We start from the raw sequence: 72,089 nt of genomic DNA on the forward strand, positions 1-72,089 counted from the left end.
ACCAGAGTATGGACCCAGATGGCCTCTTCTAATCCTCACCTAAGCCAAAGCCCTTGGGCTGGGTCTTTTCCCACAGCACTAGGACCCTGCTGTTCCAGGCCCCAGCCTTTTTATACACACCTCAGCCCCCTACTGGCCATTCTTCCTGCCATGGATTGGCTGAGGCTATATGAATATGCAAGTAAGGGTCCACCTCTTCCACCCAATAAATGCTGAAACCTACCAAAAATCAGGGCAATCAGTCGAGCCTGCAACCAGCAGAACCCAGAACAGAGAAAAACAATCAAACTTTGCTCCACCCGGTTACAGAGGAGCCAAAAACAAAATTAAAGGGGTTGTAAAGGAAAACATTTTTTTTCATAATAAGCATCCTTTACCTGCAGACATTCCTCTTTTCACTTCCTCATTGTTTGTTTTTGCTCAGAAGTTGCTCTATTTCTTCTCTGTTCTGTTCACTTCCTGCTTGTCTGATTGTTACTCACCACCGTGAAGGGAGGCTTTACTGCGGTGGTCAGTGACGTGCTCGCCCCCTCCTGGGAACTACATCTGTGCGGCAGGACGCTCTCTACGTGTTAGAGACTTCAAGGAGGTGTGAATTACTGGGCGTGCCGCAATGCATACTGGGAAATGTAGTTCTTACATGAACGAGCGATGCAAACCAGGAAGTGAATGAGAGAACAGAAACTAGAACACCGGAGGTGAGTTAGATGAAGGAATTTGATAGGTATTTACTCGTTTTTTAACAGAATCATTACACTGGTCTGTCTGTCTACCTTGCAGACATTGGGCCATATCCACCTACCTCAGCGCATCTTTCAGTCCGGCGTAGCGTATCTCTGATACACTACGCCGCCGTAACTTACAGCGTATTTTCTGTATCCTGAAAGAATTTGCGCTGTAAGTTACGGCGGCGTAGTGTAACTTTGTCGGTGTAAGGGCGCGCAATTCAAATGGATGAGATGGGGGCGTGTTTTATGTCAATACGTCTTGACCCGACGTAAATGATTTTTTTTTTTAATGGCGCCGTCCGCGGGGGTATCCCAGTGCGCATGCTCCAAATTAACCCGCAACAAGCCAATGCTTTCGACGTGAACGTAATTCTACGCGAAGCCCTATTCGCGAACGACTTACGCAAACGACGTAAAATTTTCAAAATTCGACGCGGGAACGACGACCATACTTAACATTGAGTACGCCTCATATAGCAGGGGTAACTTTACGTCGAAAAAAGCCTTATGGAAACTACGTACAAAAATGCGCCGGCCGGACGTACGTTTGTGGATTCGCGTATCTAGCTAATTTGCAAACTCAACGCGGAAATCGACGGAAACGCCACCTAGCGGCCGCCGAAAAATTGCAGCTTAGATCCGACGGCGTACTAAGACTTACGGATCTAGCCGAGATGTCGTCGTATCTTGTTTTGTGGATACAAAACAAAGATACGACGCGGGAAATTTAAAATTACGCCGGCGTATCAATATATACGCCGGCGTAATTCTTTTGTGGATCTGCCCCATTAAGTTTAGGCAAAAAAAAATTTCCTTTACAACTCCTTTAATCTCAACTGTTAGCAACCTAACTAGGAGGGTGATATATATGGGATGCTGACTTTTTTGTTTTCCTCCATAGACATAAACATATACAGTTAAATAAGCAATGCATCTGATTTTTAATGAAAGATATTTTGAATGGTTAATACATGCCCAGAGTCTGGCCAGCTTTGGAAACTGTGTTGGCCTAATTATCCCTGGCACCAAATGCCAAAGCGTAAACTGCAATGTATTAAGTGCCAACAAAAATACAATTCATTACAGAAGATTCGCTGACAGTGTTTCGTAACGGCCAGGATTCCAGTAAACCCCTGCCTGTGGAATTGGGGGAAGATCTTGTTATCTTTTCAGTCTTCGCAAACAGTGGTGTAACTTCAAGCAAACAAGGGGATAAACCAAAGGGTCAGAGACCAGCGAGCCACACAGTAGACTGAAACCTGCGTACTAGACAGCTGACATGAGAGCACTGCTGCTCCCAGCAATCCTGCTGCTGGGGGCAATTGATTCAGCCCTACCTGCTGAAGGTAAGTACCCATTGGGATTGATAGACTTATTGGGTTTATAGAATCTTTGTGGGTTAGTATAAAAAATATATATATATTTGTAAAGAGAAGGAAAGGTAGACAGCATTAAGTAATAAGTATTAATTAACACAGATTAAAGCGGGGGTTCATCCTAAATACCATGCGATCCAGCATACTAGCGTGAGCTACAGTATGCCTTTATTTAATTTTTTTTGCGCCGTACTCACAGTTTAATCCCGTAGTTACGTTTCAGACTCCCCGCGAGGAGTAGGCGTTCCTATGCAGAGGGGAACATGATTGACGGCCGGCTATGGCGCGTCACGCTTCCCGAAAATAGCCGAAATAGGACTTGGCTCTTCACGGCGCCTGCGCAGTCAGCTCCTAGTCTGTGCGCAGGCGTCGTATAGCGCCGTGAGGAGCCGAGTCCTTCTCCGGCTATTTTCGGGAAGCGTGACGCGCCATAGCCGGCCGTCAATCATGTTCCCCTCTGCATAGGATAGCCCATTCCCCGCCGGGAGTCTGAAACTTAACTAATGGATTAAACTGTGAGTACGGCGCAAAAAATAAAAATCAAGGCATACTGTAGCTCACGCTAGTATGCTGGATTTCATGGTAGAAACTTGTTTTTTAGGGTAAACCACTGCTTTAAGTAACACTTCATCTGTATAAGGTAGAATTCTTTAACATAATAGCTAAGTGGTTAGCCTCTTCCGCCTAGCAGCAATAGGGTTGTCAGTTCAAACCCCAATCATGGCACTACTTATGCCTCGTACACACAGTCGGACTTTTGACAGTCCGCCATGAGTCCATTGGAAGTCCAATGGAAAGAAAGAGAACAGGTTCTATATCTAAGGTCCGTCGGACTTCGAGACAAAAAAAGTCAGATGGAGGCTACACACGGCCGGGATTTTCCGAGGAAAAAAAGCCGGTCTGACTTTTTTCTCGGAAAGTCCAGCCGTGTGTATGAGGCATTAGCTGGAGTTTTCATATTCTCCCTGTGCCTGCGTGAGTTTCCTCCGGGTACTCCGGTTTCCTCCTACACTACAAAGACATGCTTGTAAGTTAGTTGGCTCCTGTCTAAATGTGTATGTGTATGTATGAATGTGAGTTGGGGACCTTGGATTGTAATAGGATAGTGAATGATGTGAATATACAATATATATGTAAAGTGTTGCTAAAATTGGCAGCACTAAGTAAGTACCTATAATAAATTATTCATATATTGAAGATCACAGTAATATGTGAGTGGGTGGTTCCTCTGATTATTCTAAATAGAAGATGAGCAAATGCAGTAAACCAATTCAGGCTGGGGTTCGGAATACAGACAAAACACAAACCCTTTATAGTAGGAATATATGAAAGATCACAAACCAGTAAGAGGGCTGTATGGATTACAGGGGATGTAGCTGTTGTTCAAAGACTTGATAAACTGAGAGCGCACATACAATTCTCCTTACTCAAAAGTATGTATCTATACAATTCTTATATTCTATACTGAAATCTATTCATCTGTACAACTCCCATCATCCTCACTGCAATCTATTTAGCTACATAGGGCCAGATTCTCATAGAATGCGCGTTGGCGTAGTGTAAGCCATTTACACCACGCCACCGCAACTTACTGGAGCAAGTGCCGTATTCTCCAAGCACTTGCTCCGTAATTTGCGGCAGCGTAGTGTAAATGGCCCGGCGTATGGCCGAGTAATTCAAAGGGGGCGGCTTGTATTCAAATTAAGCGCGTCCCCGCGCCGATCGAACTGCGCATGCGCCGGGCGGAAAAATAGCCCAGTGCGCATGCTCCAGCTCACGACGGTAAACGTCAATGACGCCGACGTGAGCGTCATTGACGTAAAGTCGTATTCGCGGACGACTTAGTAAAACGACGTAACCGACGGAAAAAGACGACGCTGACCCGACGCCATACTTAACATGGCATACGGCGGACTGGCGTAAGGTTACCCCTCATATAGCAGGGGTAACCTTACGCTTACGGAAACGACGTAAACAACGATTTCGTTCGGGAATCGGCGTATCAGGCTCATTTTCATAGTCAAATGAGAACTGAACGTAAACGCCACCTAGCGGCCAGCGTTGAATTACATCTAAGATCCGACGGTGTAAGTGACTTACACCTGTCGGATCTACGCCGTATCTATGCGAAAATGATTATAGGAATCATACGCATAGATACCCGGGGCCAAAAACAGAGATACGACGGTGTTTCCTGAGATACACCGTCGTATCTCTTCTGAGAATCTGGCCCATAGTGTTCTGTTGTTTCCGGGCTCTGAGTTCAGTCACCCATGGACTGTAACTTGTTCTCTCTGTAGGGTTCAATGGACCCTGGGTTATGTTTTCCCCTCTGCTCCAAACAGAAATGGCGCAAGAAAGCAAATAAACCTTCACTAACCCTAAAGCCAGGGCCTTTTTTCAGTGGGAACAGTTCCGGCAACGTCAGCACTGAATTATGTACTGGCAAGAGCTATTTGAGCATGCTTTAGGGTCTAGTGATTGTGGCTCCTGGAGGATCTATTGTCACTGGTGATTGTGGGGATGCAGTGTTTCTTGGGGAGGGGTCTACTGTTGCTGGGGGATCTATGTTGTGGGGGGAAGGGGCTCCATTGTTGCTGGCTGCTGAGGGATCTATTGTTGCTGGTATATGTATTGTTACTGGAGAGGATCTACTGTATTGGGGAGGTCTTTTGCTGCTGGCTGTCCATTGATGATGGATGCTGGAGAAATCTATTGTTGCTGAGGGGGAGTCTTTTGTTGATGGGGAAGATCTATTGTTGCTGGGGAATCACAAAAGATCCATGCTGTTCACAGGTGAGCTGGCTCCAACGGCATGATCTCCTCGCTGCAGGATGCCCGCCCAGCCGCAGCTAAAGCAATAATGAAGGAAAATCCGGATGGCTGCACACCAAACTGAGATTCAAATGCCTTTATTCGCATAACACCATGAAGAACATGAAGAGCACCACATGTGCAAGCAAGGGAGGAGCAGTACCTTCCTTGCTTGTACATGTAGTGCTCTTCATATTCTTCATGGGTTTTATGCGAATAAAAGGTATTTGGATCTCGGTTTGGTGTGCAGCCATCCGGATTTTCCTTTCATTATTGCTGGGGGGGGGGTCTATTCTCTGAGAAAAGAAAACCTTCTTAAAGCAATCGTTTACCTTCACTATGCTTCCAAAATAATTTCTAATATGTATGTGTACAGGATATACAGTATCTCACAAAAGTAAGTACACCCCTCACTTTTCATGTGACAACACTGAAGAAATTACATTTTGCTACAATGTAAAGTAGTGAGTGTACAGATATTTGGGGGGAACCCCACGTAATTTTTTTTTAAATTTGGGGTGGAGTTCCCCTTAATATCCATACCAGACCTGAAGGGCCTGGTAATTGAATTTGGGGGGACCCCCACGCATTTTTTTTTCTTTTATCAATGACTTTCAATGCATTTTCTCTGTATTGCCGGGAGCCGACAATTCATTATAGCCGCGAGTGGTTTTAACCACTTACCCCCCGGACCATATTGCTGCCCAAAGACCAGAGTACTTTTTGCGATTCGGGACTGCGTCGCTTTAACAGACAATTGCGCGGTCGTGCGACGTGGCTCCCAAACAAAATTGGCGTCCTTTTTTTCCCACAAATAGAGCTTTCTTTTGGTGGTATTTGATCACCTCTGCGTTTTTTATTTTTTGCGCTATAAACAAAAATAGAGCGACAATTTTGAAAAAAATTTATATTTTTTACTTTTTGCTGTAATAAATATCCCCCAAAAATATATAAAAAAAAAATTATTTTCTCAGTTTAGGCCGATACGTATTCTTCTACATATTTTTCGTAAAAAAAAATCGCAATAAGTGTTTATTGATTGGTTTGCGCAAAAGTTATAGCGTTTACAAAATAGGGGGTATTTTTATGTCATTTTTATTAATATATATTTTTTACTAGTAATGGCGGCGATCAGTGATTTTTTTTCGGTATTGCGACATTATGGCGGACACTTCGGACACTTTTGACACATTTTTGGGACCATTGGCATTTTTATAGCGATCAGTGCTATAAAAATGCATTGGATTACTATAAAAATGCCACTGGCAGTGAAGGGGTTAACACTAGGGGGCGGGGAAGGGGTTAAGTATGCCTGGGTGTGTTCTTACTGTGGGGGGGAGTGGCCTCACTAGGGGAAACACTGATCCTCTGTTCATACATTGTATGAACAGAAGATCAGCATTTCCCCCGCTGACAGCTCCCGGTCCCCGCTCTGTACCGAGCGATCGCGTGTGCCCGGCGGCGATCGCGCCCGCCGGGCACACGCACGGGAGTCGGGGGCGAGCGGGGGCGCGCGCCCCTAGTGGCGGCTGAGAGAGAGGACGTTATACTACGTGCTCTCGCCCAGCCGAGCCGACCTGCCGACGTAGAACGGTGGTGCGCGGTCGGCTAGTGGTTAAATGACTTTTTTTTCTTCAGAAATTACACTTTGTGCAGGGACAGTTGTAAGTATGGGAAACAAGCGCTACTTCACAGGCATACTATACACCCCCCCATGGTACGAAATTTAAAGGAATATTTCACTTTTATTGTTTCACTTTAAGCATTATTAAAATCACTGCTCCCGAAAAAAGGCAGTTTTTAAAACTTATTTTTGCATTGATACATGTCCCCTGGGGGAGGACCCAGGTCCCCAAACACTTTTTATGACAATAACTTGCATATAACTTGCATATACTTCTCCCATAGACTCGAACTCGAAGCTCAGCCCTATGTATGACAGGACAGTGATCACTGCTTCCAATTACAGGAAGCGGTGATCACTGTCCTGTCACTAGGAAGACTGGGGAAATGCTTGTTTACATCAGCATTTCCCCGTTCTTCCTCACCGTGACACGATTGCGGGTATTGTCCACGGACATCGAGCCTGTGGGACCCGCGATAGGAGTCACAGAGCTTGCGGCACACGTCCACAATGCCGCTTCTTAAAGGGGACGTGCTGCAGACGTGCCATGCTGCAGATGTATATCTGCGTGCGGCGGTCGGTAAGCGGTTAATCCCCACATTGTATTTCAGTCATATCTAGCCAGTCATATTTCATATTTCAGCCATATCTAGCCTACTCCTATCAACTCATGCAGACTATTGCAGACTATTGCTCCTCCTCTGCATCAACTCCTGCAGACTATTGCTCCCAGATCTTCTCTCCTCCTGCACAAAACTTCCACTGTAAACTATTAGTCTTCCTGTCCCATCATCTTCACTTTAGAAAAGAGATCACTCTGAATAATCCCAGATGCTGGCTGTATTTGCTGACTTGTTAACAGACCAGTGGTCTGCAGTACCCCTCCCCTACGGTCTGGTTGTTTAGCAGCTTGTTTTAGTTGGTGGACTACTGATCCCAGCTAGCCCAACTTGCACATCCTGAGCCCGCAGGCCGCACCGATTTCACACAAAACCCCACAGTCTCTCCTGTGGCTGTGTCACTGTGTCAGGCCCCGTACACACGACCGAGTTTCTCGGCAGAATTCAGCCAGAAACTCGATCGGAGCTGAATTCTGCCGAGAAACCCGGCCGTGTGTACACTTTCGGCCGAGGAAGCCGACGAGTTCTCTATTTCCTCATTGTTCAATGAGGAAAGTTGGCTCGCCGAGATCCTCGGCGGCTTCACACAGAACTTGACGAGCAAAACGATGAGTTTTGCCCGTCGAGTTCCTCGGACGTGTGTACGGGGCCTCACACTCCCCGATCTTCTCCCGCCCTGAGTCCATGATGGAGAACTTAACTGGACATGCGTTCCAAAAGCTTCTCCAGCCCCTCTGTTCCAGGACACCTCCTCCATGACCATGTAAGGATGAGGCTCCCTCCCAGTTCTCCGGGTTCCTCTGCCGAGGCGTGCACCCCCCAGATGGGGATGGCCCTTCTGCTGCTATCTAGCACTCCATTCTCCACGTCTCCCAGCCGACGACTCCCCTCCTCACATGATCTCCCTGTCACTCCAGTCCTCAGCCCTGCCCCTCTCTCTCCTCCCTGGAAGCAAGGGAGGTGCCCAAGAAGTGAAGCACCAGTGGTCAAATCCATTGCTACACCAACCACACCCTGCCCCAGATCAAAACAAGCAGGCCTAGCCTGAAGCATAGGCCTGCCTAAATTTACCTGCTCTGGCAGCTAACATACAAAAATCCTCCCTCTAGCACCTACCTATGGTAGAGGGTGCTACACTGGGGACAACTAAAAATGTTACATTTTCTTTTACTTTCACAATCATAATTGTAAACAGGACAAATAGAGGTGGTGGATCTCCCTAAAGGGGGCACAGACAGCAATAAAAACTGACAGGTGTTCTAATACAGCTCCACTCTATCTAAAACTTAGAAAAAAAAGTTTTGATTTACAATTTTGTGATGCGTATTCAGTATGCCCTGTGAATAGGCACTGCTTCTGTCACACATTTCACAGAGCCTGCCTTCTTAATTACAGAGGTGCTGAGAGGAGGGGTTTCAGGAGGCAGTATCCACACAGGAATCACTGCTTGCAGGCAGCGATGTACCATGGGATATGTAGTCCTTATATATTAAAAGTAAACAGCAGAGGAGAAGCTGCAAAGCATGCTAAGAATCCAGGAAGTGGTGGAATGAGATGGTCAGCAGATCGGCTGCACTCACAAAATAAAAGGAGATTTTTCCAGTAAACTTTTATTGGATTGTCAAAATAACTATTGTTTGTACTGCTTTTACAATGCAATGTTATAACAGGAAAGTGTGTGTTGTGACCATAGATTTACTTTAGGACATCTTTATTTGGAAAGCCTAACAATGATTTTGAAGGAAAGGGAGGACAAATACTTGGACCCCCTATTTCTTTTATAGAGACCAGACCCTTTGCCTCTCAGCCATGACTTGTTATTTTGGCAAGTATCTGGCTTCTTTAACCTTGTCAATGGCATTATCCAAGAGGGAGAACATTCTATTAATTTAAACCCTTTTCCTTCCCTCTCCTGTCCCACCCTTCTCTTTCTCCTCCAGCTATACTTCCTATTGTACTTCTCCCCTTTATTCCCTAATACTCCTTACTGTTACTCTTCTCTGTAGTGTATCTGTTATAAGGATTATCTTCCTGCATGTAAACTACATAAAACGCCTTAGAATTTGACTTTTATTACTGAATACCGACAGCACATAGCAGTGGCGACCCGTCCATTAGAGGCACCTAGACGCCGCCACATCTATCCACGGCCGCCACCGGCGGCCTAGTTGACCATTATCCCATGATGCTATTATATATAATTTTTTTCTTCCTGTTATGTGTCGCAGGGCTGAATTCAGTGAACTTTAAATAAAGATCTTAGAAAAAAAAAACTGTATTTGAAAGATATTTTTATAGCTACCTCTTCTCCTGTCTAGATGTTTTTCTCCATATATGTCCATTGCTTTTTCAGAGTCCTGTGTGGGACGATGTTTGGAGGGATTCAATGCCAAAATAAAATGCCAATGTGATGACTTATGTATTTACTACGGAAGTTGCTGCAGTGACTTCAATGTGGTTTGCGTGAAAAAAGGTAAGTGAATATGTTCGGATGCATTGCCGTTTTCTTTTAGTATACTGTTAGAAAGGTCTCCAGAATAGAGATGATAAAATACCTATGTACAGTAAAAAAGGAAACACAATCACAATTCCCTCCTTTGCAGCTATAAATCCGTCACTGTTCTGGAAATTTTTTGATTAGATTTTGGAGATTTTCTGTGAGAATTTGCACCTATTTAAAGCGGAGTTCCACCCAAAAATGGAACTTCCTCTTTAAAGGGGTTGTAAAGGTTTGTTCTTTAAGCTAGTGCATTGTTGGTTCACTTACCTTTTCCTTAGATTTCCCTTCTAATTGTTTTTTTTTTTCTTTGTCTGAATGTCTCACTTCCTGTTCCTCCTCAGTAAGCTGTTCTGGCTGACTAACCCCCAGCCAGAACAGCTCGGATGATGGGGGCAAGCTTACTGAGGAGGAACAGGAAGTGAGAAATTCAGACAAAGAAAAAAAACATTTAGAAGTGAAATCAAGGAAAAGGTAAGTGAACCAACAATGCACTAGCTTAAAGGAACCTATTTAGAAAAAATAAAAAAACAAACCTTTACAACCCCTTTAAGTACTGGTGACTCCCTGACATGCCACTTTTGGCATGCCATTTTTTTGGGGGGGGAGCAGGTGCCCAGTTTTGACAGGCACCCAGCTCCCACTTCCTCCCGTGGCGGAGTTCACCTCTCCCCCCTCCCTCCCTGCAATCTTCTGGGACATGTCACAGGGTTCTAAATAATTTTGAAGCAAAAAATACTGATTTTAAGTTGTAAGCAACAAGTGTCAGAAAAAGCCTTATGCCACATACACACGATCGGATTTTCCGTCGTAAAAACCTTGGATGGTTTTTACGACGGAATTCCACTCAAGCTTGGCTTGCATACACACGGTTACACAAAAGTTCTCTGAACTTTCGACCAACAAGAACGCGGTGACGTAAAACACTACGACGAGCCGAGAAAATTAAGTTCAATGCTTCCGAGCATTCGTTGAATTGTTTCCGAACATGCGTCGGAATTTTGCATGTCGGAATTACTACAGACGATCGGATTTTCCAATAGGAATTTTTTCCGTCTGAAAATTTAAGAACCAGCTCTCAATCTTTTGTTGGCGGAAATTTCGATAGCAAAAGTCCGATGGAGCATACACACGGTCGGAATTTCCGTGCAAAAGCTCACATCGAACTTTTTCTGTTGGAATTTCCGATCGTGTGTATGGGGCATAAGTCTTTAAGTGGTTAAATTGACCTCATTTACAGACTGAAGTTCAGTCCTTTGATCTAAAAGTGCTAAATGTTACAATGTTTCTCTTTATCTCGCCTGTGATGTTGTGATAAACTTGGCAGGCTGCCTGTTTATTTTATTTTTATTTTGGCTGTCGGCTTGAGCAGAGGACTCTCTGCACTGAATCGAGGAAATGCTGTTTTAAGATCGCAAGGGGGGTTGAATCACAATCTCGATTCTTTAACGATTAATCGTACAGCTCTACTATTTACTAATGCTAGCAGATTGAGGATTAAAAAGAATCACTGTTGATTGGGAGAGTGAAGTTACACTTTTTTTAGCATTTATTTCATATGATGTAATAAAAAATATAAAACAGAAAAGTAATCTCATTATATTTGGCAGTCTGAATTCCCTTTCTTGCATGGCCGTATTTGTGGTAAATGATAGTTTTATGCTGATTCTTAAGCTGGATACACACTATATAACTCTTGTTGTTCGATTTCCTTTAGATTTACTTTCAACTATGTAGTGCAAGGGCCTGCATGATTAAATGCAATTTTTTTGGTTTGACCTCATTGTAACAAAGCATCCCACACTCCACTTGAGTGCTTTTGTCATATACCACTTCCTCCCAGTCTGAATATAGATATCAGATATTTCAACCACTAACAAACACAAAACAAGACGATACTCGCTTGGTTGCTGAACATGGACTGTTTATTGAAAACACAGGTACACAGGTAATACTCTGAACAATCCCCCCCACCTTTGCATTCCGGGCGGGGTAGATTGTCCAATCAGCGGTGAGAGCTGTTGGAGGAATTCACCCCCACCAATCTCACAGCTAATCTACATACACATCCCATAATATCCAAAGACGACAGACACAATAGAACATTGGAATACAGCCACATCCCAAACGACCCAGCAAAGAGTACACAACAAAATGAGACAATATACAATATATATATATATATATATATATATATATATATATATATATATATATATATACACACACACACACAACATTTCAGTGTGGCTGTACAGTGAGTCCAATTAGTACAGATCAGACTGGATTTCTCAGTCACCCTGTGCCCCTATTAGAGACACAGGGTGACTTAGACATAGGAGGTACATGGGAAACTGAAACAAGGTCTTCCTAACCACCCCAAGGGATTCTGGGTTCCACGGACCCCCGCCCAACGTGACTCTATCACACTCACATTATATGGTTTTGGTAAATCTAAAGGGGAAAAAAAAATCGAAAGAAAATTCTATAGGGTGTATTCAGCTTTAATCTCACAATATGGTTTATACTTCTTTACAACAGAGACCCGAGGAGATGTGTTTACCTTCCCTGAAGATGAATTTGACAATTTTAATGACACCACAGACCCAAATCCCCTGACCCAAGAAACAACGCCAGTAGATAAACCTGGGGAAGCGGAAACCGTGACCGAGAGGCCAACAAAAGGGACAACGACGGTGGATCCTGTAACTGATGACATCCCTGAGGAGCTGTGCAGTGGCAAACCATTTGATGCCTTTACAAACTTAAAAAATGGCTCTATTTATGCTTTCCGAGGTATGAAGATAAAAAAAAATGTTGTGCCTTTGGAGGGAAAGGAGGGAGAGAAGTAGGATGAGCATCATTACTTGGAGAGCATCTGGTAAAAAGTCTCTACTGTATGTCTGCTACCTATTAGTTTCTCCATTTCTTGAAGCTTCACATAAGATGGTTGGAGTAGATGGGTGCCTCACAGACATTCTGTATGAGGTCACAGTGGTGGAGAAGTACTGCACTTATCTTGACATAGAAAAAGATTACTGATAATTGCATTGCATATTTCCACAGAGGAGACGCAGAATAAAAGATAAAGCAGGAAGGCCACAGTAAATAGTAAATCAGCTTCTAACTTCACCTGGTTCAATAAAGCTTTGACAATAAGCCCCCGTTCACATCGGAGCAATTTGACATGTCAAATCGCATGCCAAATTGCGGCCTATTGCGGGTAAGGGCACTGTCCCAATCAGTGCAACGCCAACTTTGGAGCTCCGCACCGATTTCCAAAAGTACAGTGGGGTAAAAAAAGTATTTAGTAAGCCACCAATTGTGCATGTTCTCCCACTTAAAAAGATGAGAGAGGCCTGTAATTGTCATCATAGGTATACCTCAACTATAGAGACAAAGGGGCAGATCCACATACATACACTGTGCCCGGCGCAGATGTCAAATAAGCTACGTCACTGTAACTTACTTTGAGTTGGTTTGAATCCTCAACGAATTTGCGCCGTAAGTTACGGCGGCGTAGTGTATCTCTCGCGGCGGAATTCAAATTGGGCGGGTAGGTGGCGTGTTTCATTTAAATGAAGTGCGTCCCCGCGCCGTCCGTAAAAACTCCCAGGGTGCATTGCTCCAAATGACGTTGCAAGGACGTCATTGTTTTCAACGTGAACGTAAATGGCGTCCAGCCCCATTCACGGACAACTTACGCAAACAACGTAAAATTTTCAAAATTAGACGCGGGAACGACGGCCATACTTAACATTGAGTGCGCCACCATATAGCAGCTTTAACTATACGCCGGAAAAAGCCGAACGGAAACGACGTAAAAAAATGCGACGGCCGGTCGTACGTTCGTGGATCGTCGAAAATAGCTAATTTGCATACTCGACGCGGATTATGACGGGAACGCCACCTAGCGGAAGCCGAAAAATTGCATCTAATATCCGACGGCGTGCGAAGACGTACGCCTGTCGGATCTAACACAGATGCCGTCGTATCTTGTTTTGTGGATACCAAAACAAAGATACGACGCAACAAATTTTAAATTACGCGGCGTATCAAGAGATACGCCGGCATAATTTCTTTGAGGATCTTCCCCAAAATGTGGAAACAAATCCAGACAATCACATTGTCTGATATGGAAAGAATTTATTTGCAAATTATGGTGGAAATTAAGTATTTGGTCAATATCAAAAGTTCATCTCAATACTTTGTTATATATCCTTTGTTGGCAATGACAGAGGTCAAACGTTTTAAGTAAGTCTTCACAAGGTTGTCACACACTGTTGCTGGTATGTTGGCCCATTCCTCCATGCAGATCTCCTCTAGAGCAGTGATGTTTTGGGGCTGTCGCTGGGCAACACAGACTTTCAACTCCCTTCAAAGGTTTTCTATGGGGTTGAGATCTGGAGACTGGCTAGCCGCGCCAGGACCTTGAAATGCTTCTTACGAAGCCACTCCTTCATTGCCCGGCCGGTGTGTTTGGGATCATTGTCATGCTGAAAGACCCAGCCACGTTTCGTCTTCAGTGCCCTTGCTGATGGGAGGAGGTTTTTTCACTCAAAATCTCACGATACATGGCCCCATTCATTCTTTCATGTACACGGATCAACCGTCCTGTTTCCTTTGCAGAGAAACAGCCCCAAAGCATGATGTTACCACCCCCATGCTTCACAGTAGGTATGGTGTTCTTTGGTTGCAACTCAGCATTCTCTCTCCTCCAAACACGACGAGTTGTTTTTCTACCAAACATTTCTACTTTGGTTTCAGCTGACCATATGACATTCTCCCAATCCTCTTCTGGATCATCCAAATGCTCTCTAGCAAACCTCAGATGGGCCAGACATGTACTGGCTTAAGCAGGGGAACACGTCTGCAGGATCTGAGTCCCTGGCGGCGTAGTGTGTTACTGATGGTAGCCTTTGTTACGTTGGTCCCAGCTCTCTGCAGGTCATTCACTAGGTCCCCCCGTGTGGTTCTGGGATTTTTGCTCACCGTTCTTGTGATCATTTTGACCCCACGGGGTGAGATCTTGCGTGGAGCCCCAGATCGAGGGAGATTATCAGTGGTCTTGTATGTCTTCCATTTTCTAATTATTGATCCCACAGTTGATTTATTCACACCAAGCTGCCTATTGCAGATTCAGTCTTCCCAGTCTGCTGCAGGTCTACAATTTTATTTCTGGTGTCCTTCGACAGCTCTTTGGTACAAGTTCAAACAGGTGCCATTAATACAGGTAATGAGTGGAGGACAGAGGAGCCTCTTAAAGAAGAAGATACAGGTCTGTGAGAGCCAAAAATCTTGCTTGTTTGTAGAGGACCAAATACTTATTTTCCACCATAATTTTCAAATAAATTCTTCCAAATCAGAAAATGTGATTGTCTGGACTTGTTTCCACATTTTATCTCTCATAGTTGAGGTATACCTATGATGACAATTACAGGCCTCTCTCTTTTTAAGTGGTAGAACTTGCACAATTGGTGGCTGACTAAATACTTTTTTGGCTCACTGTAGTTCCTGCACTACTTCTGGTGACTTCAGGGGCGATTTCAATGGACATCTGTGCATAAACCCGCACAGATGACTTTCAAATTGTCCCCGAAGTCAGACTTAAATGCGGGTTTTAAACCTGCCTTCAGTGTGAACAAGGGCTAAAACCTGGAATCTGATTGGTTATTATGTACAGCTGCGCCAGATTTTGCCCTCTCCAGTTTTAGTAAATCAACCCCATAGAAACAAATACTGTAGATGAGTGTGCGCTGAAATACATCTTTAATTCTTCATTATCTTCTTCAGGTGAATACTTTTATGAACTTGATGATAAGAAAGCACTTGATGGCTACCCAAAGCGAATCAAAGATGTGTGGGGCATAGAAGGTCCAATAGATGCTGCCATCACTCGCATGAACTGCGAAGGAAAGACCTACATTTTTAAGGTAAGAACAGTTAGTATATTATCCAAACCGGAGGTTCTCAACCTTTTTTTGGCCAAGGTAATCCCTATAGGGTGATCTCTCAGCTATAAGAAACAAAAGATACTGCATAATTTAAAGTGATATTAACCACTTAAGACCCGGACCAAAATGCAGGTAAGAGACCAGGCCCCTTTTTGCGATTCGACACTGCGTCGCTTTAACTGACAATTGCCCGGTCGTGCGACGTGGCTCCCAAACAAAATTGGCGTCCTTTTTTTCCCACAAATAGAGCTTTCTTTTGGTGGTATTTTATAACGTATGCGGTTTTTATTTTTTGCGCTATAAACAAAAATAGAGCGACAATTTTGAAAAAAAATGCAATATTTTTTACTTTTTGCTATAATAAATATCCCCCAAAAACATATATAAAAATGTTTTTTTTCCTCAGTTTAGGCCGATACGTATTCTTCTACCTATTTTTGGTAAAAAAAAACGCAATAAGCGTTTATCGATTGGTTTGCGCAAAATTTATAGCGTTTACAAAATAGGGGATAGTTTTATTGCATTTTTATTAATTTTTTTTTTTACTACTAATGGCGGCGATCAGCGATTTTTTTCGTGACTGCGACATAATGGCAGACACTTCGGACAATTTTGACACATTTTTGGGACCATTGTCATTTTCACAGCAAAAAATGCATTTAAAATGCATTGTTTATTGTGAAAATGACAGTTGCAGTTTGGGAGTTAACCACAAGGGGGCGCTGACGGGGTTATGTGTTCCCTGAAGTGTGTTTACAACTGTAGGGGGGTGTGGCTGTAGGTCTGACGTCATTGATTGTGTGTCCCTATATTAGGGAACACACAATCGATGACAGTGCCACAGTGAAGAACGGGGAAGCCGTGTTTACACGCGGCTCTCCCCGTTCTTCAGCTCCTGGGACCGATCGCGGGACTGTAGCGGCGATCGGGTCCGCGAGTCCAGCGGCCGAGGTCACGGAGCTTCGGACCGGGTCGTGGGAGCGTGCCGCGGGCGCGCGCCCGCGACCCACCACCGCTGGGCTTTATACAATCACGTGCAGGTACGTGTTTGTGCCCAGCGGTGCCATTCTGCCGACGTATATCGTTGTTAGGCGGTCCTTAAGTGGTTAAACACACTCTGTTTAATTTACATTGTGCTTTGTATTTCTGTATGTGGGTGATGGCACGGTAATTGCTTTAATAAAAAAATCGATATACAGCAGTCACGTGACCTAGCTCTTTCCCAGCCTGTCTGCAGGGAAACATAAGCAGGAGAAGCTTATAGTCCTCTGCTACTGTTCACATGTTCCAAAAAAATAAATAAATGCCTTTGGAATACAGAGCAAAATAAATAAATATCAATAAACTGTTTTAACCACTTCAGCCCTGGAAGGATTTACCCATTTCCTGACCAGGCCATTTTTTGTAATACGGCACTGTGACGCCTTAACTGGAAATTGCACGGTCATTCGATGTTGTACATAAACAAAATTTAGGTCCTTTTTCCCACAAATAGAGCTTTCTTTTGGTGGTATTTGATCACCTCTGCGGTTTTTATTTTTCGGGGTTCCTCGCCTCGTGGCCCTCCTGGCACGAGGTATGTGTGTGTGCGATTCCAGCCCTGGAACCAGTGCTTTAACTGGGCCGGAACGCGGCGGTACTCAGTACCGCCACTTCCAAAAATGGCCCTGGAGAGTACCAGCACCTCTCCGTGCGCCCAGTACGTGGGTTTCCCGTACCGGAACGCACTGGTGTATCGCACCGGGCGCAACATTGGGGGAGGGCACAAAATACCGGCGTCCGTGTCGCTTTCGCTGCCGTTTTTTTTTTTTTTTTCTTTGATGAAGTCGACTTCAATACAGTAGGCGGCAGCCATACAAAAGCCCTGTGATTGGCCGGACAGGGTCATGTGCGGCCGCACGCTGTGGAATTCTGGGACATGTAGTCATGATGTGAGGCTCGCATCATGAGTCATGATCCTAGCCTCGCATCATGACTACATGTCCCAGAATTCCACAGCGTACGGCCGCACATGACCCTGTTTGGCCAATCACAGGGCATTTGTGTTGCGAGCGCCCTGCAAATCATCGACGGAGGCGGAGCTGGTCACGTGTGGATGCGGCTGGTCGTGACCACTTGCTGGAGTCCCGCCTCTCGGCCTAGGGCGCTTTGTATTTCTGAGGTCTCTGTCACCATCACCACCTCCTCTATGTCAGGCAGCCCACACCCCCTTTGTCAGCCCACCCATCCTCTGTCAGCCCACCCATCCTCTGTCAGCCCACCCCCCTCTGTCAGCCCACCCCCCCTCTGTCAGCCCACCCCCCCCTCTGTCAGCCCACCCATCCTCTGTCAGCCCACCCATCCTCCCTCTGTCAGCCCACCCATCCTCCCTCTGTCAGCGCCCACCCCCCCCTCTGTCAGCGCCCACCCCCCCCTCTGTCAGCATCCACCCCCCCTCTGTCAGCATCCACCCCCCCTCTGTCAGCATCCACCCCCCCCTCTGTCAGCATCCACCCCCCTCTGTCAGCATCCACCCCCCCCTCTGTCAGCATCCACCCCCTCTCAGCCCACTCCTCCTCTGTCAGCCCACCCCCCCTCTGTCAGCACCCACCCCCTCTCAGCCCACTCCTCCTCTGTCAGCCCACCCCTCCTCTGTCAGCCCACCCCCCCTCTGTCAGCCCACCCCCCCTCTGTCAACCCACCCACCTCTCTGTCAACCCACCCACCTCTCTGTCAGCTCCCCTCTGTCAGCCCACCCCCCTCTGTCAGCCCCCATCCCCTCTCAGCCCACTCCTCTCTGTCAGTCCACACCTCCTCTGTCAGCCCACCCCCCTCTCTGTCAGTCCACTCCTCCTCTGTCAGCCCACCCCCCTCTCTGTCAGCCCACCCCTCCTCTATCAGCCCATCCTTCCTTTGTCAGCCCACCCCCTCTCTGTCAGCCACAGCAGGGAGCCAGGCTAGCCACCTGCAGCAGGGTGCATTGTGCCAGCCACCCACCGACCCACAGCAGGGAGCCAGGCCAGACACCCACCCACCCACAGCAGGGAGCACCGTGCAAGCCAGCCACTGACCCACAGCATGGAGCCAGACCAGCCACCCACAGCAGGGTGCACCGTGCAAGCCAGCCACTGACCCACAGCAGGGAGCCAGGCCAGACACCAACAGGTGCCAGCTAGCCACCCACAGGAACCAGCCACAGAGGATGTGGGAGCCAGCCACAGCTACAGCACCCACAGTTAAGGTAAGAGTAGCGCTACAATTTTATTTCTACTTTGTGAGAGGTTGGGCAGGGGTGAGAGTCATGGCACACAGAGGGGGTCCCATTAGACTCTGTTGTAGTCTCTAATGGGGCCTAGAGGGGACACTTTCTAATAGACTGTCCATGGGACACTGTTAGAAAAAGACCCCCCTCCAGGTCCCATTAGATTCTGCTGTTAAACATTTTTTTTTTTTAAGGTAGTACTTTGTACAAATTGAAGTGCAACATGCCTGTCTGCCTGATGCCATTGCCAAAAGCCCCCTCCTGCTGCGGCCTGCAATAATTTGATCAATAACAGAGCTTCATGATCTATACTCAGGGCTTTCAGCATGTAAGGGGTTAAATGATTAATCCAGTGTAATGCATCCTTCAGGGCTTTCAGCATGTAAGGGGTTAAATGATTGCAAGATTAATCATTTAATCCCTTACAGTAAGGGGTTAAATGATTAATCCTGCAATAATTTAACCCCTTACATGCTGAAAGCCCTGAAGGATGCATTACACTGGATTAATCATTTAACCCCCTACATGCTGAAAGCCCTGAGAGGGATACATTACATAGGATTAAGGATGAGCTCCAGAGTGTTCGCACAGTGCACGTGCAGAGCCCATTTTGTTCAATACCCTTTTGCACATTTTATTTATGTTCAGTAGCTCTTTCTACAGTAGCTCTTTTTCAGGGTACTTTCTAAGGGTATTTTCATGTTCAGTATTGGGGGGGGGGGGGGGGCCCGGGCGCCTAATAGAGTACCGGCACCTCTTTTGGCCCACTTAAAGCACTGCCTGGAACCACGTTGGTCCGAGGCTGCATCGCTGTTTAGTAAGCCCAGCTATGCTGGCTGGGGCCTATGATTCTGAAGGGGATCCCAAGCTGTCCGTCCAAGTGGAGGAAGCTGCTTAACGAAGGACCGTGGGAGGACCTGCCCTGGAGGAGACTAAGCAACGCAGGCTGATGTCTCGGGTTAGGCCTGGTGATTTTGTTAACGAGGGATCCACTACTCTTTGTCTTACAGTCCACCGGATCGGCTTAAAGGCTCTTTTGCTGTAAGACAGGAGGTTCGGGACTGAAATCCCGTGGCAGAGCTATCCATTTTGTGGTCTGTGGCAGAGACTGTTCTCATACTGTCTGTGCATCATTCCGGCTGCTAGGCCATGTGAGAGGGGTCTATCCGGGTGAGCAATGCCCACTCAGGAGTGAGTGGTGAATATTGGAACTTTAGATACTTTTTGTGCATTCTGTACCGCGTACCTGAACCTTCCTATTCCCTCTATACTCCCTACTTCCTTCACAAGTTTTATGCAGCAAAAATAAAACCTGACAGTTGAAGGTTTTACATCTTGTGTGGACATTGCAATTTTTACAGACTTTCTTCCCTGGACAACGAACATAGAGGTAACGTGCGAAACCCAAACTAAACCAGCAGCTCCTTCAGGGGTAGTGCTACACTTACCCTCTAATTCTCTATTCTCCAATTCACCATATTAAGGCCCGGATTCACAAAACACTTACGCCGACGTATCTCGAGATACGCCACGTAAGTGTAAATATGCGCCGTCGTATCTATGCACCGTGCCCACAGAACTAGATACGCCTGAAAATAGGCTTCTTCCGACCGACGTAACTTTCCTACACCGTCGTATCGTGGGCGCATATTTACGCTGGCCACAAGGGGCGCTCCCATTGATTTACGATTTGAATATGTAAATGAGGGAGATACGTCGATTCACGAAAGTAGTTGCGCCCGGCGCATAATATACGTGGTTTACGTAAGACTTACGTCCAGCGTAAAGTTATTCCCCATATAGGAGGTGCAAGTCATGTTAAGGTATGGACCAGGGAACACAGCCGTCGGATTTTACGTCGTTTACGTAGTACGTGAATAGGGCTAGGCGTAGGTTACGTTCACGTCGTAGGCAGTGATTCGACGTATCTTAGGCAGTTGTTTCGACGTGATTCTGAGCATGCACACTGAGATGCGTCCACGGGACAGCGCATGCGGCGTATATTATTCGTAACTTTATGACACTCAGTCCTTCATTTACATGGGGTCACGCCTCATTAGCATGGCTCACGCCCACTTCCACCTACACTGGCTTACGCAGAGGAAACCCAGCACAGTTTGGGAGGCGAGTGCTTTGTGAATACTGTGCTTGCCTCTCTGCGCTGGTTCGGCGTAGCGTAAAAAAGATACGCTACGCCGGCATAAATATGCGCCTATGTATGTGAATCCGGGCCTAAGTGTTTAGCAAAAAATTTTGGTTTTCACGGGCACAATGTAACAGGTTTCTGTGTTAAAATTGTAACCCCTCATAGCAATTTATGCCCCTACACAGTTGTATCTAATCAACAACATGACCAGTGAAAAGTCTGAAAATCACAGCAACACCTACAGGAATAGCAAACCGTCTATTGCTTATTTTATACTTGTGTTTTACATGTATCAGTAACAATGTATAAACTCATCTGTTCAGATTATTTGCTAACAAGAGGAAAAAAGCTACTGTATGTTGATAAGAACTTCATGTAACTGCCAGGCATTGAGAGGATAGATAATGTATAAAAGGCCCCCTAGAGGTTGTCAGGAGCATTTTCACTAATGCATGCAGCTGGCATGATGTGACTCCAGAGGTTTGCATTCACAGTGAGATGTGAAATAATCAATTATGAATATAAAATAGCTGTGCTAAAAGCTACATTTGAATACAGCTGCTTGCCAGTTGATGCAGATGCCAACCTTTGAATATAGACGAAAAATTTCTAATGAAAAAAAAAAAATCGGTGACAGCAAACTGCAAACACACAAAGCCAGCCTATCCTCAAGAAAGGGCGCAGTGAATGTAATAATAACCATTGTTTAGATTGTTTCATTATATTATAGTTTGACAAATCTCTTTAAGAATATAGCAGGATGTCATAAATGCTATCTTTTAATAGTACTATTAAAGTGTGCCCATTCCTTGTACAGTCATTTCTAAATGGTGATTTCAAAATGGTAAGTTTTATTACATGTACATGTCATTAGTTATGCTGCTTATCTAGTGCTTTAGAATACTCTATGCAGGGATATGCAATTAGCGGACCTTTAGCTGTTGCAGAACTACAAGTCCCATGAGGCATAGCAAGGCTCTGACAGCCACAAGCATGACACCCAGAGGCATGATGGGAATTGTAGTTTTGTAACAGCTGGAGGTTTGCTAATTGTATATCCCGCTCTATTTTAAACAATGTTTTGTAAGGGTTTACAGACATGCAAATTTACAGTATAACATTATAGCCATTCCGTGTGCAATGATGCCAAATGGATTTCACAAACATGGAGGATGTATGCATATACCTAAGAATAATAATAACACAGGACAGGTGAAACTCGAAAAATTTGAATATCGTGCAAAAGTTCATTTATTTCACCAATGCAACATAAAAGGTGAAACTAATACATGAGATAGACTCATTACATGCAAAGCAAGATAGTTCAAGCCGTGATTTGTCAGAATTGTGATGATTATGGCTTACAGCTCATGAAAACCCCAAATCCACAATCTCAGAAAATTTGAATATTACATGCAATCAATAAAACAAGGATTGTACATAGAACAATATCGGACCTCTGAAAAGTATAAGCGTGCATATGTACGCAGTACTTGGTTTGGGCCCCTTTTGCAGCAATTACTGCCTAAATGCGGCGTGGCATGGAAGCTCTCAGCCTGTGGCACTGCAGAGGTGTTATGGAAGACCAGGATGCTTCAATAGCGGCTTTCAGCTCTTCTGCATTGTTCGGTCTCATGTCTCTCCTCTTTCTCGTAGCAATGCGCCATAGATTCTCTATAGGGTTCAGGTCAGGCAAGTTTGCTCGCCAATCAAGCACAGTAATCCCACGGTCATTGAACCAGGTTTTGGTGCTTTTGGCAGTGTGGGCAGGTGCCAAGTCCTGCTGGAAAATTAAGTTAGCATCCCCATATAGCTTATCTGTGGAAGGAAGCATGAAGTGCTCCAAAATCTCCTGGTAAATGGCTGAGTTTACCTTGGACTTAATGAAGCACAGTGGACCAACACCAGCAGGTGACATGGCTCCCCAAATCAACAGAGACTGTGTAAACTTCACACTGGACTTCAAGCATCTTGCAGTGTGTGCCTCTCCATTCTTCCTCCATACTCTGGGTCCTTGGTTTCCAAATGAGATGTAACATTTTCAGAAAAGAGGACTTTGGACCACTGAGCAACAGACCAGGTCTGTTTTTCTTTAGCCCAGTTAAGAAGCTTCTGACGTTGTTGTTCAGGAGTGGCTTGACAAGAGGAATACGACATTTGAAGCCCATGTCCAGGATCCGTCTGTGTGTGGTGGCTCTTGATGCTCTGACTCCAGCCTCAGTCCACTCCTTGTGAAAGTCCCCAACACTTTTGAATGGCCTCTTCCTGACAATCCTCCCCAGGCTGCGCTCATCCCTGCTGCTTGTGCACCTTTTTCTTCCACACTTTTCCCTTCCACATAACTTTCTATTAATGTGCTTTGATACAGCACTTTGGGAACATCCAACTTATTTTGCAATTACCTTTTTGAGGCTTTCCCTCCTTATGGAGGGTGTCAATGATGGTTTTCTGCACAACTGTCATGTCAGCAGTCTTTCCTATGATTGTGATTCCTACTGAACCAGACTGAGAGACCATTTAAAGACTCAGGAACCCTTTGCAGGTGTTATGGCTTAATTAGCTGATTAGAGTGGGACGCTTTAAACCTAGAATATGGCACCTTTTCACAATATTCAAATTTTCTGAGATTGTGGATTTGGGGTTTTCATGAGCTGTAAGCCATAATCATCACAGTTATGACAATCACGGCTTGAACTATCTTGCTTTGCATGTAATGAGTCTATCTCGTGTATTAGTTTCACCTTTTAAGTTGCATTAGTGAAATAAACAAACTTTTGCACAATATTCAAATTTTTCGAGTTTCACCTGTAGACATCAATATATAAGCTTAAGTAATATGGCACTTTAGCACACATCTAATCAAAAGTGATTCTCCATTTGCATTATCTGTGTGTGCAATCTCTTTATATGTGCTCTGCCTACATGTGTTGCATATGATCTGTCTTTTGTATGTGCTCTACCTGTTGTGTATGTCCTCTCTGTGTGTGTGTGTGTGTGTGTGTGTGTGTGTGTGTGTGTGTGTCCAATGATGCATGCTCTGTGCTTTGTTGTTGTGCTACAGTATCTCACAAAAGGGAGTACACCCCTTACATTTTTGTAAATATTTTATTATATCTTTTCATGTGACAACACTGAAGAAATTACACTTTTCTACAATGTAAAGTAGTGAGTGTATAGCTTGTATAACGGTGTAAATTTGCTGTCCCCTCAAAATAACTCAACACACAGCCATTAATGTCTAAACCACAAGTACACCCCTAAGTGAATAATTTCTAAATTGGGCCCAAAGTGTCAATATTTTGTGTGGCCACCATTATTTCTCAGCACTGCCTTAACCCTCTTGGGCATGGAGTTCACCAGAGCTTCACAGGTTGCCACTGGAGTCCTCTTCCACTCCTCCATGACGACATCACGGAGCTGGTGGATGTTAGAGACCTTAGAACGGGATACTTTAAACACAAGTACCATATTTATCGCGGTATAACGCGCTCCCGCGTATACCGCGCACCCCTAAAGTTGCCCGAATCCTGTGGAAAAAAAGTTTTTTTTGTACTTACAGTTTTGGTGTCTTGCGCGGCGTCCATCGGCGGCCTCGCCTGGTTCCGGCGTCCGCATGCGGCTTCGGGTGTCCTCTACGTCGGGTCCGGGGTCCGTCTGCGGGCTTCGGGTGTCCTTTTCGTCGGGTCCGGCGTCCTTCTGCGGCGTCCTCGCGTCCTCCCTGCTCGTTTCCCGCGCCGAGTTTGAATACTGTGCCGACATATACAGAGCGCAGTACACTCGTGTATTGTCGGGCAGGCTCGGCAACTCTCCTGTACGTCCAGGACGTGAGCGCGGAAGGAGCCGAGACTGGCCGACTATACCCGAGTGTACTGCGCTCGGTATATGTCGGCGCAGTATTCAAACTCGGCGCGGGAAAGCAGGTATTGGCGTATACCCAAAAGAAGGGTTGTTGCCCCGACAGGGAGACCAAAAGGTGGTGACCCCTGGGACAACCAAGAGGCTACTAAGGCAGTGACGGACAATCTGTGTAGTAAAAAATTAAGTTTAATAAATAATTATAAGTTACATAGTATATGATACTCATGGGACAATGATACAAGTATAACACTATAAGAGCTGAGATAGCTATAGTAATAACCTATATGAGTTGACCGGCCAAAAAACATGCACGTATGAGGCTAATTCATATAGCGTGCAACAAACAGCACAAAAAAGACACAAACAATAACAAACATACAGGACAAAAATGACTGTGGCAGTCCGGACGCCAGATGGGAAACTTTTGCTGTCAATTCTAATCGGAAATCCGATATGGTGTGTATGGCGGATAGCCTAGTGTACAAATGGAGAGAATTGGCAGCAAGAGTACCCCTGCAGTGGATAACTTAAATACACAGATCTGAATTAGATAGAGGTCTTGATCTTGCATATATGAACCTGATGGCAAGATCAGTGAAGGTTCACATATGTAGTAAGGTTTGGGCTTGCACTTAGAATGAGTCTATAAATTGAAAAAAAGTTTTGAAAAAATTAAAGATGATAAAAGTTTGTCTAGGCTGCCCTGCCTACAGGATGGGTGTATAGTGCTGTTCCTATTTAGGATTTCAAAGATTCCGGTGTGTGAAGCGGTTAGATGCAGGATTTGATGAAGGGGTTTTATATGCTACCACTACAGTTCTGTGTTATAGACTTCCATATTTCAGCATAGTATGTGGAAACAGGATAATGAAACGATCTTACCAACAGAGTTCACTAGTTCACTTACCAACAGAGTTCACATATTCTTGATATGAGCCTGTTGTACCATGTATTGGCGTATACCGCGCACCCACGATTTTGCCCTGATTTTCAGGGCAAAAAAGTGCGCGGTATACGCCGATACATGGTACAACAGGCTCATATCAAGAATATGATGTGTTGGGGTAACATATTATTTAACCGGTTAAATAATATGGCCAGGTAAAGAGTTCTGCTTTTTATCTGGCCATACATTATACAATTTTCTTATTCAATTTCTTTTTGATTTAGGTTCAACTATGTAGTACAAGGACCTGTCTGATTGCATACAAATTTAAAGTGTTTTGGTTTAAACTCATATTATATGGTTTTGGTAAATCTAGGAAAATAAAGAAAATTGTACAAGAAAGTTGTATAATGTAGAGTCAGCCTAAAACAGCACAAGTTAGAGCAATTATTGTACCGCAGCTCAAGGCAGGGAGCAGAGCAAGTAATAATTAGCTATGACTACCTACATGTACATACAGTATATATGTAGTACGTCTCCCCAATAAGACATAGATGACAAAAAACTGACAGGGGTTATAGCCCTCCCTTACTCTATCCCTGCCTTTAGTTCTACTTTAAGCTCTGCCAACAGTACCAATTAAGCCCTACCCAATTATAATAGCCAAGCCCCATCACTGCCTCACTGAAATTGGATCTATCAGCCTCTCAGCATTGGCTCTCATATTAAAATAAGAGCTCTTACTCTAATCCATGCTACCTTTTGCCAATAAATAGAAAAAAGATCATGCAAGGCCTATATATTTCCAATAATAGGCCTTTTAAATGGGTCCCTGTAGTGGTAGAAATTTGAAAGCTGTCTATCTGACTTGTTTTCGGATGTGTCATCTTGATCCTGGATCATTGCCTAGTGAGCCACTGACATGGAAAAAGCATGCAGCCAGTGAAATCTGAAGTCTAAACTTCAGTGTATTAATTCAATGACGTAGTTCTGTCCTCATCCCTTTTTTTTTTTTTTTTTTTTTACACACAGTAATAAGCTGCAGGTACCTGGCAAACTATCATACTCTGTAGACAATCTCATTTTGTTGGGTTTTATGTTACATTCCTGAACCACATCCTCATACCTTTCTCTTGATGCTGTAGGGTACTCAGTATTGGCGATTTTCAGATGGCGTTTTGGACTCGGACTATCCTCGGGACATTGATGTCGGATTTAAGAACATACCAAATGATATAGATGCTGCTTTTGCCTTGCCTGCCAATAACTACCAAGGCAAGGAGAGAGCATATTTCTTTAAAGGTACATTTGATTTTTTTAACTTGTAAAAGGATGTTTTGTTACAAAAGTTAATACAATAATATTATTCATGCACCTACTGAATAACTTATAGAAAACAAAACCTTTTTATTGACTATAGTATTTATCCTTCTTATTAGTCGCATATACTGAAAGATATAGGATTTTGTTGAAAATGAAGAAAACTTATGATACAGCATGATTGTGAATTGTATACCTGTATGCTAATTATTAGTTTTAATAAGTCAAAGTGAATATGCATTCTGATGAAAGCATGGCATACCTATGGTTTGTATTTGTGGATGATATGCCGCATAATGTTCATACAACTATGTTGCTTTATTGCAAAGTACAACACTACCATCTAGTGGCTAAATACCATTCTGCTCTTTTCTTGGGATTGCACATTTACTATTTTGCATATACGTATATACACAGTACAGACCAAAAGTTTGGACACACCTTCTCATTCAAAGAGTTTTCTTTATTTTCATGACTATGAAAATTGTAGATTCACACTGAAGGCATCAAAACTATGAATTAACACATGTGGAATTATACATAACAAAAAAGTGTGAAACAACTGAAAATATATTTCATATTCTAGGTTCTTCCACCTTTTGCAGCAGACACATCTGTAGAACTGTTAAGAGGAGACTGTGTGAATCAGGCCTTCATGGTAGAATATCTGCTAGGAAACCACTGCTAAAGAAAGGCAACAAGCAGAAGAGACTTGTTTGGGCTAAAGAACACAAGGAATGGACATTAGACCAGTGGAAATCTGTGCTTTGGTCTGATGAGTCCAAACTTGAGATCTTTGGTTCCAACCCCTGTGTCTTTGTGCGACGCAGAAAAGGTGAACGGATGGACTCTACATTCCTGGTTCCCACCGTGAAGCATGGAGGTGGAGGTGTGATGGTGTGGGGGTGCTTTGCTGGTGACACTGTTGGGGGTTTATTCAAAATTTAAGGCATACTGAACCAGCATGGCTACCACAGCATCTTGCAGCGGCATGCTATTCCATCCGGTTTGCGTTTAGTTGGACCATCATTTATTTTTCAACAGGACAATGACCCCAAACACACCTCCAGGCTGTGTAAGGGCTATTTGACCAAGAAGGAGAGTGATGGAATGCTGTGCCAGGTGACTACCTCTTGAAGCTCATCAAGAGAATGCCAAGAGTGTGCCAAGCAGTAATCAAAGCAAAAGGTGGCTACTATGAAGAACCTAGAATATGAAATATTATGTTATGTATAATTCCACATGTGTTCATTCATAGTTTTGATGCCTTCAGTGTGAATCTACAATTTTCATAGTCATGAAAATAAAGAAAACTCTTTGAATGAGAAGGTGTGTCCAAACTTTTGGTCTGTACTGTGTATATATAAATAAATTATAATGGGTGACACTCTTAGTTGCACTTTTTCTGGGGAACTTTACAGAAAGCAGTTGTGGTGCTAAAATGAGTCTTGAGGAATTATCAGACTGGCAAGATGTTGCCTTTGCTTTATCCAAAATTTCGATTAATACTACATTAATTGAAGCAAATTATAAAACACTTCTACGATGGTATTTGGTCCCGACCAGAGTCGCTAGGATGCACCCGTCCGCATCGCCCCATTGCTTCAGACGTTGTGGACAGATGGGTACAATGCTTCATGTTTGGTGGCAATGCCCCGTGGTCACTAGATTTTGGATTCGTATATTTAATCTAATTTACTCGGTAACGGGGGTTAATATACGTTGATCCCTCCAATCAGCGCTTTTTCATAAGTTACCTGATGAGGTTCCCAAGAAATCGACGAAACTAATCACATATATGTTTTTGGCGGCTAGAATAACCATTGCTAAATATTGGAAGCAGTCGATGGTTCCCCTTGATTATGTGAAGAACAAACTTAATTGGATCATGGTTAACGACAGACTCACCTGTATCCTTCGAAATTCTACTAAGAAATTCGATATAACGTGGGATCCGTGGATACGTTACTTATCTTCACCTTACAGTGCTTCAGGTTGACCCTCTTCTCTTCTTCTTCTCTTCTTTTCTTCTCTCTTTTTCTTTTTTTTCTTTTCTTTCCTTTTCTCTTTTTTCTTAAAACAATATTTAATGTTGAATTGGTTATTGTTGTCATTGTCGCTAACTATGGGATGCTTTGGTGGAATTTCTATTTCCACGTTGACATAAGGCTGGTAGAAGTTTACGGAGGGGTTTCTTTTTTCTCTCCCCTTTCCTGCCCTTCCCTACCCTTCCTTATCCTTCTCTATCCTTCCCTACCGTTCCTAATCCCCCCCTCCTTTTTCTTCCCTTCTTTCTTCCCCTCTTCCTCCCCTGTTCTTTATATTATATATCTTTCTTCATGTGAGAATCATTCCTAAGATTATGGGTTAATATGGCTTCCTGGGACAACCACTAATTGGACCCTAGGGAGTTAAAGCGGATGTGCCATGGGAACAAAATATTAAAAGCCAGCAGCTACAAATACTGCAGCTGCTGACTTTTAATATTAGGACACTTACCTGTCCTGGAGTCCAGCGCCGATCGCAGCAGAGCACGAGCGATCGCTCGTCACTCTGCTGCTCCCCCCGCCATCCACGCTGAGGGAACCAGGAAGTGAAGCGCTGCGGCTTCACTGCCCGGTTCCCTACGGCGCATGCGCGAGTCGCGCTGCGCCCGCCGATTGGCTCACACGCTGTGTGCTGGGAGCCGAGTGTTCCCAGCACACAACGGGCGACAGACGGGATGTGACGGAATGCCCGTCTTTCGCCCGTATCGTGTGGCCGGAAGTGGGTGCAAATACCTGTCTTTAGACAGGTGTCTGCACCCCCCTCCCCCCTGAAAGGTGTCAAATGTGACACCGGAGGGGGGGAGGGTTCCGATCAGCGGGACTCCACTTTAGGGTGGAGAACCGCTTTAAGAATATAACTCATTAGCTTTACTCTTATTTTATTTTTTATTTCAAGTTTCTTTTGCCATTCAATGAATATGTTAAAATCTGAAGAGGGAAAGGATACGGTAAAAAGGGGACATTGTGTTTTTTTCCTTGACTATTCTTATGTCATATGGTTATGTTAACGGACTTTTCCGCTAATTGCATTTTGTGTTGAGTCCCTTTTTTTATCTATAGGCTTTATATTCACGTTTATTTGTATGAATACTATAATCTGACAAGAGCTCGATTGTTACTTTACTCTTTGTCATTTGTGCCTTGTACAACATTGCTTATTTTCAATAAAAATATTGAAAAGTAAAATGAGTCTTGAATAGCAGACACACCTTTCTTTCTTCCAGACTACAAATGTAAAAGTGCATCTCTCAGCACTGTAAAGGTATACGCATAATAGGTTCAGCCAGGGTACTTCTAAATACTATCCTCCATAGCCTGAGAGTCACAAATCCTGAACCTAATCTAATTTGAAAGATTCAACTTCATAGTAGTTTTTCTGACCATACCTCTCACCCCCCCTCCCTGTGTTCTTCTTGGCCAAGTAGGCTGTCTATCAAAGTTTATCTCCCTGTACCATATCTTCATTCACTATCCTATAACCTAGATCAGGGGTCTCCAAACTTTCTAAACAAAGGACCAGTTTATGGTCCATTACGGGGGCCAGACTTGGGTCATTGGGAGTAGAAAATGTCCAGTGGGAGTAAATAATACCATATCTTTAGTGTCAGTGGCAGGACTAGTGCCCCATCGTTGGTGTCAATGGAAAGAATTGATGGTGTCAGTTGGAGAAGTAGTGCCCCATTGTTGTCAGCAACAAGAATTATGCCCCATTGGAGTTGGATGGCTCACCCCTGCAGACTCAGAGGAAAGGGCTCACCCCTGCAGACTCAGAGGAAAGGGCTCACCCCTGCAGACTCAGAGGAAAGGGCTCACCCCTGCAGACTCAGAGGAAAGGGCTCCCCCCTGCAGACTCAGAGAAAAAGGGCTCCCCCTGCAGACTCAGAGGAAAGGGATCACCGCTGCAGACTCAGAGGAAAGGGCTCACCCCTGCAGACTCAGAGGAAAGGGCTCACCCCTGCAGACTCAGAGGAAAGGGCTCACCCCTGGAGAATCAGAGGAAAGGGATCACCGCTGGAGAATCAGAAGAAAGGGCTTACCCCTGCAGACTCAGAGGAAAGGGCTCACCCCTGGAGAATCAGAGGAAAGGGATCACCGCTGGAGAATCAGAGGAAAGGGCTCACAGCAGGAGAATCCAAGGACAGGGATCACAGCAGGAGAATCCAAGGACAGGGATCACTGCAGGAGAATCCAAGGACAGGGATCACTGCTGGAGAATCAGAGGACAGGGATCACTGCTGGAGAAACCAAGGACAGGGATCACCGCTGGAGAAACCAAGGACAGGGATCACCGCTGGAGAAACCAAGGACAGGGATCACCGCTGGAGAAACCAAGGACAGGGATCACCGCTGGAGAAACCAAGGACAGGGATCACAGCAGGAGAATCCAAGGACAGGGATCACTGCAGGAGAATCCAAGGACAGGGATCACCGCTGGAGTATCAGAGGACAGGGATCACCGCTGTAGAATCAGAGGACAGAAATCACCGCTGGAGAATCAGAGGACAGGGACCCCTGGCAGGTCACTTGGCAGAGCTCCTTTCCCATCCCAGCACTGTATACAGCTCCCCCCCCCCCACACTACAGAGGGCTGTGATAATATGACAAGGAGGCTTCAGGGCCCCCTGGAGCTAGGGGGTGGGGTTGCGATTGTGACCCCTGCAACCCCTTATGCTACGCCCTTGCTCCTGCTCCAGGTGAGCTACTCTGTATATACCTGACTATCTGTACCCACAGTTTAAAGCTGAACTCCATCGTTACCCTCAGTCTTGAACTGTTGCGGCTGGAGGATGTCTGTCATCATCCAGCTCTTTCCTCTGCAGCCATACTGTCCCTGGTTTACTCCTTTTGTCATTGGATTTCAGTTCTTGCGATTATGGAGGCACAGCATCACATGGGAGTTACATGGGTCAGTCTACATGCAATGCAACCAGCCTCCACCTATTCCTCCAGACTGACACCCACCCATCAAGGCATTTTGATAATTATATAACTCCTCCCAAGAGCCAGACCACTGCTTATATCAGGGCTGAGGGCTCTTGAGAGGAGTACTGAGGCAGGGTGCGATGATATTATCAGGAAGCTATGTACAGTGCTCCGCCACCAACCAGTATATTATATGCATAGAGAAGCACAGAGACCCAGTGATGAGATCGCTGGGTCTAAAATAATGTTTATAATAAGAAGGGAAAGGTTTTGTTTAAATATGTCATTTGCAGGTTGATGAGGGGGGGAAGAAAAACCAGGGAAGTAGATAACACCTTTAAAATGTATTTTGGTTATAGTTGTTTCTAAAACTTGCTCTTCTCTAAACCATCTTTACAGGCAGACAATACTGGCAGTATGAATTCACTCAGCAACCCACCAGAGAGGAGTGTCTTGGCTCACCCCCATCAGAGATATTTACACGATATGCAGCAATGCAAGATGACAGCTGGGAAGATATATTCAGCCTACTGTTTGGGAAATTGTTCACAGGTAGATCTGCTCTCCGCAATCTGCATTAACATTGAAATGTTTTTTATTTTGTTTTTTTGTTTTTTTTACAGCATACAAAGTAGCAGAATCCAAAAGACCGAAAGGAAAGCATCCTTACAAAGTTAATGTGGTATTAAACCCAAACACAGAAATGTATTATACAATGGAACCTTGGTTTACGAGTAACGCGGTTAATGAGCGCTTTGAATAACGAGCAACTTTTTTTTTAGATCCTGACTCGGTTTGCAAGCAGAATTCAAGCTAATGGGGTGTGCAGTACCGCATTTGGCCTGAGGTGCAGGGGGCACCGGTGACACTCGGAACAGTTCGGAGCCGTTTGTGAATACTCTGTTTCCGAACCTTTCCTGAGGGTTTCTGAGATCAGCCGAGCTGCCCCTGAGTTTTTCCCAAGGCTCTCCAGCGCCTCCCACCTCTGGCCACATGCGGTATTGCATGCCATAGAAGTCAATGCGGAAGTAATTATCTTCAGTTCCGTTGACTTCTATGGGGAAACTCATTTTGATATGCGAGTGCTTTGGATTACAAGCTTTCTTCTGAAACGGATTATGTTCGTAATCCAAGGTTTCACTGTATTGCTGATTACCAATCTTTAGGCCTCTTTCACACGGAGCAGACCGTTTTTGTGTGTGAGCTGTCGGCGGACAGGGCGGTCCACGCACACAGTGAAGAGACCGCCCTGTCTCTCCTCCGCTCTCTCCCCTATGGGGAATCGGATGAAGACGGACCGTCTGTCCGTCTGCATAAAAACCGTTCCGCCGGACGGAAGAAAAATAGGGTTTTCTTCCGTCCGAAAACCGGATCCCGACGGACGCAGACGTTAGCGGATGCTCCATGCGCTAACGGACGCGATCCCATAGGGATACATTACAAGTCCGTAAACAGACTTGTAATAAGCGGACGAACGGAGCGGACGTGTGAAAGGACCCTTAAATGTGATGACATTTGTTTCCTTTTTTTGTCCGTTTTTTTCCACCTGTTGATCTGGCCATTAAGTTTTTTTTGTTTTTTTTCAACTTCCTTTAACAGACTAAGCTGTCCAGTAAAAGTGACAGTTAGATGTATGTTTTTTGAACTGAGATAAGCTGTGATGGTGACTATCACAGCTTATGTCCAATGTGCAGGAGTTTATTAACCACTTGAGACCCGCGCTATTGACAAAAGACGTCAACAGCGCGGTTCTCAGGTGCCAACTGGACGTCATTTGAAAGCATTACCCGCGCGCGCCTCTGGGGGGCGCGCAGCGGGTAAACACTGTCCCGGCGCAAAGCTGGGAAGCCGATGCGTGTACCTGGCGGCCGCGATGTCCGCCGGGTACACGCGATCGTCGGTAAGACAGCAGGGACGTGGAGCTCTGTGTGTAAACACAGAGCTCCACGTGCTGTCAGAGGAGAGGAGACCGATCTGTGTCCCTTGTACATAGGGACACAGCATCGGTCACCTCCCCCAGTCACCCCCCTCCCCCCACACAGTTAGAACACACCTAGGATACACATTTAACCCCTTCCTCACCCCCTAGTGTTAACCCCTTCACTGCCAGTCACATTTATACAGTAATTAGTGCATTTTTATAGCACTGATCGCTGTATAAATGTGAATGGCGCCAAATTTGTGTCAAAAGTGTCCAATACGTCCGTCGCAATATCGCAGTCCCAATAAAAATCGCAGATCGCCGCCATTACTAGTAAAAAAAATAAAAAAAAAATCATAATTCTGTCCCCTATTTTGTAGGCGCTATAACTTTTGCGCAAACCAGTCGCTTATTGCGATTTTTTTTTTTTTTTTTACAAAAATACGTCGAAAAATACGTATCGGCCTTAACTGAGAAAAAAAATACTTTTTTTTTTAAAAAAAATTGGGATATTTATTATAGCAACAAGTAAAAAATATATATATATTTTTTAAATTGTCGCTCTTTTTTTGTTTATAGCGCAAACAATAAAAACCGCAGAGGTGATCAAATACCACCAAAATAAAGCTCTATATGTGGGGAAAAAAGGACGTCAATTTTATTTGGGAGCCACGTCGCACGACCGCGCAAATGTCAGTTAAAGCGACGCAGTACCGTAAGCTGAAATTTCGCCTGGGAACGAAGGGGGTTTATGTGCCCAGTAAGCAAGTGGTTAAGCTACGATGAGGAGTGGAGATGATGTTTTCTGCTCCTCATTGCAACTCAGTGGAAGTTGCCGGTAATTCCAATACACATGGCCAGGTCAAAAAAGGTGTGATGTAAGCACCTGACTGGCCAATGGTCTCCCTCCCTGATTCTTCACCTTAGAGGTGGCAGGGAGAGAAGAGGGAGTCAACCGTATAAATGTATAAAAAAAGACAGAGATATAGCCAGGTGCTGGCTAAATTGCCTGTGTCATTGTGGGACATGTTATAACATCAGCAGTAGTGTATTTAGGTTTTGTGCTGCCCTAGGCCTGACTAAACTTGGGCACCCCCTAATTTAAATATGACCCACCCTTCCTGTCAAGGCCACACCCCTTTCTGTTTAAGACCCACCCTGAAATTTTTGAGTGGGGACAGTAGTTCTCAGGGACGGGGGGGGGGCAATGGATTCCTTTAATTTGCATATATTTCCTCTCCTGTTTGGCTATGGGGCAGGAAATGAAGGGAAATCTTTGCAATGGAACAGGGATGGTAAAAAATAAACTGACAGGGGCTATAACCCTCCCTTACTCTATCCAAAATGAAAAAAAAAAGTGTTGCCTATAGTTCTACTTTAAGCACAAATTTCTGATAATTTTATGGAGAGGACTAAGAAGATATAGCCATGCCAGTGGTGCAGCAGAAAACATATAGCACAGTGAGGAAGGTGTGTGGTCCAGGATGATAGGACAGTCAAAATTAGAAGCCACTTGCGTTACACTAACAGTGTAGCGCAAGCCATCGGGGACTTTTTCTGTGCTGCCCCCCTGCAAAGTGCTGCCCTAGGCCTGGGCCTTGTTGGTCTAGGCCAGGATACAGCATTGAACATCAGTCGGCTTTCCTCTAGAACTCAGCCTGGATACTGTGTCATCATTTTCCTGATGGCAGAGTAAGCAAAGACCACACATGAGAACTTATGATCTTGGGACATGTAGTTTGAGGAGCCAGGATTTGCAGTGGATCTGGACCATTGCGGACTACAATTTCCAGCTGGCTGGGAGAAAGAACAAAATGCTGGGAGAAGAGATATATAGCCTAGTCTGGGGAAGGGGTCACGCTCTCTGAACCACGACCTTTACCTGCAAGCAAAGCCCTGGAAGGTCAGAGTATAGCCACTAGTACTAATCACAATAGCTCTGCGGGAGGGATTCCCCTAATAACACTGGGGCAGATCCACAGCCAGCCGCCGTAACTTATCTTTTCCCATTTAAGTTACACTGCCGGAAAATTTCTACCTAAGTGCCCGATCCACAAAGCACTTACCTAGAAATTTTCGGGTGTGTAACTTAAATTCCGCCGGCGCAAGGCGTTCCTATTCAAATGGGGGCGAGTCCCATTTAAATTAGGCGCGCTCCCACGCTGGACGTACTGCGCATGCTCGTGACGTCATTTTCCCAACGGGCATAGCGCGGTTTTACGTTACGCCGAGTTTTGTGAATCGCGCCGGGTAAAAAAATGTTGCGTCGGGAAAAAAAAAAGATACGGCGGGAAAAAAAAAAAAAAAAAATAACAGCGTCGCGGGTAAGAAGGGTCTACTTTTACAAGGTGTAAACAGTTTACACTTTGTAAAAGCAGCCCTAAAGTTACGCAGGCAAACTAATACTTACAGAGAAAAAACAAAGCAGAAAAGCTTCGTGGATCTCCGTAAGTGCTAATTTGCATACCCGAAGCGGCATTTCAACTCTAAATGCCCCCAGCGGCGGATGCGGTACTGCATCCTAAGATCCGGCAGTGTAAGTCTCTTACACATGCCGGATCTTCTGTCTATCTCTTGGAAACTGATTCTGTGGATCAGTTCCAAAGATAGAAACAGGGATACGACGGCGTATCAGTAGATACGCCGGCGTATCCCTTTTGAGGATCTGGCCCACTGACTCTGCTGATGAGGGAATCAAGCAATTTTATTTTTCCTGCAGCCACTGGAAATTGCTTCATCTATGGCCAAATTAACAGGAATCTAGAACATAGAATCTCACCAGCACATCATAAACTCAGGGCATAGCCATTTATTGTACACAGTGTAAAGCCCCATACATAGAGCAGAATGTCGGAAAACATTTTGCCGGTACAAAAAACACCGGCAGACATTCTGCCTGTGTGCATGTCGGTCTATTCAATAGACTCCCGATCAGCGCTCCCAACCAATGGCAGAGAGCGCTGATCGGAGGGTTCTGGTGGGGGGGGCGTTCCCCAGCTTCTGTCAGAACACAGCAGCTCAGCGGGGGAGATCGCTGGACTAATTTTGCATAGTCAATACATCGGCTCCGACTGGAGCTGTCAGTAGTGTGTAGTGGCCATAAGCGGGGCTGGACTGGGACAGAAATTTGGCCCTGGACTTCATCCAGACCGGCCCACTTTAATTCAATAAAATGCTGCCCCCACCCCCCCGAAAAATCAAGCCCACCAAAAGGCCCCTACATCCATTATTGTATATCATGAGAGGGTGAGAGAGAGGGGAATGAGAGAGAGAGAGAGAGAGGGAGGGTTGAGGGAAAGGGAGTGAAAGGGGGGAGTGTAAGAAAAAGAGAGTGAGTGTAAAAGAGAGGGGGTGAGTGTAGGACCCCTTTTTACACTGAGGCTTTTTTTAGGCGCTTTTGGGCGCCTGTAAAGCGACTGAAAAACGCTTCCACTGCAGTCCCAGTGTGAAAGCCTGAGTGCTTTCACACTGGGGCGCTGCCAGGGCGTTAAAAAAAAGTCCTCCAAGCAGCATCTCTGTTTTAAAAAACGGCCCACTGAGCCATCGGCCCACCGGGAAACTCCCTGTAGTCCCTATGGCCAGTCCATCCCTGGCCATAAGCAATGTTTTGGAGTGAAAACAGGAGTGCCTGATAAGGAGGCTTAGTGCTCTGAAACCCTTATTACTTTATCTGAAAAGAGATTACAAAAAAGCTTTTTGGCTGGAGTTAGGCTTTAACCACTTAAAGACCGCCTACAACATATATGCTGTGGCAAGCAAAATCACGTACCTGTACATCATTTAGTGCAATAGATACTGGGGGCATCCACGGGCCCGGATTTCCCACAAGGCCACCGATGTTAGGCCTCGGGGTGGCAAGGCACAAAGGGGCGGCAGCGGCATGGAGTCCCCCGACGGCCGGAACATACAGTTAAGGGTGGTAAGCTGCTTTCTAGCAGGACTAAATGTAGTGTGGGGGAATCCGCTTGCTCGTTAACAAGTGATTGTGGCGATGTCGCTGAAATCACTTGTAAAATGTGTGCTGCCGTCCGTCCTCCCCTCCCCCCCCCCCCCCATATACCTCTCTGTCCCCTCTCTCTCCGTTCTCCACCTAGCCGCCGAGTCTGTCTCCTGTCCCTCCCCCTGATGTACACAGTGAGAAGGGTGAGCTGTGCTCTTCCCATCTCAGCTGTGACAGGAGTTCTAGCACAGTTCTAGGACTCCTGTTTTGTAGGTGACAGGGTCAATAAAGAGAACCTGTCACCTCCAATTGCTATCACACAGGTAATTGTTTTCTCCTGTGTGATAGCAATAAAGTTAGGTGAAAAAAAATAAGAAATAATGAAATTAAAGCGGTGGTTCCCCTAAAAATAAAATTTTAACATTGCTTTTCCCAAATAAATTACGATTAGAATCGGCCGGTTTTATAAAGTTTTATAAAAAAAAAAAGGTCCGTATATACCGTTTGTTATTTTCGTTCCCACCGCCACTTCCGGGTACGATGCTGGCGGTGGGCGTTCCTAATTGATGGACAGGCATCCGACCGACGCATACATCGCGTCACGAGATGCCGAAAGAAGCCGAACGTCGGTGCGGCTCTATACGACGCATGCGCACCGACGTTCGGCTTCTTTCGGCATCTCGTGACGCGATGTATGCGTCGGTCGGATGCCTGTCCATCAATTAGGAACGCCCACCGCCAGCATCGTACCCGGAAGTGGGGATGGGAACGAAAATAACAAACGGTATGTACGGACCTTTTTTTTTTATAAAACCGGCCGATTCTAGTCGTAATTTATTTGGGAAAAGCAATGTTAAAATTTTATTTTTAGGGGAACCACCTCTTTAATAAAATTCAAAAAGTATTCAGAAAGTAAAGAATAAGAAAAATAATAATAATAAAAAAATAAAAGTATACAAAAAAAAAGGAAACGACAAGTTACAAATAAATAAAAATAAAAAAAGTAATAAAAAAGTAAAAAAAATAAAACAAAATATTTGAACTAACCGTCTGCCCCTGCCATCCGGTTACCATTCTCCGTTGATTTGGGGGTGGGGGGTGGTTTGGTTGGCAGGGAGGGGGTGCATTGCGGAACCTGGCCCTGGGGGGGCAGGGAGAGCAAATCCGGCCCTGGGCATCCATTATGTAAACAAGGCAGATCACCGTTCTCACAGGGGAGGACACAGAGATCTTCGGTTCCTGCTTAGCAGGAACATGAATCCCTGTGTTCCCCCAGTCAGTGCGTCCCCCACACAGTTAGCAAGAACCTCCTAGGGACACACTTAACCCCTGATGTTAACCCGTTAACTGACAGTATCATTAGTACAGTGACAGTGCATATTTTAGCACTGATCACTGTAATAATGTCACTGGTTCCCAAAAAAGTGTCAAAAGTGTCAGTTAGGTGTCCAATTTATCGAACGCAATGTTGCAGTCCCGCTAAAAATCACTGATCGCCATTACTAGTAAAAAAAAGAAAATGCCATAAAAATATCCCATAGTTTGCAGACGCTATAACTTTTGTGCAAACCAGTCATTATACATTTATTGGGATTTTTTTTTTACCAAAAATATATAACAGAATACACATTGGCCTTAATTGATGAAGAAATTCGATTTTTTACATTTTTTTTATTGGATGTGTTTCAAAATTGGCGCTTTTTTTGCTTATAGGGCAAAAAATAATAAACGCGGAGGTGTTTAAATATCACCAAAAGAAATCTCCATTTGTGGGAAAACAAGGACATCCATTTATTTGGGTACAGCATCGCAATTGTCAGTTAAAGTAACGCACTGCCATATTGCAAAAAATGGCCTGGTCATTAAGGGTGTAAAACCTTCCGGGGCTGAAGTGGTTAAACAGCTTTATAGACTGAAAAATAGATGGATTTGTACAATAAAAATACAAATCATTATTCACACAGGAAACAGTGCAGAACCTAAATCTATATCCAGGGACTGGAGAGGAGTGCCTTATGGAGTGAATGCTGTACTGCCAAGCAGGATTTATATACCCCAGCAGAAACAACCTGCATTGCGCCGGAGCAAGAGGAGAAAGAGCAGCCGCAGGAAGAACCGTAGGAGGAGACCATCAAAACCATCATATTATGACTTCAGTGACTTATATGACTTTGATGATTATGAAGATGATCCTGACTGGCTTCCCCCTGAAAGTCAACCCACCTGCCAACCCGTTCAGAGTGTTTTCTTCTTTAAAGATGGTAGGTTGCATTATTGTACCAAGAGCATTTTTATTACAGGTCTGTTAAGCAGGATGGTTTAATTTTAAGACCAACCCCATTTGTAAAATGCCCCCCTATGCAATCTAGAAGTATTTGAGTGAGAACACTCTAAATGTTGACCATGAAAATACAATGTTGCAGCCCCCAGAAATATGCTAAAAATATTTAGCTTACAGATGGCTTCTAGCTGCTTCTTCTGGGCATTAATGATGGGCTTGGGTGCAGGGCCGGGACAAGGGGTGGGCAGGAGGGACGGCTTCCCTGGGCACTATGGTATCATGTGAGGTGGGGGGCCCCATAGGGATATTGGAGGGAGGAAGGAGGAATTTTGGGAATCGGCAGGGGGTAAGTATTGTTCTAGGAGGGGAAATTTAGTGGTAAGAGTGGTGATTTAGGGGGATTCGTGTTGGCAGGGAGGTGGTGGAAGAAGAAGATTTGTGCTGGGAGGGGGAATATAGGGGAAATTTGTGCTGGTAGGGGGGATTTGAAGTGGTGGGGAGAAAATGTATACTAGGAGGGGACATTTTAGTGGTAGAGGAATTGTGCTAAGAGGGATTCCTTTTTGGGGGAGGGCTATCTAGCTGGGGGGCTGTGGGGGGTGAGGGGGTAAATATTTGAGCTGAGATGGGGGATTTAAGAATGGGTGTGCATTTGTACTGGGATGAGGGGGGATTTATGCTTAGGGGGGATTAGTGCTCAGTGGTTTTGTGGGTGGAATTTTGCTGGCACAAAATTATCATACATCTTGGGGGGGGGGGGTGCAGTTTGGCAAATGTGTTAAATTACACATGTTGTGCCTTTTCAATTTTCAATAAAACCTTTGTTTGCTGTAAGCAGCCTTTTGGGACTTTCTCTATTCAGACATTGCCCTTGCATATGTGAGCTGAGCACATGGAAAGATGGAGTGTAGGTTAAGTATGTTTCTGGCCTCGTACACACGACCGAACATGTCCGCTGAAACTGGTCCGTCAGACCAGTTTCCGCGGACATGTTCGGTCGTGTGTAGGACCGACCGGACAATTTTCCGGCCGACCGGACAGGTTTCCAGCGGACAAATGTTTCTTAGCATGCTAAGAAACATGTCCACTGGAAGCCTGTCCGCCGGACATGTCCGATGGTCAGTACGACTCATCGGACATGTCCGCTGGCCCGAGAACCCGCGCATTGCGTTGAAGTGATTCGACGCATGCGTGGAAGCATTGAACTTCCGAGTTCGCACACGTCGCCACGTCATCGTCGCCGTCACGTCGCCACCGCGTCGTCACCGCGTATTCTGTCTGCGCGGAATTTGGTCTGATGGTGTGTACAGCCATCAGACCAAATTCTCCCAGCGGACATGTCCGATAAAAACGGTCCGGCGGGCCGTTTTCATCGGACAGTCCCGTCGTGTGTACGAGGCCTAAGTTTTTTTACAGTGTATTTCTGTAGCTTTAACTGAGCTTTTTTTTTTTAAATAGGATTAGTGGGTGCGACATAAGCAGACCGTGCATTTTCACACAAGGCCCACTTTAACACAAATTAAACAATAACGGGTATATACCATGCATGCATCATGTGGTTAGTACACCTAACTATGTAATATATATTGCACTGCTAATACCAGCGTTGGTGTGTGCCATAGTGTAGGTAATAAACACACTACAGAGGTGGTGGCCCTTCTCCAAGTGAAATAAACAAAACCAATTTATTTGACGCAAAAACTCCTCCATGGTCAATCTACTTGGCAAAAAAAAAAAACACTAAATCAGTCAAATGGAGCATTCAATTGGTTTTCAAGTCGATCAGTTTAGTCACAAATGATCGACTGATGATCAAATCGATAGGTCAGACTTATTAGCAACTACGTGAACAGCGATAGCACATACCTGTACTAGAAAAAGTTGTCCATTAACTTCCCAAAGAGCAGTCTCATCTTGTGTAATTTCTTTTCGTTTTTTTACCAACAGATAAATATTATCGTGTCAACCTCCAGACAAAGCGGGTGGACTACACCTATCCTCCTTATCCTCGCTCAATTGCTGAATACTGGCTGGGCTGTAAGAAGACTTCCAAACAAAAAAAGTCAAGGAGTTAATTTTTATTCTCGATTAAGTCTAGACGTAAAACCCGCTAAGGGTGTGCAGCATGCATTTCTGTATCATCTGAGTAATAATGTTAAAAAAAACAATATAATAATAACAATTTTATTCTTTCAATACACAATAAATATATCTTGTTCATGTAACTTAAATGTACTCATGCCTTTATTTATTAAAAAGTATCTTACTGATGTTGGTCAACTTTTAAGGATTACTGCATGTTATTGCTGAATTACCATCAAATAAAATAAGATATTCGAAAAAATATATATTTTTTAATCCCCTTAGCAATCTATCCCTTATACTCTATTTAAGCCACCCTGATTGCGCTCTTGCATTTCTTATTGCAATCTCTGTCATTTTCGAATGCTGATGGTGACCCTCCATATTAGAGATACTGTCATGGTCCATTCAGGGCAAAGTGACAGTGTAAGTGAAAAGCCCCCATTAACTTGTTATCGATCCCCTACCACTCCTACCTCTAATCTAATTGGCATAAGTGGCCAGCATATGTAGGCTAGCATGTGATAGTGGCGGGTGTACTGGTCAAGAATTAGAGCCAAGCACTGTCATATGATAGAGAGGGTGACGTCACTTCTCCCTCTATACCAGGGGTTCTCAAACTGGGGGTCAAATGACGATTTGCCAGGGGTCACCAAATCCTAGGCTGTTCCTGAAGACCGCACCTCTCTCACAGCCTTTTTGCGGCCACCCAGATGGGCTGTTCCTGGAGCCCGCGGCCACCCATTCAGTCAGTTCAGCTGACTGGAGAGGATTGTGAAGTGGGAGGGGCTGGAGGAGACCCTATCTCCTTATTTCAGCATAGGTGTCACTGCTACGAGACACCACAGAGCTGGAGACACAGTGAAGCCGCAGACACAGTAAGTAACACTACGTGTGATTAAAAGTCCCCACTACAGTTCTCAGTAGATATGTGCATTCCCGTTCGTACGAATGTTTTTTTCGTACGAAAATGTTCATTTTCGTACCCGCAGAATAATGTGTACATACGAAAAAAATAAAGCACCAAAATACGAAAACGACAGGATTACGAATGAGCCGCATAACGAACAACCGCAAATACGAACGAACGATCTGACGAAAATACGACAAAACGAAAACGGCAAAAGAACAAAAATTACATCTATAACAAAAGATTTGCATTCTGTATCCTGTTTGAATCCCCTCTCTGTTCGTATCCTCAGCCGTATGTTCACACGACATCCACAACAAAAGATTTGCATTCTGTATCCTGTTTGAATCCCTTCTCTGTTCGCACCCTCAGCCGTATGTTCACACGACATCCACAACAAAAGACCCGCACCCTGTATTTTGAATTCCTTTTTTCTGTTCGTATTTTGGATTCAACAGAATGCAAATCTTTTGCCACAGATGTCACACGAACACACGACCGAAAACACCAAAAGAAAAAGGACCCAAAACATAGAATGCAAATCCTTTGCCACAGATGTAATTTTCGTTTTTTTGAATGGGCAGTGAGTGTAGTTAGTGAAGCAGCTTCTCTTTTGTGCTGAGTAGTACAGTAAAGCCAAATAAACTTTTCTGTGGCTTTTCATCTGAAGGGAGATCAGTTGGCCAGACTTTTGAACCCAAAAATGGTTTTCTGATGGAGTTTAAAAACGAACAAATTTTCTGACAACGAACGGAAAACGATCGTTTTTATGTTTGTTGTTAAAAAAAGTCTGACCAAGTGTATGGGGCTTAACAATCGTTAATATGGATGAGCCGCGTGTTGAAAGTGCCGCGAATCCCCGCGATATATTTACGAAAGTACAAAATGACGAAAATCCTTTTTCTGTTCGTATCTTCAGTCGCATGCCCACATGACATCCACAACAAATTGTCATAGATGTCACACGAACACACGACCGAAAACATGAACAGAAAAAGGAATCCAAAACACAGAATGCAAATCATTGACGAAAATTCACGAAAATTATTGTCTAACAAGTAACGAACATGAATTAAACAGAATAACGAACCATCCCGCATGTACGAAAATAAAACGGTAACGAAAATATGAAACGATCGTAATACGAAAAAATCTCGTCGTACGAAAAACGAACGGGAACGAACAGGAAAACGGGCGTCTTACGAAAAACGAACGGAAACGAACCTACGGAACGATACGAAACAGAACAAAAAAAAACGAAAAATGTTTCTGTGCACATGTCTAGTTCTCAGATAAGCAGATGACCTTGATCAAGAGCACCTAAGTTGGCTGATGAGAACTCCCCCAGCACTTCCACTCATCCCACTCACATTGAAGACGTGGCATACTTACAACTATTTCTGACCGATGAGGTTATTGAAAATATAGTTACTGAGGCAAACCGGTACCAAGAGCAACAATTAGCTACTAAGCATCAGAAGTTTCCAAGAAGCAGAAAGTGGGAACCAGTGACCAAAGATGATATTTGGACATTTCTGGGCCTAATAATACTTTGGGGAGTGGTGGGGAAAACCCTGCAGAAGTGGTATTGGACAACTAATAAATTACTTGCCACTCCATTCTTTGGCACGGTCATGTCAGAGCAGTGGCGGTGCATCTATAGTAGGCGCAGGAGCTGTCCCCTCTCTCCTGTACACACCCGGCACTCAACAATAGATATATTCATGCATATCTATTGTCGCCGCTGCTGCAGCACTGTCAAAGCCCTGATTGGACAAAGTGATGATGACTTTGTCCAATCACGGCTCAGTGCTCATAGTTCCACCCCACACTATAAAAGGTCCCTTCCTACAGGAAGCGTTTGCAGTGTGTTGTTGGAGTAGAGATAGATAGAGTAGGGCTCTGTTTGCTACTAGCAAGTGTGAAATGTGTTCACTTATTGTGACTCTGAGGGTAGAGTGTTAGTGTAGTGTAAGTATAGTGTAATGTGTGTGTCCGGTGGACACAGTGGTCATGAGATTGCACTGCCAGTGCACATGTGCTCAGTGATATACCAGTATGTCGCTGCGCCTGCAGCAGTAAATGTACTGTGGCAGTGTGGCAAGTGGTTATACCATCTCATATTAAACCGCTCACATTCACCGCACCCTCTATCCCTATCCCCCACTTTTCAGGGGGGCGGCACTGCTCCCCCAGGGACAGCGATATAGCAGAATGACAGCTACAACTTGGTCATCCAGTTCTGGGAGGGCGTCCATTGAGACCCTCCCAAAACTGCACCCCCCATGTGCCAACTGCGGCATGCACCCGGAACGATCTGTGATTGCTGTGTCCTTAGCCTGGACTCCTCCAACTTCCTCCCTGCTCCAACATCACCAGTAAGGTCTGGAGGACAGGCTGAGTGGGGGCCTCAAGGATGATGATGGGCAGGAGATGCAGGCTGCCAGGAAGCCGCTGGAAGGAACAGAGCACCCCGGATCAAGAAGGTGACTGGCATGGAAGGTACCGGGCATCATTCACAGACCTACCTGCAAACAGAGACTGGAACAGGGGGGCAGAGGAGGGACTGCAGATAAGGACAGGGCTAGGGGGTCTCTCTGTCATCTCCCCCCTCACTCCCCTCTCCCTCTTATCCCCCCTCACTCAGCCTCCCCTTCTCTCTCTCATCCCCCCTTCTCTCTCTCTCTCTCTCTCTCTCAGCCCCCCTCTCTAAGTATCCCTCTTTCCCTCAGCCCCCTCTCTCTCTTTCTCTCTAAGCACTCCTCTCTTAGCCCCCTCTAACACAGGGGATCCTGTGACCAGACCAGAGCAAGCTGAGAATAGGCAAGTTACTTGCCTTGCCCCGGGTGCTGACAACCTACGCAACGCCATTGATTTAAACGTAAATCTGACTTTCTACATTAACAGGAGTGGTTACTAAAAAAATCTTATGGTTTGTTCTAAAGAAAATGTCCTGCTGCAGGCCAATTTTACAGAGCTGAATTATTTGCAGGCTCTTAAAAGTACATGTGTACATTGCGTTAACGTGCATTATATTAACACAGCCCATTGAAAATATAAGCTAGCCACTGCACCAAACTGTGCCATTCAGAATAAATAGCACTGCAATGCATGCAATGTTCACATTACGACAAGTCAAGTGTAAATGAGCCCTCAAAGGTTCTTTTTTAGGATAGAGTAGTGGTTAAAAGGCCTATTAGGTTATTTTTGTCTGTCTATGTCCCAATCGGGAGATCTCCCTTCACTCCTTGCCCTAAAGATGCAACAGGAAGTGAGAAGAAATCTCTCCAAAGTAAGGGAAATTGCCCTCACTTGTCACCAGACAGTTGACAGTTAGAAGCTTTTTCAGAAGGAGATCAGCAGTGGAAGAACACTTTTGAGGACAGACCTATGAAGCATGGCACAAAAATATATATATTGGGCCACTAGAGGGAGCCACAATCACATGTATTTACAAATGTTTGTTTAGCTGTAGGTCATCAAAAATTAACATACTGTATTTAGCTTGCAGGTATAGTAACAATCAATTTCCTGTTGATAAAACTGGAAAACTATATACTTACCTATTGGTAGTTTTTCTTTCCTGGCACATAAGCATGGCAGCATATTCATGAGTAAGCCCTACCTCTTCCTACCCCACAGGACCAAACTACCCAATAAGTTTACCTATAGGTACGTATACCATTTTCCAGTTTTATTGGTACAAGCATGGCACAAGCATTCGTGAGATATAGCAATGAAAACAAGGTAGAGTGAGGCAGAACATATTTATTAGACATTTTACAGAACTGAAGGCTGTAGAACCAAACTGAACCATTGTCAGAAATGCCGGGTTTACCAGATAATGGAATAAGAAGGTGCCATATGATGCCCAATTTGCCATCCTGCAGATGCTTTTTGATTAAATACTTTTGCAGGCTGCGCCTGATGATGAAATCGCCCTGGCAGAGTGTTCTCCCTAAGGTCGTTGGAAGATCGACCCCTTGCACACCAGAAAATGTTGTTTTGTTTCATTTTCAGATCCATTCGTTAAGTGAAGAATTTGTTTTCGTTAATGGACCGAATAATTTGTTTCGTATCTTCAGAATATGTTTCATTTTAGTCAGAATAGCGCTAGTTGTTAAGAAACGGGTGGTGGCTGTGTGACTCATTTGTGAATAAAAAAAATGGCATGAGTCTGCCTCAAAATGTATACCAGACCATTATCTGAGCATGCAGCTAAGCAAGCCAGGAAAGGGGGGGGGGGACGAGCGAGTACGCCCCCCTTCTGAACCATACTAGGCCACATGCCCTCAACATGTTGGTGAGGACAAAGGCCTATTTCCCACAGCCCTGGCCTGGTGGTTGTAGGGGTCTGCGGGTGGCAGGCTTATCGAAATCTGAAAGCCCCCTTTTACAAGGAGGCCCCCAGACCCCCCCCCCCCCCCCCCCCGATGTGAATGAGTATAATGTCCCTCAAAACAGATCCAACATTAGTCACAATGAACACCGGCCACCAGCCCACATGAAAAAAAAATCCTGCCACCCACCGAACACGGCCGATCCTGTGTCCCATCACTCGCTGAATGACAAGTAAACATAGGGGCGGGGTCATCCAGTGATAACACCGGGTGACCCCGACCGCATGTTTACCTGTCATTAGGCGAGTGTGCCATCACTTGCCGAATGACAGGTAAACATGGGGCAGGGTCATCAGGTAATGTCCGCGGATGACCTCCATGTTTATCTGTTATTGGCGAGTGATGGGACACAGGAGCAGTCGTGTCCATACCAGGATCAAAGGCCCTCCCTGATTTTTTTGGGTGTTTTTTTGTTTTTTAACAGACACTTGTTTTGTTTACATTGTGTTGACAGCGGGGAGATGAGTTGTGGTTGTTAAGGATACGGCAGCCACCCACTCCTTAAAGCGGGAGTTCACCCGAAAAACTATTTTTAACATTAGATCGAGGCTCATTTTGTCAAGGGGAATCGGGTGTTTTTTTTTAAATCGAAGCAGTACTTACCGTTTTAGAGATAGATCTTCTCCGCCACTTACGGGTATGGTCTTCGGGACCGGGCGTTCCTATTTGATTGACAGGCTTCCGACGGTCGCATACATCGCGTCACGAGTAGCCAAAAGAAGCCGAACGTCGGTGCGGCTCTATACGGCGCCTGCGCACCGACGTTCGGCTACTTTCGGAAAATCGTGACGCGATGTATGCGACCGTCGGAAGCCTGTCAGAAGCCTGTCAATCAAATAGGAACGCCCAGTCCCGCAGCCCATACCCGAAAGCAGCGGAGAAGACCTATCTAAAATGGTAAGTACTGCTTTGATTTAAAAAAAAAAACACCCGATTCCCCTTGACAAAATGAGCCTCAATCTAATGTTAAAAATTTAGTTTTTGGGTGAACCTCCACTTTAACAACCAGCTTCTCAATGCATATGAAAAAAAATTGATAACGTTTTTAGATTTGTTCAGATTTGTTACTATGCCCATTCGGTAATTCGGATACATCTGAATCTGAATGAAATTTTTATCCGAAAACCGAACCTGAACGAACTGATCCGCACATGTCTAGTCCTATCTAGTGCATGTGGAAGCCCAAAATCCCCGTCTTGAAGTAATCGCAGTACCACATCTTGTACCAAGTGGAATGTTAATAAAAAATTTCCATCTAAAATACAGAAGAGTTTGCAAAAGCCCCTGATCATAAAATAATCACAGATAAGGCTCTCTGCACCCCAATGCTCGCAGTTATGACACTCTTCGGCATGGAATTCCACAAAGAGCAGGAGTGATTGTAGAGGTTCCTGTATCCGAAGGAACAAACCTGTTTTACGGCTAAAAACCAAGTGGGGTCACAGGGCACTTTTTCGGACCCAAGATCCCTGAACCAATATCTATTAATCCAGTCCTTTCAGATAGAGTTTGTCTACTCAGTTGTAGCCTCGTTCCAGGTGGAAGACTTTTTAGCCATTCATCGATATAAAGGATGCGTATTTACACGTACCTATCTTTCAGCCTCTTCAGAGGTTCCTGCGACTTGCAGTAGAGGAACGTGTTTTTTAGTTTGTGGCTCTACACTTCGGGCTTGCTACAGCTCCCTGGGTGTTCACAAAGGTCCTAGCACCAGTACTGGGTCTTTTAAGGGCCCAAGGGATCTTGGTTCTTCGGTATCTGGATGACCTCCTGCTTAGAGATCACTCACTACAGGCTCTTAAACAGAGCATAACATGTACAGTGCGGCATTTGAAAGGCTGAATCATAAATACCGAAAGGTCAACCTTAAGACCAGCTCAAAGTATTTATGTCTGATCCTTGATAAGGTCCAAGCAAGAGTATTCTTGCCACCTGCAGGGATCTGTGCCCTGAAGAATCAGGTGCATCAGATAAGGGGCACCAGATAACCCTCCATTCGGCTCGGTATGAGTCTTCTACATCTGAATCTGAATGAAATTTTTATCCGAAAACCGAACCTGAACGAACTGATCCGCACATGTCTAGTCCTATCTAGTGCATGTGGAAGCCCAAAATCCCCGTCTTGAAGTAATCGCAGTACCACATCTTGTACCAAGTGGAATGTTAATAAAAAATTTCCATCTAAAATACAGAAGAGTTTGCAAAAGCCCCTGATCATAAAATAATCACAGATAAGGCTCTCTGCACCCCAATGCTCGCAGTTATGACACTCTTCGGCATGGAATTCCACAAAGAGCAGGAGTGATTGTAGAGGTTCCTGTATCCGAAGGAACAAATCTGTTTTACGGCTAAAAACCAAGTGGGGTCACAGGGCACTTTTTCGGACCCAAGATCCCTGAACCAATATCTATTAATCCAGTCCTTTCAGATAGAGTTTGTCTACTCAGTTGTAGCCTCGTTCCAGGTGGAAGACTTTTTAGCCATTCATCGATATAAAGGATGCGTATTTACACGTACCTATCTTTCAGCCTCTTCAGAGGTTCCTGCGACTTGCAGTAGAGGAACGTGTTTTTTAGTTTGTGGCTCTACACTTCGGGCTTGCTACAGCTCCCTGGGTGTTCACAAAGGTCCTAGCACCAGTACTGGGTCTTTTAAGGGCCCAAGGGATCTTGGTTCTTCGGTATCTGGATGACCTCCTGCTTAGAGATCACTCACTACAGGCTCTTAAACAGAGCATAACATGTACAGTGCGGCATTTGAAAGGCTGAATCATAAATACCGAAAGGTCAACCTTAAGACCAGCTCAAAGTATTTATGTCTGATCCTTGATAAGGTCCAAGCAAGAGTATTCTTGCCACCTGCAGGGATCTGTGCCCTGAAGAATCAGGTGCATCAGATAAGGGGCACCAGATAACCCTCCATTCGGCTCGGTATGAGTCTTCTAGGGAGGATAGTATTTGAGGTGGTGCCCTATGCCCAGTTCCATTTCCGCCTTCTACAACAAGACATCTTGTTGGCTTGGAACAGGAGAGGACAAGCCCTGGATTATCCAATGTTCTTGTCTCCTCGGGCACACTTAAGCCTAAACTGGTGGTTCCAGGATCAGAACCTGCGAAAGGGAGGATCCTTCTTCCCTGTAACTTGGAGAGTACTGACTACAGATACCAGTCTCTCAGGCTGGGGAGCGACCCTAGAGGGGCTCAAAGCGCAAGGGAAATGGTCAAGGACAGAACAGATCCTGTCCATCAACGTCCTGGAATTATGGGCAGTACGTCTGGCCCCACGATCCTGAACGGTGGAGCTTCAGGACTACCCTATCAGGGTTCAGTCCAACAATGCCACTGCAGTGGCCTTTATAAACCATTAAGGCACCAGGAGTCGTTCGGCTCTGAAGGAGGTGAACTACAGACTAGCCTGTGCAGAGGGACATGTCCCGGGAGTAGAGAACTGGAAGGCAGAATTATCTCAGCCGCCAGCAGATCTGCCCAGGGTAATGGTCCCTACACCCAGGGGTGTTCCAGGAAATTTGCCAACATTGGGGATGGCCAGAGGTCGACCTACTGGCTTCCAGGTTCAACAACAAGCTACAGCTACAGTTTGTGTCCTGAACAAGAGATCCTCTGGCAATCAGAGCAGATGCTCTAGTAGTTCCATGGCGCCAATACTCCCTGGTTTATGCTTTCCCTCCGGGCCCTCTCCTTCCACATTTGTTGAGCAGGATTCAGAGAGAGGGAGTTCTAGTCATTCTGGTGGCACCAGCCTGGCCCAGAAGGCCCTGGTTCACGAAGATTGTGAGACTAACAATAGACGGGCCATGGATGCTTCCACAGTGCCACGATCTACTGTCTCAAGGTCCTATAAATCCACCCCAATTTACAGTCTCTAAATTTGATGGCATGGCTATTGAAGCCAGGGTGTTGAAGGACCGTGGCATCTCGGGATCAGTGGTGTCTACCCTAGTGAATGCTAGGAAAGCTGCACTTGGAAGATCTATCATTTATGCAGGGGGCATCTCGTTTGGTTACCCCCATTAGGTCACCTATGTGTCCTTGGGACTTGAATTTGGTGCTGTATGTGTTACAGAAACAACCATTTCGACCTACTGGCTTCCAGGTTCAACAACAAGCTACAGCTACAGTTTGTGTCCTGAACAAGAGATCCTCTGGCAATCAGAGCAGATGCTCTAGTAGTTCCATGGCGCCAATACTCCCTGGTTTATGCTTTCCCTCCGGGCCCTCTCCTTCCACATTTGTTGAGCAGGATTCAGAGAGAGGGAGTTCTAGTCATTCTGGTGGCACCAGCCTGGCCCAGAAGGCCCTGGTTCACGAAGATTGTGAGACTAACAATAGACGGGCCATGGATGCTTCCACAGTGCCACGATCTACTGTCTCAAGGTCCTATAAATCCACCCCAATTTACAGTCTCTAAATTTGATGGCATGGCTATTGAAGCCAGGGTGTTGAAGGACCGTGGCATCTCGGGATCAGTGGTGTCTACCCTAGTGAATGCTAGGAAAGCTGCACTTGGAAGATCTATCATTTATGCAGGGGGCATCTCGTTTGGTTACCCCCATTAGGTCACCTATGTGTCCTTGGGACTTGAATTTGGTGCTGTATGTGTTACAGAAACAACCATTTGAAACTATCAAGGAAATTCCATTAGACTTGCTGTCACGCAAGCTAGCCTTCCTGATGGCTATCACCTCGGCTAGAAGGGGGTCAGAGTTGGCGGCCCTTTTATGCAGGGAACCGTACTTGATCCTTTACCACAACAGAGTCATGTTAAAGTCATGTTCTAAATAGGTTCCTTTAAGCTGGTTCACTTACCTTTTCCTTTGATTTCCCTTCTAAATGTTTTTTTTTCTTTGTCTTAATTTCTCACTTCCTGTTTCTCCTCAGTAAGCTTTCCACCATCATCCGAGCAGTGGAAAGTCAGTCAGAATAGCTTACTCAACAGCTTACTGAGGAGGAACAGGAAGTGAGAAATTCACACAAAGAAAACAAAGAAAAAAAACATTTGGAAGGAAAATCGAAGGAAAAGGTAAGTGAACCAACAATGCACAAGCTTAAAGGAACCTATTTAGAAAAAAAAAATTAACCTGTTCCATACGTTTTGCCAAATGTGGTGTCAGACTTTCATTTAAATCAGGACATTATTTTGCCTTCTTTTTTCTCTCAGCCTCGTTCGGCAGAAGAGAGACGACTGCATTCTTTGGACGTTGTCAGGGCAGTCAAGGTTTATTTGTCTAGATCTACGGAGATCTGAGGATGAGACTTTTTTTTGTTTTACCAAAAGGACCCAAGAAGGGGCAGGCAGCTTCCAAAGCTTCAATTGCCAATTGGGTCCGTCAATTAGTCATTTAGGCCTACAGTCTGAAGCATAAAGCTCCTCCCTTTAGGGTGAGAGCTCATTCTACTAGGGGTGTAGGAACCTCCTGGGCTTTTCACCATCGGGTATCTGTGGCTCAGATTTGTAAAGCTGCTACCTGGTCTTCAGTGCATACATTTACAAAAGTGGATGTTCGAGCAGCCGAGGATTCGGCTTTCGGCCGCAGTGTTCTGCCGTATAAAAACTGATGGCTATTGTTTGGCAGGGTGTCTCCCTCCCCTCAAGGCTCATGCTCTGGGACGTCCCAGCAGATAATGAATATTAGCCTGACTCTGTGTCCCATGATGTACTCAAAGAAAAGTATTTTACAGGTAAGTATGATGGAAAAATAATTTTTTTTATGTATCTATGAGTGTGTATCCGTGGGGCATGGAAAAAGTCTTGATATTTATTCCCCCCTTTTTTATTTGGTGGTGTTTTTGTATACGTAACTGTAGCGCCCCCCTACTTTCAGTACGGGCGCTACACTAAAACTAGTGGGGAATGGGAGGCCTAATTACTCCCATTCACAAATTATGGAAATTTAGGCTGCTGCCAATTCCAGAATCGTCCTGTGGGTCAGTCTGTGCGCCAGGGGTGCGTTGTCACCCCTGGGCGGCAGTTGGCGCTAGAGGGGTTCTGGGGGATCCACCTCCTTTCAGCAGCCAATCAGAGGAGTTTTTCCCTCGTTGGGCATGCTGGGAGGGGGGATATATCTGTGGCGGACGCTTTTGGCGGGTTCGTTCTTGCGGGGCCCACGTTCAAGGTGCGGTGCCCACCGTCGGGGTACGCGCATCCTTGGGCCCCGCCACCACGTCCTGCTTTGCCGAGATCATGCATCATATACCTTAATTTGAGAGGGACCCCAGCGGCTTGCTGGGTCCCAAACTGTTGCTGAGAGGATCCTAAGCTAGGAGCTGTGCGATGGGAATTGGCTTGGGAGAACCTAGAATTAAAGGTTGTCCGGAAGGCCTAGACGAACCATCGGGGATCCGGTCACCACACCTTATGACAGATATGCTTAGGCTGTCAGTGGGTGACATTGATTGAACTAACTGGGAGGATTTACTCAAACTGACCTTTCTAAATCCTAAATTGTCCAGCCTGTGGCAGAGGCCCTGAGGCAGGCCTGTGACAGAGGCCTGCATCCGCCTAGTGATTTTTGCAAGTGACGCTCCGGCTGCCAGGCCTGAGTTAACTGCCTGTCCGGGGGCACTTTACCCACCCTGACTGGGTGGCGACGAATTGATCTACACTATTGCTGAGAGCAGGCTTGCTCTCTACTAACATCCAAAGGCCTGATACTAAAGTTCCTCTACACTCATCAGCCTTTTCTATCGTGTGCCCTGTTGATGTTGGCCAGTTCAGGCCTTGGAATAAAGCTTTGAAACTGAATTTCGTGTCTGGACACTTGCTTCTCACTCACACTCACAGAAGTCACTCCTAGACCAAGTCAAGGAAGGTAACTTAGAAAGCCGATCCTGAATCAAACAGTGGCTCCTTCGGGGGTAGCGCTACATAACTATAGGATGTGGTGTACCCATTTTCATGTAACCACGTTTTTTGACATCCCGGTATTGATGTAACCACTCAGATGAGCAGTTATAGGTATACAGCTGTGGCAGCCGACAGCCTGTTATTAACTTGTTTAGGATAAAAAAGAAGACGCCTCTAAGTGCAGCAGCATTAAGGCCTCTTTCACACTGGGCAGATCAGTAATGATCCACCCCGTGAACCTCCGCTTGCTCAGCGGGGATCGCTCCGTTGATCCCCGCTGAGCCGACGGATGACAGGGTGGTCCCCGCACACTGTGCAGGGACCGCCCTGTCTTTTCTCCGCTCTCGCCTATGGGGGGATCGGATGAACACAGACCGTCTGTCCGTGTTCACCCGATCCGCCAGACAGAAGGAAAAATAGGTTTTTCCTCCGTCACACTTTGGCAGATCGAAGCGGGTCGGATGTCAGCGGGCATGTCACCGCTGACATCTGTGGCTCCATAGAGGAGCACGGAGCGCCCGTACAGGTCCGCAAAAGAAACTGACAGACGGATCTGTACGGGCGCTCAGTGTGAAAGAGCCTAAGACTTTTAATTTGCCAAAGGATTAAAAACACTTACTAGAGGTAGAAGTTAAAAACTCATCATGTCAGTGAGAGTCCAGCTTGATGGTTGTTTTTAATCCTTTGGCAAATTAAATTGATTCTGCACTTAGAGGCCCCTTCTTTTTTTATCCTGTTTCCTTGAGTTGTTTTTTTTTTTACTGTGCTGCACTGCAATAATATGAATTATGCCCATAGGATTACCTTGATTTTGGACTGTCTATGCAGTTGGAGTTGCAGTCCAAAATGCAGCCAACTGCTTTAGGTGTAAAAGGGTCCTAAAACGATCATTGATATCAGTGCTTACATAGATTGAGCCCCCGTTCACATTAGTGCCTTTGCTGTAGCGTGCAGGACAATGAAAATCACATTATTCTCTAGGGTGGACACGAATAATGGGGGAAACTAATGCGCAAAACCACACTAACTAGAGCAATATTAATAAAAAACTACAGATAAAAAGTATAAAATTACACTAAGCAGCAGTAACGCCAATAAGTGCTCACACACTGATAGTAATTGATAAATAAGGGGGAGGGCAATGGCGCTTGCTAATAATCAAGATAATATAACAATGCAAAAAACTAAATAACTTCTAGAATCCTGCTGTGGTCACAATCCAAATGTTCAATCAATTGAGCCAGAAAATTTGTGTCACTCCTGATCAATATCACCCACTGTCAATCAACAGGATGGGAAGGGAGAGTAAACTTGAGTGATGTTGTTGTAAATGTGAACCACTTGGTGGTATAAAAGATATCACCAAATAAGTGATGATAAAAATCAATATACGTGAGAATATGTTGAAATAACTAAATATTAAATAAATATATAATGATGACAACCATATAACATAATAGTAAACAAGTGAATTGATAAATAAGAGACATGCAAATGATTAAAAATTAAAAACATGAGTCTCTGTGCACACTCCACACTCCAAGATATGTGCAAAAATAAAAAACATATCAATCCAGTGTCCAAGATAAATCACAGCAAGGTGCTTCAATCGACAATACTTTTCCAAAGTGCTTAAGTGTTGCAATACAAGTGCTTGACTTCACAATAGGTCCCACAGTGCATAATATGCAAGACAAGTGATCCGTTTCCCCAAGCCTCTCACCTCAGGAAGGCTTGTAAAAAGCCTATAGATCTCCAAATGCTGCTGGCTTAATCGCAAATTAAGCCTGTGATAGGAAGCTCCCGGCCAGCCCGTTAGCCCTTGTCACACCAATCCCTCTGGTCAATGATCCCCAGGTCCCCAGGCTCCAGCAACAAGTACACAGATGGGATGGCTCTCAATCAAACACATAAAAGCTCCATAGTGTAAAACTGGTAAAAAGATATAATAAATACAAGCTAATACACTTACAGCAGGCTCGTTTATAGACAGCATGTAGCGTGTAGTTTGGAAAGTCTCTGCTCTCGGCCGCGAGCAGAGATGACGTCACCACCGGCTCTTCCTCCTTACGTGTTATGCGGCTGTGCACGCAGCTTAATCATAGGATGGGGAGCCGCTGGTGTACCTTTTTACAAGCCTTTCTGAGGTGAGAGGCTTGGGGAAACGGATCACTTGTCTTGCATGTTATGCACTGTGGGACCAATTATGAAGTCAAGCACTTGTATTGCAACACTTATGCACTTTGGAAAAGTATTGTCGATTGAAGCACCTTGCTGTGATTTATCTTTTTATTTTTGCACATATCTTGGAGTGTGGAGTGTGCACAGAGACTCATGTTTTTATTTTTTAATCATTTGCATGTCTCTTATTTATCAATTCACTTGTTTACTATTATGTTATATGGTTGTCATTATATATTTATTTAATATTTAGTTATTTCAACATATTCTCACGTATATTGATTTTTATCATCACTTATTTGGTGATATCTTTTATACCACCAAGTGGTTCACATTTACAACAACATCACTCAAGTTTACCCCCCCTTCTCATCCTGTTGATTGACGGTGGGTGATATTGATCAGGAGTGACACAAATTTTCTGGCTCAATTGATTGAACATTTGGATTGTGACCACAGCAGGATACTAGAAGTTATTTAGTTTTTTGCATTGTTATGGTATTATCTTGATTATTAGCAAGCGCCATTGCCCTCCCCCTTATTTATCATTCTCTAGGGTGCCTGTTCACATTGATGCAGCACATTTTTTTTTAAGTGAAGACACTTTGGGTCCTTTCACAACGAATGCAGTTGGATACATTTTGAACTGCACTCCAACTGTATAGACAGCCCAAAATCAAGGTAACCCCTTTCACACCGAGGCAGTTTTGAGGCATCTTAGCGCTAAATATAACACCTGTAAAGCACCTGAAAACTGTCTCTCAGTGCCTCCCCAGTGTGAAAGCCCGAGTGCTTTCACACTGGGGCGGTGCTCTTGCGGGATGGGAAAAAAAGTCCTGCAAGCGGCATCTTTGGGGTGGTGTAAGAGCGCTGTATACAGCGCCCCTACACCGCCCCTGCCCATTGGAATGAATGGGCAGCTCTTCTGAAGCGCCACAACACAAGCTTAAAAGGGCCCTGCTATCAGCTGGAAAGCACTGCTAAAACGATCGGCAATTTACCACCAACACGGCCGCAGTGTGAAGGCAGCCTATGGGCATAGTTCACATCATTGCAGTGCAGTTCAGCCCAGATAAAAAAAAATAGAGCATGCTGCATTTTGCATGGAATTCACTACAAGCGTGCTTCAAACGCACCGCACTTGCACTGGGCCCCTTTAAGCCCAGAAAGCCAAATGCAAAATGCATTCAAGCGCACATCAAGCATGCCTCAAACGCGCTTCAAATGCATGTAAACTTGCAGTAAAAAACATTCAGTTTCTGGTGTGAATGGGCTCTTCATGCAGGTGCAGCGTTTTTATTTTGCCCCTTAACCACTTGACCACCGCCCCATGTCAAAAAGACGTCCTGTTTTTAAAGTTGAATATCTCGATAACGGCAGCAGCTGCTGCCACAACCGAGATATTCATCTTTTCAGGGAGCGGTGGTGTACACGATAACGGCGGTCTCCGTGGCGGATTCGCCGCGAGATCGCCATTATCGGTGGCGGGAGAGGGCCCCCCCCTCCCGCCGCTCTCCCGCGCCCTCCGCCGCTTACCGGAGCCGTCGGTAGCGGCGGAGGGGATCGGATGTGTCCGGCAGCTGAGCGGGGACGGGACTGAAGGAGAAATCTCCTTCACCCGTCCTCATAGCTCTGCTGGGCGGAAGTGACGTCAAAACGTCAGTCCCGCCCAGCCTCTTAAAGAAACATTTTTTTTTTGTCATTTGAAAAAATGAAATTTTTTTTATTTTTTTATTTTTTTTGCATTTAAGTCTAAATATGAGATGTGAGGTCTTTTTGACCCCAGATCTCATATTTAAGAGGACTTGTCATGCTTTTTTCTATTACAAGGGATGTTTACATTCCTTGTAATAGGAATAAAAGTGATCAATTTTTTTTTTTTTTATTTCAGTGTAAAAAATTATAAAACTAAATAAAAATAAATAAGAAAACAAAACATTTTTTTTTTTTAAAGCGGCCCATCCCGACGAGCTCGCGCGCAGAAGCGAACGCATACGCGAGTAGCGCCCGCATATGAAAACGGTATTCAAACCACACAAGTGAGATATCGCCGCGATCGTTAGAGCGAGAGCAATAATTCTAGCCCTAGACCTACTCTGCAACTCAAAAAATGCAACCTGTAGAATTTTTTAAACGTCACCTATCGAGATTTTTAAGGGTAAAAGTTTGACGCCATGCCACGAGCGGGCGCAATTTTTAAGCGTGACATGTTGGGTATCCTTTTACTCGGCGTAACATTATCTTTCACAATATATAAAAAAATTGGGCAAAATTTATTGTTGTCTTATTTTTTAATTCAAAAAAGTGATTTTTATCCAAAAAAAGTGCGCTTGTATAACCGCTGCGCAAATACGCTAGGATGTCTGCTAAAAAAAAATATATAATGTTTGGGGGTTCTGATTAATTTTCTAGCAAATAAATTGTGATTTTCACATGAAGGAGAGAAGTGCCAGAATAGGCCCGGTGGTCAAGTGGTTAAACTTCAATGGGAATTCATGGAAAGTGCGTTTTTGGCAGAGTTTTGAGAATAAGGGTCCTTTCACACCGAATGTTTACCTATGCATAGGTAATCCTATGGGCATAGTTCACATCATTGCAGTGCAGTTCAGGGCTGTTAAAAAAAAGTAGAACATGGTGCATTTTTCTGCACTGCAAAGGCAGGAAACACGCTTTAAAACGCACTGCACCGCCAAGAAAGCCATGCCCAAAAACATATAGAAAAATGCACTGCAAATGCAGTGCAAAACGCATTTATGTGTGCGTCAAATCAGGGCCGGGACAAGGGGTGGGCAGGAGGGTCGACTGCCCTGGGCACTATAGTATCATGTGAGGTGGGAGGCGCCACAGGGATATTGGGGGGGGATTTGTGTTGGAAGGAGGAATTTTGGGAAGCGGCAGGGGGTAAGTATTGTTCTAGGAGGGGAAATTTGGTGGTAAGATTGGCGATTTAGGGGTTTCCTGTTGGCAGGGGGGTGGTGGATGAAGAATAAGATTTGTGCTGGGAGGGGGAATATGGGGGGAATTTGTGCTGGTAGGGGGGATTGAAGTGGTGGGGAGAAAATGTATACTAGGAGGGGAAAATTTAGTGGTAGAGGACTTGCGCTAGGAGGGATTCCTTTTTAGGGGAGGGTTATCTAGCTGGGGGGCTGTGGGGGATGAGGGGGCAAATATTTGAGCTGAGATGGGGGATTTAAGCATGGGTGTGCATTTGTACTGGGAGTAGGGGGGATTTATGCTTAAGGGGGATTAGTGCTCAGTGGTTTTGTGGGTGGAATTTTGCTGGCACAAAATGATCGTACATCTTGGGGGGGGGGGGGGGCACAGTTTGGCATGTTTGTCCTGGGCTCTAGATGACCTTGTCCCAGCACTGCGTCAAATGCGCGTTAAGCGTGCTTCAAATGCATGTAAACAGGCAGTTAAAAGCACACAGTTATGTGCAGTTTCTGGTGTGAATGGGCCCTAAAACTCATTCCCCTTCTCCTACAAAAAAAAGTGCATGAAGCATGAAAAGTATGCATGTAAAAATGTGCTACAAAAACGCACTGCGAAAGGCATCATTATCATGTAGCAGTAGTGTAGACTTATAGTTAGATTCAGGTAGGGGGCTGCATCTTTAGGGCGGCATAGCGTATCGTATTTACGCTATGCCGCCTTAAGTCAGAGAGGCAAGTACTGTATACACAAAACACTTGCCTCCTAACTTACGGCGGCGTAGCGTAAATGGGGCCGGCGTAAGCGCGCCTAATTCAAATGAGGATGGGGGGGCGTGTTTTATGGAAATGATTGGTGACCTGACGTGATTGACGTTTTTTACGAACGACGCTTGCGCCGTCCATTTACATATCCCAGTGTGCATTGCTCCAAAGTATGCCGCAAGGACGTATTGGTTTTGACGTGAACGTAAATGACGTCCAGCCCCATTCACGGACGACTTACGCAAACAACGTAACATTTTAAAATTTCGACGTGGGAACAACAGCCATACTTAACATTGGCTAGGCCAGCTATTTGTTGGAATAACTTTATGCCGGAAAACGCCTTACGTAAACGGCGTATCTTTACTGCGACGGGCGCACGTACATTCGTGAATCGGCGTATCTAGTCATTTACATATTCTACGCCGAACTCAACGGAAGCGGCACCTAGCGGCCAGCGGAAAAATTGCACCCTAAGATACGACGGCATAGGAGACTTACACCGCTCGTATCTTAGCCTAATTTAAGCGTATCTGGTTTCCAGAATACGCTTAAATTTGCGACGGCGTAGATCCAGAGTTACGACGGCGTATCTACTGATACGCCAGCGTAACTGTCTGTGAATCTGGCTATTAGACTTAAACTCATCATTGCCCCTAGCGACCGCTGTAGGGGTAACCCCTCACAACCCTGGTTGAGAAATTCTGCCTTATACCCCGTACACATGATCAGAATTTCCAAAGGAAAGGGTCAGACGGACTTTTCCATCGAAAATTCCAGCCGTGTGTATGCCCCATCGGATTATTAACATTGGAAATTCCTCAGAATGTTCTCTTTTACTCTTTTTACTCTCTTTTGCCGGAATTCCAATGCGATTTTGGTCGGACAAAGGTCCGATCGTGTGTATGGGGCATTAGATTGTAAGCTCCTTGAGGGCAGGGACTGATGTGACTGTACACTATATAAAAAATCTGCGTGTAAATTGTCGATGTTCTATAAATGGATGTAATAAATAAATGTATACACAAGCTTTCATTCATATGAATGGAGTTCCTCTCCTATTTCCTTCTTTTATCTCCCTTTGGTGATGCTGAGTCTGGAGGTGGGGGGACGGGGACGTAGCCCCCTCTTCCTGTGTCAGGAAATCTTGAGCAGTGTGACACTGGAAGAAAGTGGATTGCAAGAGATGCAGCATCTGAAGAGTGAGCAGGTGTCAGACATTGTGTATTGTCATCTGATCAAAGGGGGGCCAGCCAGGACAGGGCACATGAAAAGCAGCAGGTGAGGTGGAGCCTGAGGGCTGCCAGGGGAGGGGGCATTGCTGGGCTATAAGATGTCTCTACACAGCAGGGCACAGGTACAGGACAGCCTGATGGAGAATATTATCAGATCCGTCTTCTTCTCTGCCAGGGACCAGCCACTGTGGGCTCATCATGTGCCAACCACTGGTAAGAAGGGGGGATGAATGTGGGCACTGATCAGATGGAAAAGCCTTTATTACTAATATTACACGTGTGCATTATATATGTGATCACCTTTCTATAAGGAAAGGGGCTCATTTACAGAAATAGCCTGTGGAATTTTTTTATTTTTTTTATTTTAATGTGTAATTCCCATAAACCTAGGTAAATACTTGACATGGACCCTGACTATGTTTTATACAGTATATTGCCCCTGAACCTAAAGGTTAAACAATGGGAATATGTCTCTATGTCAGTAATTTTTAGTTACAAAGGCAATAGGAATTGATTGTCGGGTAGTTCAGGCACAAGGCAATGCACTATGACATTTTAATTGAATTGCATTTACCAATATGTGCTTTATTAGTATAAGGAGAATTTAAAAAAAAAAATTAAATAAGGGAGGTATGTATCAACACACAGAGTGGTGCTGCGGATACATTGAGATAGTATATGTGCCGCGTCCTAATGTAATTAGAAAAATGCAGAAAGTACAAGGGGCTAGTAATGGACTTTACAGGCACGATAGTAAAACAGGGGTATAATCAAAAAATATAAAAGTTTATTTAATACAATTAGCATAAAAAAGTTCAAAAAGAACTGGACATGGCAAAATACTTAGGCAGCATTCTGGCAACTAACAAAACAAAACAAACAACCAAAAAAGGATATATATATATATGTTCCATTATTCCTTTTTTGGTTGTTTGTTTTGTTCTGTTAGTTGCCAGAATGCTGCCTAAGGGGTAGATTCACAAAGGAGATACGACGGCGTATTTCCAGATACGCCGTTGTATCTCTGAGTCTGGCCGGTCGTATCTATGTGCCTGATTCATAGAATCAGTTACGCATAGATTTATATTATATCCGACCGGCGTAAGTCTCTTACGCCGTCGGATCGTAACTGCATATTTACGCTGGCCGCTAGGGGCGTGTACGCTGATTTACGCCTAGAATATGTAAATCAGCTAGATACGCGAATTCACGTACGCACGCCCGGCCGACGCAGTACAGTTACGCCATTTACGTTAGGCTTTTCCCAGCGTAAAGTTACCCCTGCTATATGAGGCGTATATGCGGCGTACCAATGTTAAGTATGGCCGTCGTTCCCCCGTTGAATTTTGAAAAATTTACGTTGTTTGCGTAATTCGTCCGTGAATGGGGCTGGACGTCATTTACGTTCACGTCGAAACCAATACGTCCTTGCGGCGTACTTTGGAGCAATGCACACTGGGAGATTCCACGGACGGCGCATGCGCCGTTCGTGAAAAACGTCAATCACGTCGGGTCATGGTTAATTTACATAACACACGCCCACCTCTTCACAATTTGAATTAGGCGGGCTTACGCCGGCCTATTTACGCTACGCCGCAACTTTCTTTTGAGAATACGGCACTTGCCTGTAAGAGTTGCGGAGGGGTAACGTAAATAGGATACGTTACGCCCGCACAAAGATACGCCATTCTACGTGAATCTACCCCTAAGTATTTTGCCATGTCCAGTTCTTTTTGAACTTTTTTATGCTAATTGTATTAAATAAACATTTATATTTTTTGATTATATCCCTGTTTTACTACCGTGCCTCTAAAGTCCATTTAAAAAAAAAATAGCTCAAAGTTAGATTTTAGTTTATTAACCCCCCTGACGGTAAACCCGAGCGTGACTCGGGGTTGGTTTTCAATGCTAAGATCGGTATCCCCGAGTGACGCTCGGGGTGGACGTGCAGCGGCGCGGCTTACCTTTCGCTGGATCCACAGGCTAGTTACTTACCTTGTCCCTGGATCCAGCGATGCCACCCCGCTGTGTGAGCGAGCGGGACCTCCTCGCTCGATTCACAGTGTCCCCGTGTGCCGCCGATCTCCGTTCCCTGCAACGTTACGACGCACGGGGGCGGAGAACGGCGCCAAATTCAAAAAAGTAAACAAACACTTTACATACAGTATACTGTAATCTTATAGATTACAGTACTGTATGTAAAAAATACACACCCCCCTTGTCCCTAGTGGTCTGCCCAGTGTCCTACATGTACTTTTATATAATAAAAACTGTTCTTTCTGCCTGCAAACTGTAGATTGTCCATAGCAACCAAAAGTGTCCCTTTATGTCAAAAATGGTTTTAGATCAGCTAGAAAACAGCGATAATAAATTATAATCACTTGCAGAAATGTGCGATAGCGATTTGCGGGGAAATTCGTCATAAAAAAAAAATAATAATGACAGCGACAATTCTGCAACTGCAAATTTCAGTGATTTTGAGTTGATTACATTATTGAATAATTTTTATTATAATTATATTATTATTTGTTATAATTATTTATTATATTATAATTTTGTTTTAAAAAAAAAATCATACCCGGGATGCCTACAAGACTCTTGCTTGGTCAGATTTAAGTGAGTTATTTCTAAAAATTACAGGCCTACAGTATAAAACGCCAAATTTCCTTGCAAAATAATTGTACCGCTTTTGGTACGTAATTCCAGACAGAATCATACCGCCAGGGAGGTTAAAGTCAAATTGGTGATAATCATTACAATGCTGTTTTAATTCAGACATTTTAGACTATGGGTTAGATTTACTAAAACTGGTGCACACAAAATCTGCTGAAGCTGTGCATGGCAGCCAATCAGCTTCTATTTCAGCTTGTTCAATGTAGCTTTGCCAATAAAATCTGGAAGCTGATTGGACTAGATTTTGCACTTTAGTAAATAACCCCCATTGCATATTGTGCATAACAACCAAGATACAAATTTGACACCCCAGCAGTGCCTGCAGTTGTTGTGCATATAGAGGCTGCATGCTTCAGTCCAGTGCAATAAAATGTCTAAAAAAACTTCTTATATCTTTGGGAAAAAATCAGTAGACCTCCATAAGTTGCCCATATGTTTCCCCTAGAATGATCTTGAATTAATAAATATAGATTTCCTACATGCTGAAAAATCTCTGCTAGCGATAAGAACGTCTGAGGCTCACATGTTTATTTGAAGTGTAGCTAAACGGAAAAACAAACATGTAATATATTGTAGCTTATCAGTCCTTTGATGTGGTGGCTGCATTAGTTTTCTAAAATCAGGCGTTTTTTTTTCTTCTTTTTTTTCACCTGGTGATCCTGCCAGGAGTCCTGTCTTAAAACATACCGTACCTCTCGACTTTCTGAGATGAGAAAGAGGGACATCTTTTATTGTAAAGTATGTAGGCAAAGGACACATTCTTGCAATGCAGTTATGTGGGCCATTTTGGAATTGATATGCAAAAAAATATTGGTTAAAGCTAGGGCCCTTTCACACGTACGGACCGTATGTCCGCATTTTCATCTGTCCGTTTGCGGATGAAAACGGGACATACATGGGTCCCTATGTGATTACGGGTGTCAGCGGATGAACATCCGCTGACACCCGTAATTTGTCCGCCTCCGCAAAGATCCGCATTTGCAGACGGAAGAAATCCTATTTTTCTTCCGTCTGCCGGATCGGATGAACACGGACATACGGTCCGTGTTCGTCCGATCCCCCCATGGAGGAGCAGTGTTGTCACCCTATGCTAAGGCGACCAGATTTATAATATAAAATCCGGGGACATATTTTTTTTTTTACTAGTAATGGCGCCAATCAGTGACTCTCTGTCTGTTGCCGCCGCCGTCCGCCTCGGAGCCTTTCAAGTCTAAGGGCCCTTTCACACGGGACGGACGAACGGACCGTTTTTTACAAGTCCGTTTACGGACTTGTAATGTATCCCTATGGGATTGTGGACGTTAGCGGATGATGCATCCGCTAACGTCCGTTACGATCCGCCTCCGCAAAGATCCGTTTTTTCAGACGGAAGAAAACCCTATTTTTCTTCCATCTGGCGGAAAGGATCGGATGAATATGGACACACGGTCCGTATTCATCCGATTCCCCATAGGGGAGAGCGGAGGAAAGACAGGGCGGTCTCTGCACAGTGTGCGGGGACCGCCCTGTCCGCGGACAGCTCAGCAGGGATTTACGGATGATCCCCGCTGAGCCGACGGACACACACGGGGCGGATCAATACGGATCCGCTCTGTGTGAAAGGGCCCTTACTCTCTGGGCCCCGGTTACTACTTGGTGGGGAGCAGAGGAAGATCACTCTGCCAGGGAAGGCAAGGAGATAAGCAGGCAGGCGACTGGCCGGGACTTGAGTCAAGGCAGAAGAACATGGGAGCGAAGCTGAATGGGCATACACCCGAAACTGAAGAAATATTCCATCCGCTCCGACCAGCACATGATCGTCAGAAAGGGGCTCAGATAATGGAACAAAAATAGACCACCCCTAAGCTAGTAGGAGCGGCAGAGCGGGGTGTGTAATTCAGATTTGTTTTTATTAATTTTGCACCGACTGTCTTTCAAATTGCCCTAGCCCCTGTTCAAATCCAATCTGGGGACAAAACTGGGGACAGACTTGGTCCGGGAACAGTGTCCTCAATCCAGGGACTGTCCCCTGAAACCGGGGATGTCTGGTCACCCTACCCTATGCTGCTCTTCTGATTTGGACTACAAATACCTCCACGTGATATGGGGAGGTTTATTGTAGTTCACAGATGATGGCTGGGAAAGGGGATAACATTGTTTGAGATTTGAGTACAGCACACAAGACGTATAAAAGAAAATGTAAGGCACAACAGGTAATTTTCTGTACTTAAAGGAAATATACTCAGCCTGAAATAAGAAAACGAATGTAGCCGCCATCACATCTAAAGATTGGTAAGCTGCAATGTATTACATTTTTTGTCATGGGTTTGGATATTCATTAAACTGACGCTGCCTGATTACTGCAAACAATGCAAAACAAAATGCTAGCAGTATTGGCAAAATTCAAGCAGTAAGGCTGGCCATAGATCATGCAATTTTCTTTGAAGGAAAGAAAATCGCTCATTTCCCCTATGAAGACAGTTAGTGTTAATGAGGGAGTGCTTCCCTCTGCGCTAATTTATTTTAGCCACCAGCAGTAATTATATGGAAAAAAAAAAACATAGGCTGGTTGTACTGAAGTTGATTGTTAAGCCTCATACACACGATCGGATTTTCTGACAAGAATTGTTTGATGACAGGATGCTGTCGGATAATCCGACTGTTTGTATGCTCCATCGGACAATTGTTGTCGGAATTCCGATGTGAGTTTGGTCGAACAAAGGTCCGATTGTGTGTACAGGGCTTTAGAGTTCAGCTTTCCTTAAAGCGGGAGTTCACCCGAAAAACTATTTTTAACATTAGATTGATGCTCATTTTGTCAAGGGGAATCGGGTGTTTTTTTTTTAAATCGAAGCAGTACTTACCGTTTTAGAGATAGATCTTCTCCGCCGCTTCCGGGTATGGTCTTCGGGACTGGGCGTTCCTATTTGATTGACAGGCTTCCGACAGGCTTCCGACAGTCGCATACATCGCGCCACGAGTAGCCGAAAGAAGCCGAACGTCGGTGCGGCTCTATACGGCGCCTGCGCACCGACGTTCGGCTACTTTCGGAAAATCGTGACGCGATGTATGTGACTGTCGGAAGCCTGTCAATCAAATAGGAACGCCCAGTCCCGCAGCCCATACCCGGAAGCGGCGGAGAAGATCTATCTCTAAAACGGTAAGTACTGCTTCGATTTTAAAAAAAACACCCGATTCCCCTTCACAAAACGAGCCTCAATCTAATGTTAAAAATTAAGTTTTTGGGTGAACCTCCACTTTAATCTGACTAAATACTGTAACCTGTTAAAAAGCCGTGTGTCTAATTGGTTACTATGAGAATCTACACATTTTAAGGATCTTCTATTGTAATAGATTAATATAATTGTAATAATATTACTACAACAAAGCCCAAATATAATTAATTCGAGTGCAGTGTTTAGAGGAAATGATACTGACTTTTATATGGTAATTTTTCCCAAGGTGACACATTTCAAGGAAAACAAAAGGAAGTAGGATCTGTGGTAAATGGGACTCCCAGCCAGAGGAAGCGTAAGAGAACTTTATATAGTAAATGGCAGCAGATGGAGCTGGAGAGTGTGTTTGAATTAATCTCCTATCCAGACATCAGCACCCGAGAACAGCTAGCCAAGATCATCCGACTGCCGGAGTCTAAAGTACAGGTAAAGTCAATGACATCCGTGAATACAGCAACTAACATGAACAACTACTAGAGCAGTACTACAGTAACTAACATGTATTGTACAACTGCTGGGACATAAATAATGTAATTAATATGTTACATAGTTAGTCAGGCTGAAAAAAGACACAAGTCCATCGAGTTCAACCAAGAGAAACAAAGACAAACATACAATCCCATATACACAATCCTATACCCACAGTTGATCCAGAGAAAGGCAAACAAATTACAGCAAAGCATGATCCAATTTGCTCCAGCAGTGGAAAAATCCCTTCCTAATCCCCAGAGAGGCAATTGGATATTCCCTGGATCAACTTTACCTATACAGTACATCATAGGCGTGCGCAAGGGGTGTGCCTGGGCACACCCTAATCCAGGGGTTGGCAACCTGTCAATGGGGGGCAGGTGACAGATAGACCACAATACTTCCTTGCCAACCCCCAGAATATGGACAGGAGTAGGGATGGACTGGCCATTGGGACTACAGGGAGTTTCCCGGTGGGCCGTTGGCTCAGTGGGCCGACTTCAGTGACAGCGGACCGCCGCTCCCCTCCACTCCTCTGTCTCTCCCTTCCTGCAGCGCTCACTTCCTCTTCCTCCCCGCAGAGCTCACCTGGGGGGAACAGAGAAGCAGGGGAAGGACCAGAGGAGCAGGGTAGATGACAGAGGAGCATGGGGTAGGGGACAGACAGCTGACTCAACAGCTATGGCCAGGGAGTTTCTCACTTCTGCCTAATCTTGTCCCATAAGGGGGGGCACCAAACTGATTCTTTGCCCTGGGTTAAATAATGTCCAACTTGCCCACTGGTACTGCCTATAAGAGTACCAGTACCAGCCGTTCTACTCTAATAAAGTAGAATCGCTAGTGGCTAGTGAAGGGGAGAGAGGGGGCTTGGGTGGCCTGGGGGGGTGCGGGAGTTGTCCGGCCGCCATGGGAGAGACCTGTCAAAGTGGGCCAGTCTGGATGAAGTCCAGGGCCAAATTTTTGTCCCAGTGCAGCCCTGGACAGGAGATGAGGTGGGGGTGGAATTTAGTGGAACTGGTCTGTATTTTCCTCCTGCAGCAGCTGAAAGTACTCTTCTCCTCCTCTCCCTTTTGTCAACATTCAGCTGCCACAGCAGGAAAATATAGGGGATCGGTACTAATATATGCCACACCTCCTTTCTCTGTTCCTGGTGCCCAGGTCCCCCATGTGCTCTCTGGCCCTCTCTTCCTTCCATTGTTTCAGGATGGAGAGCAGGGGAGAGGCTGGTAAATACTGTATGTCAGACACATATGTGTTGGAGCTTTGGGGTGCACATCCTAATGCTATAGCCTGCGCACACCTATGCTATACATGTTAGTACCCGGTTATCTTATGTACATTTAGGAAAAAATCCAGGCCTTTTTTAAAGAAAGCTACTGAGCTGAGCTTGCCAGAACCACCTCTGGAGGGAGTCTTTTTCACATTTTCACAACTCTTAAGCCCTGTACACATGATCGGATATCTAATGGAATCTTATCTGATGTATTTTTTCGTCGGATATCCGATGAAGCTGACTTTCATCAGTCTTTCCTACACACCATCGGTCAAAAATCGTGTCCAAACGCGGTGACGTAAAACACTACAACGTGCTGAGAAAAATGCTTCCGAGCATGCGGCGACTTGATTCTGAGCATGCATGGATTTTTGACCGATGGACTTCCACACAGATGATCGTTTTTTTATCCATAGGAAAAATTTAAAACATGTTCTATTTTTTTTCACCGATGGAAAACAAACCGATGGGGCCCACACACGATCGGTTTGTCCGATGAAAACGGTCCGTTTTCATCAGACAAACCTATTGTGAGTACAGGGCTTTACTGTGAAGAAACCTTTCTGTATTTATATATTAACCACTTCAATAACAGGAACTCCCTCCCCCCCCCCCCCCCCCCTTCCTGCCCAAGCCAATTTTCAGCTTTCAGCTCTGTTGCAATTTAAATGACAATTGTGCAGTTATGCTACACTGTGCCCAAATTTTATCATTTTATTCCCACAAATAGAGCTTTCTTTTAGTGGTATTTGATCACTGCTGGGGTTATTTTTTGCGCAACAAAAAAAAATATGTTTTTTTGTGTTTCTGTCATAAAATTTTGTAAATAAATGTTTTCTCCCTCACTGATGGGCACTGATGAGGTGGCACAGATGAGGTGGCACTGATGGGCACTTAAAGATGGCACCGGTATGCAGCACTGATGGGGACTGAAAGGCTGCACTGATGGACACTGATAGATGGCACTGATGGGCATCACTGATAAGGAGGCACTGGCAGGCATTATTACTGGGTACTGACTGGCACCATTTGTGGGCACTGATTGGCATCGATTTTGGGCACAGATTGGCATCCCTGGCGGTCATGGGTGGCATACCTGTTGATCATCAGGTGGCAATCCCTGGTGGCATCCCTGGTGGTCTGAAGTGGGCATCCTTGGGGGGGCTGCACTGATAATCAATCAGCGCAGACCTCCCTGTCAGGAGAGTAGACGATCTTTTCCTGTTTACATCATGTTCAACTGTGATTGGACACATCTTATCATGTGGTAAAGAGCCTCAGTTAGCCACCAATCGCCGCTCTGTGCGCCCCCACAGGCGCGCGCCGGCTGTTATCCTGAAAGATGTCATATGATGTCCAATCGGGAAATCAGAACCACCGCCTGGCCGTCATTCTGCTATAGGCCGAGTGAGAAGTGGTTAAATCTCTTATATATTTGTACATGTTGACCATTTCTCCCCTTAATCTCCTCTTTTCAAGAGTGAATAAATTAAGTTCCTCTAATCTTTCCTCATAGCTGAGCTCCTCCATGCCTCTTATCAGTTTGGTTTCTCTGGAGTCCATACCTCTCTTAATACAAGAAACCTCATTTGCCACATAGTTGCCCATAGTATGTACAACAACTTGGACACTAATACTGTAACAAACATGTACAACTACTAGGAAACTAACACAGCAACCAACATGTACAACTACTGGGACAGTAATGCGGCAACCAACATGTACAACTACTAGTACACACAGGCGTGCGCAGCCGATTGTATTAGGGTGTGCACCTCAAAGCTCCAACGCATATGCGTGTGTGACATACTTACCGGCCTCTTTCCCGCTCTCCATCCTAAAACAATGGGGGACCCGTGCAGCAGAAAGAGGGACAGGAGGGGTGGTGGGAGTGTCATATATTGGTATCGATCTTCTGTATTTTACTCCTTTTGGCAGCTGAATGTCGGCGAGAGGGAGGAGGAGAAGCCTACTTTTAGCTGCTGCAGGAGGAAAATACAGATCGGTTCCACTAAATCAGGGGTCTCAAACTGGCGGCCCTCCAGCTGTTGTGAAACTACAAGTCCCAGGAGGCATTGCAAGGCTGACAGTTACAAGTATGACTCCCACAGGTAGAGGCATGATGGGACTTATAGTTTCGCAAAAGCTGGTGGGCTGTCAATTTGAGACCCTTGCACTAAATTTCCCTCCCCCAGCCGCCTCTTCTGTCCAGGTTCTTGGGGTTGGCAAGAAAAGATAGCCGTCACCTGCCATCTATAGTCGGGTAGCCCACAATTGACAGGTTGCCTACCCAAGAACAAGGGTGTGCCCAGGCACACCTGACACACCCCTTGCGCACGCCTATGCTAGCACACTAATACAATAACTAACGTACAACTACTAGAACACTATTTCAGCAATTAACATGTACAACTACTAGAACAGTACTACAGCAACTAACATGTACAACTACTAGGACACTAATGCAGCAACTAACATGTAAAACTACCGGGACACAAATACAGCAACTAACATGTACAACTACTAGGACACTATTTTAGCAACCAACATGTATAACTACATGTACAACTACAGGGACACTAATACAGTAACTAACATGTACAACTACTAGGACACAAATACAGCAACTAACATGTACAACTATCTAGGGCACTAATACAGTAACTAACAAGTACAACTACAAGGACACCAATACAGCAATGAACACATACAACAACTATGGCACTAATACACAACTAACACATACAACAACTAAGACAATAATACATTTACTAACATGTACAATTACTATGGCACTAATACAGCAACTACCATGTACAATTACCATGGCACTAATACAGCTGCTAATATGTACAGCTACTATGACACTAAGGCTGCATTCACACCTTTGCGTAGGCGATTTGCGGCGTTTTGTACC

The 72,089-nt window shown here is 44.9% G+C and overlaps 2 protein-coding genes across 2 annotated transcripts in view; both read left to right on the forward strand.

Moving 5' to 3' along the window:
* Nucleotides 1–1,939: 1,939 nt before the first annotated feature.
* Nucleotides 1,940–42,446, forward strand: VTN (vitronectin). The gene is made up of 8 exons (XM_040338353.1): nucleotides 1,940–2,074; nucleotides 9,516–9,635; nucleotides 12,201–12,455; nucleotides 15,453–15,592; nucleotides 26,890–27,046; nucleotides 32,434–32,586; nucleotides 39,860–40,156; nucleotides 42,124–42,446. The coding sequence occupies exons 1-8, from the start codon at nucleotides 2,008–2,010 to the stop codon at nucleotides 42,249–42,251; spliced, it is 1,317 nt and encodes a 438-aa protein (XP_040194287.1). The 5' UTR covers nucleotides 1,940–2,007; the 3' UTR covers nucleotides 42,252–42,446.
* Nucleotides 42,447–61,504: 19,058 nt separating this feature from the next.
* SEBOX (SEBOX homeobox) overlaps nucleotides 61,505–72,089 on the forward strand; it is a 12,895-nt gene continuing 2,310 nt past the window's right edge. Inside the window, exons 1-2 of the mRNA XM_040339675.1 lie at nucleotides 61,505–61,756; nucleotides 67,658–67,857. Of these exons, the coding sequence (XP_040195609.1) occupies nucleotides 61,642–61,756; nucleotides 67,658–67,857 (315 nt within the window). The 5' untranslated portion in view covers nucleotides 61,505–61,641. The remainder of the gene's footprint in view (nucleotides 61,757–67,657; nucleotides 67,858–72,089) is intronic.

This window comes from Rana temporaria, chromosome 2 (genome assembly GCF_905171775.1).
Source record: "Rana temporaria chromosome 2, aRanTem1.1, whole genome shotgun sequence".
NCBI lineage: Eukaryota > Metazoa > Chordata > Amphibia > Anura > Ranidae > Rana > Rana temporaria.

What these genes read in the sequence shown, in the direction of transcription:
- VTN (XM_040338353.1), top strand. Translation starts at nt 2,008, where the DNA reads ATGAGAGCACTGCTGCTCCCAGCAATCCTGCTGCTGGGGGCAATTGAT. An exon ending in GAGAGCATATTTCTTTAAAG is followed by an intron (nt 27,047 to 32,433) that starts GTACATTTGATT and finishes CCATCTTTACAG; the next exon opens with GCAGACAATACTGGCAGTAT. An exon ending in GTTTGGGAAATTGTTCACAG is followed by an intron (nt 32,587 to 39,859) that starts GTAGATCTGCTC and finishes TTATTCACACAG; the next exon opens with GAAACAGTGCAGAACCTAAA.